At 40.4% G+C, this 70,678-nt stretch overlaps 2 protein-coding genes and 1 long non-coding RNA gene across 7 annotated transcripts in view; 2 read left to right on the top strand and 1 right to left on the bottom strand.

The window, feature by feature from the left end:
• The first annotated feature begins 16,148 nt into the window (after window positions 1–16,148).
• Window positions 16,149–40,000, top strand: LOC116286623 (lipase maturation factor 2-like). Of its 2 annotated transcripts, XM_089026725.1 has the most exons (20): window positions 16,149–16,251; window positions 16,408–16,458; window positions 17,266–17,468; window positions 18,624–18,652; window positions 18,762–18,830; window positions 19,149–19,299; window positions 24,787–24,860; window positions 26,506–26,584; window positions 27,695–27,818; window positions 28,516–28,689; window positions 28,761–28,866; window positions 29,943–30,039; window positions 30,589–30,704; window positions 30,971–31,040; window positions 31,462–31,516; window positions 31,872–32,118; window positions 32,687–32,795; window positions 37,612–37,665; window positions 37,790–37,860; window positions 39,921–40,000. In XM_089026725.1, the coding sequence occupies exons 1-19, from the start codon at window positions 16,149–16,151 to the stop codon at window positions 37,796–37,798; spliced, it is 1,920 nt and encodes a 639-aa protein (XP_088882851.1). In that variant the 3' UTR covers window positions 37,799–37,860; window positions 39,921–40,000. The 2 variants fall into 2 exon arrangements, with proteins under 2 accessions (XP_088882851.1, XP_088882850.1); XM_089026724.1 differs by lacking the exons at window positions 37,612–37,665; window positions 37,790–37,860; window positions 39,921–40,000 and adding an exon at window positions 33,973–34,161.
• Window positions 40,001–44,273: 4,273 nt separating this feature from the next.
• LOC116286626 (uncharacterized) lies at window positions 44,274–68,204 on the top strand. 3 transcript variants are annotated; one of them, XM_031693175.2, is made up of 10 exons: window positions 44,274–44,349; window positions 44,630–44,785; window positions 46,217–46,881; window positions 56,774–58,321; window positions 59,677–59,865; window positions 62,313–62,510; window positions 62,806–64,348; window positions 64,705–65,113; window positions 65,373–65,433; window positions 66,231–68,204. In XM_031693175.2, the coding sequence occupies exons 3-10, from the start codon at window positions 46,230–46,232 to the stop codon at window positions 66,536–66,538; spliced, it is 4,908 nt and encodes a 1,635-aa protein (XP_031549035.2). In that variant the 5' UTR covers window positions 44,274–44,349; window positions 44,630–44,785; window positions 46,217–46,229; the 3' UTR covers window positions 66,539–68,204. The 3 variants fall into 3 exon arrangements, with proteins under 3 accessions (XP_031549035.2, XP_031549033.2, XP_031549034.2); XM_031693173.2 differs by having other exon boundaries at window positions 59,674–59,865; XM_031693174.2 differs by lacking the exon at window positions 44,630–44,785 and having other exon boundaries at window positions 59,674–59,865.
• The window catches only part of LOC148912946 (uncharacterized), an 11,227-nt gene continuing 8,345 nt past the window's right edge, over window positions 67,797–70,678 (bottom strand). The window contains exon 4 of one of the 2 annotated variants that reach the window (XR_016119177.1): window positions 67,797–67,929. This is a non-coding gene — a long non-coding RNA (uncharacterized LOC148912946). The remainder of the gene's footprint in view (window positions 67,930–70,678) is intronic. The other variant, XR_016119179.1, reaches the window with a different exon arrangement.

Below are 70,678 nucleotides of genomic sequence, written 5' to 3'. Positions count from 1 at the left end.
ACTCTGACAACGTCGCATGGGGCGATAAGGGAAGCGTGTAAGCTACCACTTGTTTACGCAACAAGAGGGTGCCGCCCAGGATTAGGAGAGGACTTACACCTATTTCGTATGTGGCGCCAGCATAGAAACTACGGTAGGGGTTTATCCTAGCAGATGGGAATCTCAGATTTAGGGGGGTAAAGCGTCACTAAGGTGAATTGAGATTTACTTCAAGAAAGCAAGAGAAATACCAGTGGGCGCCTTTCTTTGCCGCAAAGGGGCATTGGACTGAAAAACCTAGCAAGGATTAACCGCAGCATTGAAGCCTTTGTTTACTGCATTCTAGGAGCACAGGTTAGCACTCGCAGCCCCATCGTAGATGCCTCCGGTGCGTCACAGGAAACCCAACAAGTATTCCTCGTTCTCTTCGAAAGCGCTGTTATCGAGAATGAGATTTCTAAGTCAGTTCAAAGATATCACTTGCGGTGCAGCAATCAAAGGTTAGACTGGATTATGCCTGAGTCCTGGTTGTTGGCTAATGCCAAGTAATTTGGTCATCAACGCCGATTCCGTCGTGGGTTACAACAACAAACTTCAACGAGCTACTAAGGATATGAAGTTTGGGGTGAATGACGGTGAACTCTGACACTCTTAGGAACATTCCCCATTTCGTGGAGAAGCCAAAGAAGGAGCACGTAGAAAAACCATCAAAGAAGGCGCATGTAGAAAAGCCACCAAAGAAACCAGTAAAGAAGGTTACCGAGGAATATGACCATAACTTACTAAAAGCCGGTCTAGCAGCTGCAAGCATTGGTCTGAGCTATTATATGGCGATGAACAACCCCTACGTAGCTGGAGTAGATTGCGTCTATACGACTTACACAGGCGAGAAAAAATACAACCAGGCATCTTGGGTTGATGTCACGGGCATGGCTGTGAATTTAAACTACTCTGGGAAGAAGCTGATAATATGCAGCATTTGCATTGGCACGAGCAGCCATGCCAACGTGGGCTTTAGGTTCCTGGATGAGAATGGCGTACTACAGCCTATGCGCGCGAAGACGAACAACAGGGAGCCCACGCATTTCTCCGTAGAGCCGCCCCCCGGCAGCGATGAAAATTTATCGGTTTGGACTTTCCATATGGTCGCCGATTGCCACGGGAAGGTAAAGCTACAAATGAGAGTAGACGATACTGGAAGCGTCGCGGTAAATAGCATAGAGGATCAAAGAGATCAGCCTTATAATCACGCAACCATTAGCACTCTTACGGTGGTTAGTCTCTAGAAGGGAATTTATTTCCTGACCTTCTAACGAAGGGGACTTGTTTCCTGTAATATATGAATAACCCACACATGAAGGAAGGTTGGTTTTTTCATTACCTTGAGGAAAAAACCTATGTAGATAATGTTTGGCAAGACGCCGGATTGTGGGCGGAGGTTGGGGGTTTAGGATTGGTTATATGCACTATTTGCATTTCAACGCGATACTCCTGTAACGCCGGGTTTAGAATCGTCGATGAGAACGACCAGCCATTACATCCTTACAGGAAGAAGAACAATACTAGGATCCCGGCCCACTTTTCCTCGGAACCCTATAAGTATAGTAGGGAAAACCTAACGGCAATAACTTTTCACATAATAGCCAATTGCCGATATGCAAAGCTTCAACTTCGACCCAGCGATGGGGGCGGCAGCCGCATTCGACTAAATGCCTCTACGCCACTGGCCAATCCCCCACCAGACGCTATTTGGAATCATAAGTCCATTTCTACTATGACCGCTATACCACTAGTTCCGCATTATCAAGGCGGCGCGAATACTATCTTTACTTATCCCCAGTCGAGGACGCCTCGGGCGTCCGACGACGATAAGCCACCAGTAATACACGAGGATAAGATTAACCCTTCATCTTCTTCAGGAGTACCACCCCAATAGCGACAACCAAGATCCAAATGTTATTCCCCACGAACTTTAACAGTTCACCGCCGGCCCTAAGTGTCAGGCTAAGAACGCTACCAAGCAGCCCAGGAAGACCGGCTGCCATCTTTTTTCCCAAGTCCGTTAGTCCATTACCTAATTTCTTTACGCCCGCGCCTGTAGCCTTAAGCGCGGATAGGATGACTCCTACTACGCTCGAAATAGCAACCGCAAATGCCAGCGGAATACCATACTTCACCAGAGCTCTTTTTACCTTTTCCTTGGTGGTAAGCCCCAGCTCTTTTTCCAGGTTTTCCTTTTGCGCTCGCAATTCCGCAACTCTCTCCTGAAGGGTTTCTGATTCCCTTTGGGCAGCCTCCCTTTCTTCTTCGGTACGAGTTAGGTCCGCAATTATTTCCTGCTTTTCGGATATGTTTTTTTCCAGGTCTTCGATGGCCTGAGTTTTTTGCTGGATTTGCTCTTCTTTAATGTTGATTTCAGCAACTAACTGCCGCCGCTCCACCAAAGAACCTTCTATGGTGGTTTGTAATTTCCTAACTTCCTCCTGACTCATGTTTAGGTCCTGCAGAGCAAGGCGAAAAGCCTGTCGAGCTGTATCCCTTTCATCTAAAGCCTTTTCGGCTTCTCGTTTAATTTGCAGTATGCTTTCGTCTTTACTTTGACCCAGCCGCAACAATTGTTTTTATAGCTTGACTCCCTTTCCTTTAGCGTTTTTTCTAACGCCGCCGTCGGAGCATGTGATTTCTTAGCCTCCTCCAACTCCCTTTCTGCTTTATCCCGATCACGTAAAGCCTGATCTAAGTGTTTCGTCATTTCTTCCATTCTTACGTCTCGTTGACTAAACTTCTTCTCAGCATTAGCAAGTAGTCGACTTTGCTTTTCGTACGCCGCCTCTTTTTCTTCCAGCGCCTTTTGCAGTTCGATAGCGCGCCTTTCTAGCGCAACCTTTTCATTCAGGGTTTGCAACCTTTCTAACATGCTTCTAGTAGCACGCTGGAAGCCTCTTAATCTTGAGACGTCGCCCCTAACGTTGCCCTCCTCATCAAAGAGGGGTTGCGGTTTTGTCCAGCGGTCTTTGTCGGGAAATCTTAAGTCTTGAACGCTTATGAGGACTTTGTTTCCCTTTTCCGTAAGCTTTACGTCGTCAGCATCAAAGTTGTCGTAGCGCTGCGTTAGCTCTTGCATTGCCCACTCTACGGTTTCCCGCGCGGCTGCTTCGTCTGTGTTTTGAAGTTCCAAGTACTCGGGGACGGGGCTGCCGCGGTTCCTTGATTGCCACATGCGATTCAAGGCTGCCTTGAAGCTTTTCCACCTATTGCCATACTTGCTTATCAAGGCCATGTCGTAAAGCAAAGGCTTTGCCCCCGCGTTTTTAGTCCATTCATCAAATTCTTCATCGTTAATATCGACTTGGCCTTCTTCGGTAAGGGGGTCAAAATCCGTTCCTTCTACTTCCATTATATATGATAAGCTCAAAGTTAAATCCCAACGTATTACCTAAGCAGGTTGGCGGACTGAAAGCGGAACGCACCTTTCACCGGGTCACCTTTACCCCTTCTAGCGCTAAGCCAGGGGAAACCCTGTATGTGGGCGTTCCCCGCCTAACGGATAACCTAGTATTGGTTCCTGGCACCCTGGCTTTAAGGTTCGACCTAGCGGTACAGTCAAGCCCCACAGATGAAAGGATTATCGTTAACAACGTGGGTCGCAACATTGTTTCTAAGATGCGCGTAAAGTTCGCCGGGGAATCCTTGCTGGACTTAAATAGGTACGATCTGTATACCACGTACAAAGACTTATGGTTGACGGCCTTTGACCGCGCGCAAAGGATAGAACAAGGAATTGGTAGTGTCATTTTACGTAAGGTCCGCACACCTACGAAAACGCAACCTACTGACGGCAGCGGAGAAACCGCAGTGGCAGACGCAAAGCGAATAAAGACAGCCTATGGTAGTAAGTATGTCATACCACTGGACTTTGAAGTGATTACGAATCACGGCGCGTATTACCCAAGACAGTTATCCGAGCTACAGTTTGAAGTAACTTTAGCAGATGCTAATAACATTATTGGTGGGCTAAGCACTGCACTTACCACAACAACCCCATACTCTATTACCAACTTAGAATTACAGTACGAGACCGTGTACAGCGAAGAGCTGGCCCGTAGCGCTGGCATGGAATACAGCTCCGGGAAGGCATTCCTTTACGACCACGTAGTGATGTATAAGACGTTCAGTTTCTTGGATAAGACGGATGAGGTTATCAACCAAAGCATTAACCTCCCCCGAAGAAGTCTCACGGGGTTGATGCTGGTGTTTGCTAAGCCCTACGAGGCTGGTAAGCGCGACAGCGAGGCCTTTCACAACCCCAACATTACTAACGTGGGGGTCAACATAAACGGCGTTCCAAACAAGGTCTACTCCCAGGGGATAAAGCCCGCAGACGTGTACAGGGAGGCAATGCGCAAGTTTGGCGACCAAATTAGCCCTGAGGAATTCTTTAAGGACAAATATGCGCTGTGGATTGACATGCGCACCATTAACGACGAAGACCTACATGGTCAAGGCCTCCGTCTAGTAAATACGCAGGATGGCATAACATTGGAGATCAAACGCACCAAGAATGCCTCCGCGGGCGACGGTGATAAAATAAACTGCTACGTCTTCGTCGTGTCTGACGCGCAGTTAAGCGTAGAAATGAACCAATTGAAAAGCGTTGCCTACTTGGACGGCTGAGGAATGAAGTCGTCAATGTTAAAATATTTCTTGAATATACAATGCTTCGCGTATTTGAAAGCAACGGTACGAAACTGCAAGTCGTGCAAGGCGATAAATTGTACTTCAAAGCAAAGGAAGTAGCGGCCGCATTGGGCTACGAACGCCCAAAAGATGCAATTAAGGTGCACGTTCGCGATAAATACAAGGTAAGGCTTAGCGAACTTAGAATGGAGGTGAATCGCCTCCCTTCCAATTCACACCCACATTCCCTGTATGTGAACGAATCCGGGTTGTATCAGTTGATATTCTCCTCGAAGATGGCAAAGGCAGAAGAATTCCAAGATTGGGTCCTCGAAGAAGTCCTACCCGCGTTGAGAAAGACGGGTAAATATGCGATGGACAAACGCTTCGACAGCCCGAATAAATTAGTTTTTAAGATAGAAAATGAAGCTGACCTGCATGCAAAGGTAGTCGATTACATGCGTAGGTTTTACCCTGAATTCATCATAGCGCCGGGTCTTGGCGAACTTCAAGATTCAGACAGCAAGCGCATAACATGCTGGCGAAAAGGCTACCAAGCCGGCCAGCCAGACCTTTTAATCCTAAATGCGCATAAGAAATACCGCGGGTTGTGTATTGAGTTGAAAACCCCAAAAGGAAACGGCGTATTGTCCGCGAAGCAATCCAAAAAAATCTCGCAGCTTGATGTAAATGGTTACCTAACTATGGTTAGCAACGATTACGACATTATCTGCCGTGCCCTGATGGATTACGCGGATGGCATTCGTATTCCCTGTAAGGGCTGTGTAAAGCGGTTTAAGTCCTACGCCACTTTGAAAACGCACCTAAAGATATTCCATAGGTATAATGAAGCTCAGCTTGACTCACTGGCGTGATCTTGTCCACGGTAAAGCATACGAAATAAAAAATTACGTCGTCTTCGAAGACATCGACCGTTTACGGTTAGTCCTCAAAGACTTAGAAGGTAAGGAATATTCCCTTTGGGCGCCGGATTGCGTGCGGTACGTAATTCAGGGCAAGGAATTCACCCACTTACGCAGCTATGGTAAGGTAAATGGCCGATGGAAGTTTGACATTGAAAGAACAGTCACTCCATCTCCTCTTTGTAGTTAAGCGCGTCTGCTAAAGTCCGCTGCGCTTTAGGATCCGCGGAGCACCAATGCCCCACAAAGGATCCTTCGGAGAATACCCTGTCGCAATGAAGGCAGGTGTATTTTTTACGCGGCGGCTTACGAGGGGTAATGCAGTCGGCAGGTAGTTCGCAAGTAATACAGTCCATATATTGAAAGGGTAATTAGAATGCCTCCAAAGAATGCGGCTGCGTAGGCTAGCATATACCTTTAAAAGGGGTCCTTATTTTTATTTATTATTATTAGATTATGCAAGCGCCCTTAAAAGGGGTCTTTATTTTTATTTATTATTATTAAATATCCTTAATTCATTATTATCGAATATTCTTAATAATAATAAATAAAAATAAGAATGGGATTTGAGACTCTTTGCACAAACCCTACTTTACTATCTTAGGTCCTTTCTAACTTCTACGGGCTTTCCTTGCCGCCTCATTGCCGGCATGCCAGGCCTCAAAGCGATCTAAGTACTCCTTAAAGCCGCCTTGGCCGTCGTAGAGGCACTGCCAAACATGTTGGTCACTTCTTTGACAGCCGCAGCGCTCACAAGTTGCCTCCCAATATTCTCTATCCTCCCACCTTACGCCTTCGACGCAGTCAAACTCCGCAAAGCGCTGGTCAATTTCCTTCTTCCGGCGCGTTAACTTCCTTTGGGTTTCCTTTGGGCAACATCGTGCAGCAACGTCGCCGTGCTCCTCGCAAGCCACGCTCAGCAGGTCGTAATTGCCGCGGCACCGATGTCGATGCCATTCGTCGTTCTTGTCCTCCTCGCAGCGCTCACATACGTTCTTTAGGCAAACGCGGTTATCCACGTGGTAATCCAACATTTGCGCGCTGCTAAAGAGTCGATTACACTCCTTACAACGCCTTTCGCGTGCCTTCTTAGCGCATACCTTCTTTTCCAGGTGGTATTTTAACATTTGCTTGCTGCTGAACTCCTTGTTACACCGCTCACACTCCATATATAATAAGGATTTAATAACCCTTATATGAGATACCGCATAAAGTCCTTAATGGACTCTTTTGCCCCGGATACTATTTCAAAGAGTGTCTCAGAATGTTGACGTTTAGGTTAAATCTTTGTTAAGGATACCTGGAAACTATTTCAAAGAGTGTCTTAGAATGTTGACAATAAGGTTAAATCTTTGTTAAGTATATGTGGAAAGCCCGTAAGGATTAGTAGGCGGCTTAAAATAGTAAAGTAGGGTTCGTGCAAAGAGTCTCAAATCCCATTCTTATTTTTATTTATTATTATTAAGAATAATTAAGGATATTTAATAATAATAAATAAAAATAAGAACCCCTTTGAAGGGCACGTCTTAACAAAGATTTAACCTAAGCGTCAACATTCTGAGGCATTTTTTGGAATAGTTTCCACATATACTTAACAAAGATTTAACCTTATTGTCAACATTCTGAGACACTCTTTGAAATAGTTTCCAGGCATCCTTAACAAAGATTTAACCTTATTGTCAACATTCTACAGGGGATATCGCATGAAGTCCTTAACGGACTCCTTAGCCCACGTTGCCATCGTTATCAGCGCGCCAAACCGTTCTGCACGCTTCAGACCGCACATTTCATCGTACAACTCCTGCACGCGCTCTTTTAACCGGTCTATCTCCTCCCTTTGCATTTCTATGGTGTCTCTTTTATCTTTTGCGTCGGTGGCAATCCTTCTTACTGCGTCCACTGGGTCCATCGTATATATAATGGATCCGAACCATATTCCCTGCAATGCTCTGATAGTAGGACCCACCGGCTGCGGAAAGACCCAGTTCGTCGTGGAGCAGCTATTAGGACCCTTTAGATACCGCTTCGACTACATCGTGCTATTATGCCCCACCTACGTGAATAACCGCACCTGGACGGGCATAGGAGTGAAAGACGACGACTTCTTCGTAGATATCTTAGACCCTAACGAGTTATCCAGTCATTTGAAGTTCTGGCACAAGCAATTCCCTAAAGATACACAGACTTTACTCATATTGGATGACATTGCCTGCGGGGACGACGTAAAAAGACGCACTTCCGAGCTCGTTAAACTCGCCTTCAGCGGTAGGCATGACAATATCAGCGTTTGGTTGCTCTCGCAGCAGCTTACCAGCGTCTCTAAGCCTTTTAGGGAAAACATAGGTTCACTTGTCGTATTTTATACTCCGAGCAAGTCTGACCTGGAAACCATCTTAAGCGACTACGGCGGTGAGATATCCAAGGAACAGTTACACGAATACATGCGGCACCTAAAAACGCACCAACATTCCAAGATGATCTTCTCTTTGAGGTTTCGGTATTCCATTAACATATATGGACATTGAGCAGCTCTTAGATGAAGTCCCCGCGCAGTTAGACGAAAGTAACCTTAAGGAACAACTCAACATCCTTGTGTCTTCGGGGAAGTGTAAAGAAATGATAGGCAAGGAACTTACCCATGAGCAAGTTAATAAGTTGTCAGAAGAGGAAGTTAAGAAGTTCCATAAGAGGTACGAGGCCGCCCTTGCAAGTAAGACCACGGACGCCGTAGCAGACTCCGCTATCCGACTTGCGACTAAATTGCTTGGACTTGCACTGCCCATAGACGACGTGGAGCAACTGCGGAAGGACATAAGCGAGGACTATGTCATCGCCCAAGAACTTAAGATAACCTGCGGGTGGTTGTCTTTGAAGTGCGGTAAGTTAATGGCAGTCGCCTCTGCGGCACTTCACGTAGCTCAGCATGTCGACTTGAAGGAACTTGCGGGCACCTTTGGTGCCTCTTGGAAGGACTTCAAGAAGGATAGAGAAGTCGAAAAGGTCTTCCAGGCAGCACTTACTGAGGTACCTGATCAAGTCACCTCAAGTACTTAGTCAAGTCATTGTCAAGTCATTGCCAAGTCATTGTCAAGTCGTTGTCAAGTCACCTCAAGTACTTAGTCAAGTCGTTGTCAAGTCGTCCGTAAGTCATTGTCAAGTCGTCATCAAGTTACTTGTCAAGTCCTTCAAGTCCCTTAATATAAGATGAGTGGCACCGAAGAACAACCACCCGTAGAAGATACCAAGATTACCAAGGCTAAATCTCCAGGCAGAGTCGCTGCCGGAAAGAAGCTCGCGGAGATGAATAAAAAGAACAAAGCCAAAAAAGAAGAAAAGGTGGAGGAAAAAGAAGAGGAATCCTTTATTAATCCTGGGTACGTCATCGGCGCGTTAGGAGTCATCATAGCTGCAGGCAGCCTTTACTTACAATGGCGGGCAGCAAAGCCAAAAGTAGAACCACCAACATATCACGCACCTGTGGAGGTTAGAAAAAGTAAGATCCCTGAAATGGAGTAAATTTATCACCCGCGGCGACCTAGATTTTCCTTCTCGCTTTGTAATATAATGTCAACCGCGTTGTTGAAAACTGTTGAAGAAGCAGCTATTATTACTTCCATCGTTGCGGGTATTGGTTGGGTAGGTAAGAAAGTGCTCAAAGAAGACTTTACTGAAGACCCAAGCAAGAGCTTCGCTAATTTTGCTAAGATGACCGCTGCCGTAGGCGGGGCTATCATGGCAAAGAATTACCTACAGAAGGAAAAGTACCTGCCTAACATATAAATGGCTAGCGTGGTCGCAGGTGGAGTTATTGCAGCTTTAGCATTCACTGGAGCTAATTATGGTGGTCAATATTTGGATAGATTAGTTAGAGGTGATCGCAGCGGAGATTTGGCCGCCGAAAGGAAGAGACACGACTTAGCGCTGGAGAAATATCAAAGGGACGTGGCGGCTTGGAATGAAAAAAGACAAGCTTACAGGGATTGGTTGGACAAGAATTACCAAGACAAAATGCAGGCGGATAAGAACTTTGAAAATACAGACTACGCCTTTAAGCTTTATGCGCAAGCACACCCCGCGGCATTAACGGGGTTAAGAAAGCCTCAGTTTAAGAATTACTACCAGCCTTCTAAGAAACAAAAAGATAGCGAGCTGGTCTTCGTAGGAGTCGCAGGGCTGGCAGGAGGCGTAGCTTTGGCGTATCTGCTCTGAGCTGCGCTCAGATCACTAGAAGGGGACTTGTCCCCTGTAATATATGATCGTCTTTTTGGAAAGCGATAAAAATAACTTTACCACTTATTTGAATCCCCCCATTAAAGCCCATAAGGTTAGGCTGGTTAGTTGCTCTTTGTACAATTCTTGGTATAATTTAGTCAATGCCTTGATCACTGAGCATAAAGGCGGCGGCAATTATCAAGGCGTATTGCTGCCCGATGGACATTACACACCAATCACCCTTGCTAAGGAATTAGCAAAACACGGTTATACGCTCACCACAGGATTGCCGCACGAAATGACCCTCAAACATAATATGCCAAACTATTCAGTAACTTTTGGAAAGCTTGACCCATTGGGATCTTTATTATGTGCCTCGGGCAAGACAATTACCGACACAGCCATACCTGTGAAATGGAAAGTCGCATCCTCTTACGAAGTCTATTGCGATTTGGTCCATAGTTACAACAATGGAGAAAAGTCTTCTCTTATGTCCAAGTTTCTACCCAAAGGTAATCCATTTGACCCAGAAGAATACACTCCCATTTCTTTGAGCTATGATTTGTCCAATTTGGTAGAAAGCATAAACACCACCATCAAAGTGGACGGAAAGACGGTGGATTTCAACGGACGCAAGATCAATCTTGTTTTGGAATTCATATAATGGGCCGCGTAGAGGACAAACTCAAAAGGATTTACTATGGGCCTGAAGGCTATTGGAAAGGAGCGTCGGCCATCAAGAAACTCGCGACCGCGGCCAGGGTATCAGACGAAACGGCTAAGAACTGGCTGAAAAAACAAACCCTCTGGCAGGTTTATCTTCCCGTGCCTAAGTACATTTCCAGGCCCAGCTTCACCGTAAATGCCCCCAACGAGGTTCATCAGGCAGATTTGCTTTTCTTACCGCACGACAAGGTGAGAAGAAAGACCTATAGATACGCTTTGACCGTAGTCGATATCGCAAGCAGATACAAGGACGCCGAACCCATAACCAGCAAGGATTCTGGGGAAGTCGCAGAAGCCCTAGGTAGGATTTATAAGCGCGTCTTGAAATGGCCTAAGCTGCTGCAAGTGGATGCGGGGACAGAGTTCATGGGCGTGGTTACCAAGACCCTGAAAGACCACAGCACTAAGATTAGGAGAGCTGAAGCTGAGTACCACAGGGGTCAGAGCATCGTCGAAAGATTCAATAAGACCTTAGCCGAGCGTCTCTTTGGATACCAATATTGGAAAGAGCTGGAAGATCCCTCCAAACGCAACAGGGAATGGACACAGCGGCTCCCCCAGGTCGTCGCGGCTTTGAACAACGAGGCGGCCAGGGCTACGGGAATAAAACCCAGGGATGCCATAAAAAAGAAACACGTGGAACACAAGTCCTACGTCAGAAGTTCAAGGGCGGTCTTCCCCCATGAAAAAAAATTAGGTAATGTCACAGTCCGATATCTCTACGGACCGGGTGAATTAGAAGGAGGATCCAAAAGAGCTACGGATCCTAATTGGTCTTTGGAAACTTACCAGATCCGAAGCGTAATAGCTAAGAAGGGTCAGCCCATCTTGTATTATCTTCACGATGGTCCCACACGTGGGTTCGTCATGGAAGAACTGCTTATCGTGTGATGTCCGAATGCTATCGTATGCACTCCGTCATCACACATCCATCGCTTACCGTCAAATGCAGACAGCGACACCTTCTCCTGCGTGACGTTATGTATCTGATGACCATAGCTGCGCAGGCTGTTCATCTTATGCCGCTGTTCCTTGCGTGTTTGTAATACGTTGAGGTAGGACTCGTGCGTAATGTCCTTCTTAACCACGTACTTTTTTACGCCTTTAGCTTTCTTTTCTACGCCGTCTAACTTTAGCACGCTGTACATCTTTGGTTTCAGACCCACGTACTCTACTATGGGTTTTCCTAACATTTCGTCTTTCATCTTCCCAATTACCTTCTTATTCTTCGCAGAGTAAAGGAAGTGCTCCTTCGGGTAACCGCTGGTGTCGTACTCGTCTATGTCGGGGAGGCAGTCTTTGTAAACGTCTTCCGTTTGCACTTCTAGAATTAGGGAGTCGGTGTCTGTGTACAGGAGGCGACACTTATCACCGTATTTCGGTTTTAGCTTATCGTAGTAGAACTCGTACATAAGCAGCTTCGATAGATCCAGCACCGTAAAGCCTGTGTAAACGGGCTTGTTTAGTAAGAGGTTTGCCCTTTTCATGTGAATCACGTAGAAGTTCAGCATTTCTACGTATCTAACGAAGCCTGGCTGTGACACGTATGCTTCTGCTTCCTCTTTGGTGCTGACTATTTTTACGCTTACGCGCTTGCGGATGTTCTCCATTGTCTTTCCGAACACGCTGTTGTTCATCAGTTTGAAGAGGTTTTTCTCGAAGTCATTTTTCGCTGCGGTACGCTTTTGCGTGTTAAAGTCAATGTAGGGGCGCATCCAGGGTTCCTGCGTGAATTTTAGGACTCTGTGGATCTTCTCTACGCGCATTCCGTGTCGCACGTAGAACTGCAGGTTGCGGTAATGTACCACATACTTCTTCTTATCCATCAGGTTCATAGTTAGTTTCCTGTACGGTTTGTAACCAGGGCACATTTGCTTTTGCAGCGGACTTAGCTGCTTAAATGGTATCTCTATCGCTTCTGGTGCTAAGGGGAACTCATTGTGTTCGTCGTGCAGGCGCTCTGGGTACTCCAGATCCACTTCTAAAACGTAACCCTTGTCTTCCTCCTTTCCTACCTGCATGTAGAAGTCTATCGGCTTCACTGGATCCCATTCGAAGTCTCTCACAGGTAGGTACTGTGACATTGCCCAACCATAAAGGTTATTCGCATCCAGGTAGTAAATGTATGTGGTTGGTTTCTCTGGGTCGTGCTCTACTAAGGGGTTGTTTGCGCGGGCGTAACGTCGGCTGGGCCCGCATACGCCGCCACGAATACCGTCTTCCATAAACCGATACATGTCGTATTCCGTTAGGAGATCCAACTGCGCATTTGTCTTCTTTAACAAAGCACTCCAGCTGAGCCCAGGAGCCGTGTAGAAATTAGCGGGATCCAATCCGTAATATTCCATAGCCATCTTTCTGAAGCTTTGGAAAACATCTGCAAGCAGCACTACGTCAGACCTTAGGTAGATGTCGTGGTAGTCCCCCATGTTCTCACAGGAGTACTTTTCCCACACGTCTAACGCATGCTGGTACTCCTCATCCTTTATGCCGGACTCGTTTAGGGTGCTGTAGAAGCGATCTTTGGGTGGTAGGGACTCTTTGAATCGATCCCAGGAATCCATGTATTCATATGGGTAGACTCCTTTCCTTTCCGCGCCATATTGACTGGAAATGGGAAAGTTGGTGTTATACTTTACGAGGTTTGCTAAGGAGTCCGCCATAAACTGCTGCGAGTCTAAGAACTTCAGCTTACCCACAGTTACGGACATGTAGCGCTCTTTGTTGTTGGGTATGCATTTGACGTCGGAGCCGTCTGTTCCTTGTAGTAGCAAATGGGAGTCGTAACCGCGGAGGTTGTGAAAGAACACCGGAATCTCCATGTCTGGATTTACTTTGAAGTTTATATTGCATTTCCAATGAGCCGCTCCTCTGTATTTACCCGTGATGTGGCAGTGATCCCTAACCTTATCCACATAGAAATCCTCAACAAATGCTTTGTGGCAGTGAATGCAGTGCGTGGAGGGCTTTCCCGGCTTCTCACTTTTCTTAGCATACTTCCCGCATTTAAAATGAGCTTCTCCTAGATACTTTCCATCTTCATCCCACGCTTTCTTGGCTCGTCTTCCAAACTGAAGAAGCGTATGTTGACAAATGTGGCATTTTTTTGCCTTGTTAAAAGCCTCCTGGTTCTCTTTGGTAAATTCCATCTTCTTTGGACGTCTTAATTGTTCTCTAATCTCCCCCTCCTCTTCTCGCAATGCTTCTAGAAACTCATTAGCTGCGTTCTTACCTCGGTAAATCACAGGAGGGTTTGCTTTACCGTCTGATCTGACTACTATGTAACCAAAGGAGCAGATCTCGTGTAATCCTACCTTATTCGTGGCACCACGTTTCTGCTCTTCCTTAGTTATCAACGCTTCGAAGTCTGCATATATCACGTAAGGCACTTGCATCTGCTTTTGATGGTCTGCGTATGAAAGCTCTTTGTTGGTGGGTATCTGGATCCGTTGCGCCACTTCTTCGACTCCGCGGCAGATCTCATCGTGTTTCTTTAGGGCATTTAAGGATGTAAATGACAGCAAGCAGCAGTCGCAGAAGTACTTTTTGCCTTTGTGCTTAGTATGTCTGTAGAATAGTCTGCTAATGTGTTTAACCCATGAGTAGTGTCCGCCGTGGTAGAATAAATGTACGCGCTCTCCTTTACTTTTTGACAGAACTAACGGTACTATCGTCTGCTCTCTGACTCCGTAAACGTTAATTGCTAGATCGTTTATTTCCTCAAATATGGGGATGTCTATCAACTGCATGGGAAATTCCACACCATCCCACTCTAAATCATCTGTGGGATACTTACTTGTCCTACAGGGATCCTTCTCTGCTGGATACAGTGCAGACCTGATTGCCCACATAAAGCATCGATTGTCTTCATTCTTCACGTTTACAATAGCCTTCTTCCTTTCTACCCACGTTGGTAGCGGTACGTAACTCCCCCCTCGTATGGGTACGTACCTGGCCATACTTATCTCTATTCCTTCAACCTCCTCTACTGTCCAACCCGATCCTTCTTTCGTGTAGTTAGACAGCGACTCCATTATTGCTTCTAAGGCTTCACTGAGTGACCTATCCAGATTCGTGGATTCTAATATCACTAACGACTTTGATCGCAACATTGCTGTCGTCATTACCTCGTCTTTTGACAAACTTACTTCTACCATTATGCTCGCTTTCAGGGCTCCTAATTCTTCTATACCTTTTCGGAGAGTCCTTTTAACCTTCCTTTCTGACTGACGCCAAAACTGTCTAACGTCAATCTCACCGTTACCGGGTATTGACACCGTGCTGAAGTTGCTTTGGGATTCCATCTATATAATAGGAAATATTTTATACCTAATACCAAGCACTTTTTAGGTCGTCGTAGTCGTACTCACAGTCCTGACAATGCCAAAACAATTTAACCTTAGTCTCAAACTTCTTACCACATCCACAATCATAACTGCTCATACACTTCGTCTTCATTTTCAAATGCTTTTTCAAATCCGCTTCTTTCTTAAAAGTTCTCTTACATTCTTCGCACTCCATATATAGACTAACATATTTAAGTGCGCTGTTGCCCTCAACCACACTTGGAGTGGGGGTCGTCCGTAGGTGGATTTTTGACGCGGGTCTTACCCCGTGTTGAGATTGCGCTGGAACCCCCATTCCCTATACTACTTTTCCCGCTCACTTGAGGAGCGTTGTAATCATAGTTTTTCTTTGTGGATTTGTCTATATGATATGAAGTTTATCTTCGAGTGGTGAAAAATATTTCACCCGTTCGCTGCGTTCACTCGATCGTGTGAATATTTCCACCACTCGAAGATAAACTTCATATCTTCGCGCCGCCGTGTGACACCCTCTACATATATTTTTCACAAACACTATGGATAGAAGAACAAAGATATAATGAATCCTCGTTATTAAAGTTATAATATAAATATTTAAATAAAAAAGAGAAAATAAATCTGCAGTTTGTAATTTGAGTGTGAAATATTTTCGTTATCGATGCCAACCCATTCCCGTTCCCAGACCTTTAAATGCATTAACGAAATCGCATTATTTTTTATATATTTTATATTTTTATATTTTATATATATTTTACCTTCGTTATGAGGCTCTGCTATCCGAGGTTGAGAAAATATTGGGTCGAGATGGCATTATATTGCATTGTGGGACTGTTTTAGGGGCAATACATTTATCTAAGTTGTCTCCACTTCTCTTACTATGAAGCCGCCCTTCGAAGTATTTTCACCTGCAACAAAAAGGCTGAATTTTCGGTTGTTTTTCTTTTGGAATTTCACTTGCTATTCTATTCTGTATTGATGTAGGTTTTAATCGTAGTTTTTCTCGTAAATTGTACCTTGTTTTGTATTTGGGGGGGGGGGGGGGGGGGGGAGGTTAGTTTTCCCCGCAACCAATGACCGAAAGCTAACTACATTTGGCGGGAAGATGTAGGACGCGCTTGCTTGCGTATCCCTTCAGCCAAATAATCAAGATACTACTTCCACGTCCAGAAAGTAAAGCAGTTTTATAAAGATTTTTCTTACTTTAGTTACATGACAGGTTTTTTTTCTTGATTAAGGCAGAGAGATAAGGTCCCTTGGGATACCTGTGCTTCAGGCTCAAGCGCATGCTTGAAGGAGCACTTCCAACATGGCGGGATACTGCAAACAGATTGCAGTTCGTAAAGTTTTTCTATGGGGAATAGCTGCCATATATTTGTTTGCATTCTCTTCTCTTTACATCCAAATACCAGGTATCTCACTACTTTAGCACTTCACAAAGTTTTACTTAAAATATAATATTTTTCTACGATAAATTCTTCGTTTTAAAATCGACGTCTGGAGAGAAAATCGATACAAAAAGTTTTAAAAATTTAAATAATTCAAAATTTTGACTACATTTTCTATAGGTCTCTATGGTAGAAATGGCATTATGCCTGCGAAGATTGCATTCAAAGAAGGTAGGACAACAAAAAAATATATCCTTTAAGAAATATTCGATAGTAAATTTCACTTGAAGTTTATGAATGGGTCATTGAGGTTCTTAGGAGGGGAGGGGTGGGTTGGGTAGCTAACAAAGTCACAAATGCTAATTGTATGAAACATAAGACCTAATTAAGGTTGGAAATCAAGGGTGGAACAATGTAATGGTAGTACACTCATCTTTACGTGTGGGGTCTCAGGTTTGATTCTTGGACTCTGCATCACGTGTGAGTTAAGTTTGTTAGATTTTCTCCAGTTTTCCTCCTGTGAGTTAGCTGTGCCCTGACTTAGATCAGCCCAGAGGTTGTTTCAGGGTTCAATCTGTGAGTTAGCCATGCCCTGACTTCGATCAGCCCAGAGGTTGTTTCAGGGTTTGATCTCTGAGTTAGACATGCCCTGACTTTGATCAGCCCAGATGTTGTTTCAGGGTTCTATCTGTGAGTTAGCCGTGCCCTGACTTAGATCAGCCCAGAGGTTGTTTCAGGGTTCAATCTGTGAGTTAGCTGACTGATTAGCATAAAGGTTATTTTTAACCTACTGTAGCAAACTCTACTCACACGTGAGCCCAGGAATCAAACCTGTGACTCCAGAGAAGAGATGTGAGTGTACTACTGCTCCTGATAACCTTAGAAGACAACTTGTTTAAATGGCTATATATAATCATTATCATGAAGCTTCAGAAGCAGAGGGTCATCTGCATTGAAAAATTGAGCTTTTATTGAGAATCAAACATTTATTTTTGACGAAAGGACCACACCTTGAGCTGCCTAGTATTTGTTTTGTAGAGTATGCGACAACTTTGGACAATTTCATGAATAAGCCTACATTGCTATGGTTTATGCCCCATCTTGGCTTGGACATAGAGACAGGAATGGAACTGCTTTGTCTCGTTGGTATGATGATATCTCTTCTGGCCTTTTCAATGGATTCCTGGAGAGATTCTGTTTCATTTTTCATGCTGTGGTTTCTCTATTACTCTGTCTATCAGGTAGTAATAATAAAATGGAATGGGATATAGAGGATGTTACATGGGCGTGCGGAGATACGAAATTTATCTTTGAGTGTTGAAAAGATCTCTCACGAGTGAGCGCAGCGAACGAGTGAGAGATTTTCAACACGAGAAGATAAACTTCGTATCTCCAAGCGCCCATGTAATATTCTGTTTATTGTATATTTATCCATAAAATCAACTTAATAAGCTTTTTATCATTATAAAAAAATTTTATTCATAAACTAATAGCTTAAATACACATGGTAACAATATTTGCACATGTAAAAATAACATGTTATTTTCAATTGTGAAAATATCAGTTTTTCAAAAAGGAGAAATATAGGTATTTTATAGATAATTATATGACAAAAATGGATTATTAATGCATGGGAGAATTGAAAGGAAATAAATATGGGAATAGCCCACTTCCAAGATATGCTTCGCTTGTCACGCACAAAGGTTTCAGTATGAGGCTACGTGCTAAATGCTCAGTCATTTGGACAGGCGGTAAGAATTAATTTAATTTAGCACATAGCCTTATACTTATGCGTGACAAAGCGAAGCATATCTTGGAAGTGGGCTATTGATTGGTCAGATAGAAAAAATGAGTTGGAATTTTTTTCATTTTGGTATCAGGTTATGATGGTAAAATGGGATGGGATAATTGAGTTAATGAGTTAATAGGATGAGAGAAAAAAAGGAAAAAGTATGTGAATGATTGGTCTAATGAAAATAAAGAGTAGGGATGTTTTTCTATTTTGCTATCAGGTTATAATCATGGTAGATAATTTTATCCCCGTAGGTATGAAAGATAGTAGACTGATGTTTCGGACGTTAGTCCTTCGTTGGAGTCTTCGTCGTACCTACGGTGATAAAATTATCTACTACGACACATTTGATTCAACTAAAAAACACCGACGCAGTCCAAACTAGTTCCAAAACTAGTCATCATTTACATAATCATGGTACAATGGGATGGGAAATTGTGTTATTGAAATGGGAGAAGTGAAAGAAAGGAAAGAGTTTGATTGACCAGTTAAAAAAGAAAAAATAGTGGGGAAATAAAAGGAAAGTAAATGTTTGAGGGATATTTTGTAATACTTTTTAAATCTGTAATACCTTTTATACTCATTTATTTCCTTGATCATCCAGGTTGGACAAACATTTTTGTGGTTTCAGTGGTGAGATTTAGAATTTTTCTTCATATTCCAATTTTCTGATTTTATTTCTATAATTCTTCATTAATACTAGCTAAATGTCCAAAGAATAATTCTTTTTCCTTCTCTCTAGGGATATCTTATTGATGGAAGTAGGATTTTTAGCTGTATTAGTTGCTCCTTTTGGTCATGTTCCCTCAAGGTACGCTTAAAATGTGACTTCTAATAATAATATTAACGTTGTTGAAATCTGCTTCATCGACTGCACCATCATCAACGCCACTTACTGTAGTTTTCGCAACTCGAAAAATGCAGTAAACATAAAGTTTGGTATTTTACTGATGTGTCCAATGTCTGATGTTAGTGAAAAAGCCATTAATGATGTGTGCTTTAAAGTAAGCATGTTCACAGAGGGAGGAAACATGGAAGAGACCAAAGAAGCTCTGCAAAGCCCAGAAATTGAAATCATTTTATTTTAAAAAATTCCTTAATATTAAAACCATAAACATTTCTCTCTTAGTTCATCATTCAGTCATCATGACGGCATCACATTTTGGCTTGTGAAATGGTTGGCATTTCGTTTAATGTTCTGTTCAGGTGTCGTTAAGCTGAACAGTCAATGTCCAACCTGGTGGGGCCTGACGGCGTTAGATTGGCACTACGAATCTCAGGTAGGAATTCCCATTCTCTTTCTCTCCTCTTCTCATTCAATAACCAGTCCATCTGTTAATAATAATAATAATAATAATAATAATAATAATAATAATTAGTAATAATAAAATTTTTCATTGCTAGAAATGTATTGTAAGTATTGTATATACTTTTATTTTCTGAACCATTTTAAAGACAATGATTTTATAGGGACATCTATTTAATATATCGTAGTTTCCTTTTAGACTGTATAGGTTACGTTGTGCGCACTAAAGAGGTCATAGATTTTTGCATCTATATGCTTTAGTACTGCATATAGTAATAATAATGGGGTTCTTATATAGTGCATTTCACATTTTCTCAATGCGTTTTACTTTTATGAGCATTGGAGGACTTTATTAAATCATCCCATCTGTGTCAGTCAATCCACCAATCCATCTGTAGATCAATTCTTTCGGCCCTCTGTCCATTTCATCATCAGTCTATTCTAATGCATTTACCGCTCCTGGGTTGACGGCGTAATGCCTAACAGGTTTTGCAACCCTATTGATAAGTCAGCCGATAGATTGAATTAGAATTTAGAAATTGATTTTTGTGTAGGGAGGAAAAACCAGTGAAACTGGAGAAAAAACCCTTGAAGCGCAGGAGAGAACCAGCAAACAACTCTACTTACATACAACACAGGAGAGAACTAACAAACAACTCTACTCACATGCTACACGGGAGAGAACCAACAAACAACTCTACTCACATACTACACAGGAGAGAACCAACAAACAACTCTACTCACATACTACACAGGAGAGAACCAACAAACAACTCTACTCACATACTACACAGGAGAGAACCAACAAACAACTCTACTCACATACCACACAGGAGAGAACCAACAAACAACTACTCACATACTACACAGGAGAGAACCAACAAACAACTCTACTCACATACCACACAGGAGAGAACCAACAAACAACTCTACTCACATACCACACAGGAGAGAACCAACAAACAACTCTACTCACATACTACACAGGAGAGAACCAACAAACAACTCTACTCACATACTACACAGGAGAGAACCAACAAACAACTCTACTCACATACTACACAGGAGAGAACCAACAAACAACTCTACTCACATACTACACAGGAGAGAACCAACAAACAACTCTACTCACATTCTACACAGGAGAGAACCAACAAACAACTCTACTCACATACTACACAGGAGAGAACCAACAAACAACTCTACTCACATTCTACACAGGAGAGAACCAACAAACAACTCTACTCACATTCTACACAGGAGAGAACCAACAAACAACTCTACTCACATACTACACAGGAGAGAACCAACAAACAACTCTACTCACATTCTACACAGGAGAGAACCAACAAACAACTCTACTCACATTCTACACAGGAGAGAACCAACAAACAACTCTACTCACATTCTACACAGGAGAGAACCAACAAACAACTCTACTCACATTCTACACAGGAGAGAACCAACAAACAACTCTACTCACATTCTACACAGGAGAGAACCAACAAACAACTCTACTCACATTCTACACAGGAGAGAACCAACAAACAACTCTACTCACATTCTACACAGGAGAGAACCAACAAACAACTCTACTCACATTCTACACAGGAGAGAACCAACAAACAACTCTACTCACATTCTACACAGGAGAGAACCAACAAACAACTCTACTCACATACTACACAGGAGAGAACCAACAAACAACTCTACTCACATACTACACAGGAGAGAACCAACAAACAACTCTACTCACATTCTACACAGGAGAGAACCAACAAACAACTCTACTCACATACGACACAGGAGAGAACTAACAAACAACTCTACTCACATACTACACAGGAGAGAACCAACAAACAACTCTACTCACATTCTACACAGGAGAGAACTAACAAACAACTCTACTCACATACTACACAGGAGAGAACCAACAAACAACTCTACTCACATTCTACACAGGAGAGAACCAACAAACAACTCTACTCACATTCGACACAGGAGAGAACCAACAAACAACTCTACTCTCATACTACACAGGAGAGAACCAACAAACAACTCTACTCACATACTACACAGGAGAGAACCAACAAACAACTCTACTTACATACTACACAGGAGAGAACCAACAAACAACTCTACTCACATTCTACACAGGAGAGAACCAACAAACAACTCTACTCACATACTACACAGGAGAGAACCAACAAACAACTCTACTCACATTCTACACAGGAGAGAACCAACAAACAACTCTACTCACATACTACACAGGAGAGAACCAACAAACAACTCTACTCACATTCAACACAGGAGAGAACCAACAAACAACTCTACTCACATACTACACAGGAGAGAACCAACAAACAACTCTACTCTCATACTACACAGGAGAGAACCAACAAACAACTCTACTCACATACTACACAGGAGAGAACCAACAAACAACTCTACTCACATACTACACAGGAGAGAACCAACAAACAACTCTACTCACATACTACACAGGAGAGAACCAACAAACAACTCTACTCACATACTACACAGGAGAGAACCAACAAACAACTCTACTTACATACTACACAGGAGAGAACCAACAAACAACTCTACTCACATTCTACACAGGAGAGAACCAACAAACAACTCTACTCACATACTACACAGGAGAGAACCAACAAACAACTCTACTCACATTCTACACAGGAGAGAACCAACAAACAACTCTACTCACATACTACACAGGAGAGAACCAACAAACAACTCTACTCACATTCTACACAGGAGAGAACCAACAAACAACTCTACTCACATACTACACAGGAGAGAACCAACAAACAACTCTACTCACATTCTACACAGGAGAGAACCAACAAACAACTCTACTCACATACTACACATACTACATCAACATTTTAATAACTTCTTCTCCTCAGTTGTTGATCAATATATCTTAAATCAACAGCCTGCAACCAACTTTGATAAACTGAAAGTCATGGTAAACTCAAGGATTAAGGATGATCTGAAATTTAATATTCCTCCAATAACCTCAGAATTTGTACACAAGTTTCTGTCTACCATGGACATTAATAAAGCCACAGGACTTGATAGTTTGAGTTCTAAAATCCTCAAATTATCTGCGAATGAAATTACGGTATCCTTAATAAGCATTTTTAATAAGAGTTTAACAAGTGGCAAGTTTCCTACTGTCTGGAAAACCTCCAAGGTCACCCCAGTATTTAAATCTGGCAATCATTGTGATGTTAACAACTACAGGCCAATAGCTATATTGTGTGCAGTAAGCAAGATCCTTGAGCGTTATATTCACAACTGCTTCTACGATTTTCTTATTGGACATAAATTGTTGCATACTTCCCAATCAGGTTTTCGAAGCAATCTTGTGAAACAGCTTTATTAAAGCTTATTGACAGCTGGGCATCAAATATGGAAAAAGGTCTTCTAACTGGAACAGTGTTTGTGGATTTCCGCAAAGCTTTCGACATGGTGGACACAGATATACTTCTTCAGAAACTTGCAATCTATCATTGTGATAATTTAGTGCTATCCTGGTTCAAGTCATATTTACAAGGCAGACAGCAGTGTGTTCGGATTCAAGGAATCCTGTCATCTACGAAACCAGTCCATTATGGGGTACCTCAGGGAAGCATACTTGGGCCGCTGCTGTTTATTGTATTTATAAATGACCTTCCCCTATACACTAGTTCCAATATCGATATGTTTGCAGACGACTCTACATCTCATTCCAGTGCAAAGACAGTTGAGGAACTCAATGACATTCTAACCGATGATATGTCTAATGTTCACACATGGTGCAATGAAAATAACATGGTTGTTAATCTTGACAAATCAAAGGCAATGTTGATATCAACTTATCAGAAAGCAGCAAGATTAAAGAGTGACCTTGAAGTTTACTACAATGGCGCTAAGTTGAAAACAACTAAAACTGAAAAACTGTTAGGAGTAATAATTGACAAACACCTCTTATGGAAGTGTCATATTGACAAAGTAGCCAAGACCTTAAGTAAAGGAATCTATCTGTTAAGAAGGATTAAGAAGTTCTTACCTTTAGACTGTAGATTGACTTATTATAAGTCTTTTCTACAGCCACATATTGATTATTGTTGCACTATTTGGGGTCATTCAAGTCATGCTAAACGTATCCTTAAGTTACAGAATATGGCATTAAGAATAATTTTTGATAAGCCTAAACTGACTTCGGCTGGTCCACTGTTTAACATATCAGGAATTCTTACTATTCATCAAAGAGTAACATTCAGACTGTGTACTTTAGTATACAAGGCCCTTCATAACATGGCCCCCCAGTATATTAGTAATATGTTTAAGCTGAAATCTTCAGTTTGTAATAGGATAACTAGAAGCATTGCAAATAATGATTTATGGCTACCTAAAGTTAAGTTATGCATCAGTAGAAATTGTCTGCCCTATAGTGGGGCAAAGGCTTATAATAATTTACCTACTGCTTTAAGAAATATTGAGCAATTTAAGAGTTTTAGAACGGAACTCTACAAATATATGTTAAATAAATCATAATTATAAATAGTATCTTTTCTCAATAGTTTAGTGTATATTTAAATTTTGTAGTTTAGATATTTATATTAGCTTCACATATTTTTGTATTTTTATATTTCTTGATGACCCAATGTAAGATTAGCTTTGCTAAATTGGTTTTTTATCATCGTTAAATAAAGTTTATTATTATTATTATTATTATTATTATTACACAGGAGAGAACCAACAAACAACTCTACTCACATTCGACACAGGAGAGAACCAACAAACAACTCTACTCACATACTACACAGGAGAGAACCAACAAACAACTCTACTCTCATACTACACAGGAGAGAACCAACAAACAACTCTACTCACATACTACACAGGAGAGAACCAACAAACAACTCTACTCACATACTACACAGGAGAGAACCAACAAACAACTCTACTCACATACTACACAGGAGAGAACCAACAAACAACTCTACTTACATACTACACAGGAGAGAACCAACAAACAACTCTACTCACATACTACACACGAGAGAACCAACAAACAACTCTACTCACATACTACACAGGAGAGAACCAACAAACAACTCTACTCACATACTACACAGGAGAGAACCAACAAACAACTCTACTCACATACTACACAGGAGAGAACCAACAAACAACTCTACTCACATACTACACAGGAGAGAACCAACAAACAACTCTACTCACATACTACACAGGAGAGAACCAACAAACAACTCTACTCACATACTACACCCAGCCTTGCAAGACTCTAGCCAGGGTCAGCATTGGTGCAAGGCAGCACATTAGCCTGTGCTTCCCGAGTCCATTCAATCATTTATTTATCCATTTATCATTCATAATTTCCATTTCCCTTCCATTTTTCCCTTTACCTCTTTTTCATCAATAGTGTATCCCAACTCCTTTAGCCTGGTATTTCCATCAGTTACCCAGTTGGTTCCAGCGTCTGAGTATAGTATTTGTGTAAGTAACATCAATATTAAACATCAACCCTGTAACAACCTCTGGGTTGATCTAAGTCAGGGCACATCTAACTCACAGAAAAATCCCTGAAACAACCTCTGGGCTGATCTAAGTCAGGGCACAGCTAACTCACAGATCAAACCCTGTAACAACCTCTGGGCTGATCTAAGTCAGGGCATGGCTAACTCACAGATCGAACCCTTAAACAACCTCTGGGCTGATCGAAGTCAGGGCACAGCTAACTCACAGATCAAACCCTGTAACAACCTCTGGGCTGATCTAAGTCAGGGCATGGCTAACTCACAGATTAAACCCTGAAACAACCTCTGGGTTGATCTAAGTCAGGGCACAGCTAACTCACAGATCAAACCCTGTAACAACCTCTGGGCTGATCTAAGTCAGGGCATGGCTAACTCACAGATTAAACCCTGAAACAACCTCTGGGCTGATCTAAGTCAGGGCATGGCTAACTCACAGATCGAACCCTTAAACAACCTCTGGGCTGATCTAAGTCAGGGCATAGCTAACTCACAGATCAAACCCTGTAACAACCTCTGGGCTGATCTAAGTCAGGGCATGGCTAACTCACAGATTAAACCCTGAAACAACCTCTGGGTTGATCTAAGTCAGGGCACAGCTAACTCACAGATCAAACCCTGTAACAACCTCTGGGCTGATCTAAGTCAGGGCATGGCTAACTCACAGATTAAACCCTGAAACAACCTCTGGGCTGATCTAAGTCAGGGAATGGCTAACTCACAGATCGAACCCTTAAACAACCTCTGGGCTGATCTAAGTCAGGGCATAGCTAACTCACAGATTGAACCCTGAAACAACCTCTGGGCTGATCTAAGTCAGGGCATGGCTAACTCACAGATCAAACCCTTAAACAACCTCTGGGCTGATCTAAGTCAGGGCATGGCTAACTCACAGATTGAACCCTGAAACAACCTCTGGGCTGATCTAAGTCAGGGCATGGCTAACTCACAGATTGAACCCTGAAACAACCTCTGGGCTGATCTAAGTCAGGGCATGGCTAACTCACAGATAGAACCCTGAAACAACCTCTGGGCTGATCTAAGTCAGGGCATGTCTAACTCACAGATCAAACCCTGAAGCAACCTCTGGACTGATCCAAGTCAGGGTATGGCTAACTCATGGATCAAATTGGAATTTATTGTGTTGGGTTTTGTGGAGGGAGGAAAGCTGTAGAACCCAGAGGAAAACATCAAACCAAGGGAAAGCCCCAACAAATCCAGGAATTGAGCCTGAGAACCCAGAGGTTAGAGACAAGTACACTACTGCCACACCCAGTATCCAATGTAGTATCGCGATTCACTAAATAGTTTCTTATATTTTTGAGAAGACAATATTTTGTGGTATTGTCGTTTCAGAATTAAGGTTTCTGATTGGCTAACATGTGACGAAAAGGAAAGCTTGAGCGCACAGTGGATCAAATTTTTACACTCATTGCTTGCACCAAAGCTTGCGCCTTTTAGGAGAATTTCACTTTTAATCAATGAAAATCGGTCAGTTTTTTTCCTTTTTGTGTGTTAAAGTCTTTAAATGATAATTAACTAGTTTTTAATATTAATGATATCCAATGTTTTTTGATTCTATAAATGTTGTACCCTCTTGTTTTCAGGTATGTTATCCTGATAGCTCTTAGCTGGCTTTTCTTTGCACCAGTCAGATCACTAAGGATCTTTTCCTTCTACTCTCAGGTAAAATGTACTCCATATTATTTATTTAGCTTTTTTTGTTAGAGTGCAAATAATATACCCGAGAATTAGTTAGGATGAAATAGGAGATAGTTAGTGCTTAATTAGACAAGACATAGGAATTAATCGAGGCATGACAAGGGCACGGACGTTTACTAAAGTAACAACTCAATATGCAAATGAATAGATACAAAAATGCGAACATGTTAAATTATACGAAGGAAAAGCATGTACAATAAAATATTGTTTCAGTTTTTGTAAGTGTGTTTAAAAATTTTTTTAAATGCTCGCCCTTGAGTAGAAGATGTGCACTAGTTTACCTATCACAGCTCTCCTATTTCTTTGACTAATTAGCTTAGGCAGCAAATAGCACAAAGTTAGTAATTAGTTAGCTAGCTATCTATTTCACGGGTATATTATTTGCACTCTATTCTCTGTCAGAAGTTTTCAATCATTGGGAGATTGTATACTAGGTATAGGCCTTTCCTGAGTTCCATAAACAGGATGTATTGTGGTCTAGATTCAGAACAAACAACACCATATAAGGCATAATGTTTGTACAGCTGTTAGTGTTACACAATAGAAGTATTTCACCATCACCTGACGGCAGCCATATTAAATGGTAGAAACAATACAATTTTACATAAGAAAGAATTCAATTCCCGAGAGCAAAGGGATTTTATTGTTCTGCCATCTAACCACAGGCAGCCCATGTGATGGTGAAATACCTCTAAAGAAAACAACAGTTTTGATCTAACAAATTAAAATTTCACATACATGGTTTAAAAATAGTGTGTTTATTGTTTACTATTTAATGTTTACAAGCTATTTTAGCTCCTATAAAGTGCCTATATTTTTGGGGAAAAATCCTATATTTTCCTATATTTAGAACTTGCACAGCCTATATTATTTCCTATCAAATTTGTCTAAAAAGTGGCTGGGATGCCTTTATAAGACCATTCTTCCTAGGAATGGGTAGAAATGTTCTTTAGAGCCAGAAGATCAATGATTTTTCCTTTTAAAAAAGAATTTGTTACACACTGACTCATCCTTTCATTTGCTCTTTCGTTCCTTTGTTTATTTGTTCATTTATTTATTTTGCTTTCCTTTCAGTTATTTTTCCAAATATTAATTATTCTGACTGGGAATTACAATTTCTTCAATCTACTAGCAGTGTTTGTTTTGTTACCAATCATTGATGATGAACACTTAATGACTGTTTGTCCCTCGTGGCTTGGTAAGTTAGAAAAACCAGAAACAGACACCCACCCATGGTTTTCCTAGAGACAGCCATAGTTACTCCTAGAGTCACCCATAGGTACTCCAAGAGACACCCATAGGTACTCCAAGAGACACCCATAGTTACTCCTAGAGAGACCCATTGTGACTCCTAGAGACATCCATGGGTACTCCTAGAGACTCCCATTGGTACTCCTAGAGACACCCATTGGTACTCCTAGAGACAGCCAAAGGTACTCCTAGAGGCATCCTTAGGTACTCCTAGAGACACCCATAGGTACTCCTAGAGACTCCCATTGGTACTCCTAGAGACACCCAAAGGTACTCCTAGAGACACCCATTGGTACTCCTAGAGACACCCATAGGTACTCCTAGAGACTCCCATTGGTACTCCTAGAGACACCCATAGGTACTCCTAGAGACTCCCATTGGTACTCCTGGAGACACCCATAGGTACTCCTAGAGACTCCCATTGGTACTCCTGGAGACACCCAAAGGTACTCCTAGAGACTCCCATTGGTACTCCTAGAGACACCCAAAGGTACTCCTAGAGACACCCAAAGGTACTCCTAGAGACACCCAAAGGTACTCCTAGAGACACCCATTGGTACTCTTTGAGACATGTACATACACCCATAGGTATAAATAGATATATCCTAAGATATTTCTTTTTAAGCATGCCTATGTGTTTTCAGTTTCAAGAAGCAGATTCAGTGGTCATCAGCTTTCACTTCCCACATGGGTTGAAAGGATCAAGAATATCTTCAGAAAGGTTGCATTTGTTGGAGTCATTGGTACTGTTTTCTACTGGATGGTAAAGCTATTTGACCTGGAAATTTCCAAAAAGCATGTGATCAAGTCCAAGATAAGTGAGTATTTTGTATGAGTATACAAAATTATCTCTATTGAATGAGGCTAACATATTCATTTGTTTGTCTAGCATTTTCTAAGGGAGAGTTCTTCGATGCAATTGAAAAGGCTACTCCAATCGCAATATGGATAGGATTGGGCTCCCTGTGTATTGAAATACTGAGAGCTTTTATTGGGTAAGAGACTGGAATCTAGTCTTTGGTCATTTCTTTTTTATATAATCAGTAGTTATATACTATTCATCAATGTGTTCAATGCATCCATTCTGTCCCTTCCATCCCTTCTACCCCTTTCTTGTAGTCCTTCCATCCAGTCAATCCATCTCATTTATTCTCTCATTTATTCATCCTTTAATCACCCATCCATGCATCCCATCTATCCATTCTTTCATCCATCCATTCACCCATTCATTCATCCATCCATCCATCTATCCATCCATCTTTCCATCCATCCATCCATCCATCCATCCATCCATCCATCCAATCCATCCATCCATCCATCCATCTATCCATCCACCCATTCACCCATTCATCCATCCATCCCATCCATCCATCCCATCCATCCATCCATCCCATCCATCCATCCATCCATCCATCCATCCCACTCGTCCTATGCATCCCATCCATCTATCCATCCATCCATCCATCCATCCAATCCATCTATCCATCCATCCATTCATCCATCCATCCAATCCATCTATCCATCCATTCATCCATCCATCCATCCAATCCATCTATCCATCCATCCATCCATCCATCCATTCATCCATCTACCCATCCACCCATCCACCCATCCATCCATCCATCCATCCCACTCATCCTATGCATCCTATTCATCCATCCATCCCTTTTATCTATCTATCCCATCAACTATCCCACCTATCCTATTCATCCCGTCCATGCATCTCAATGATTTAAGTGATTTAAGAATCATTTAATTAAATCATTTACTTTGCGGACACACGAACCAGGACCTCTTGAATATAACTGACCAATCAGATAACGGTAAACTAGACAGAGATTGAACTGATAACAGTGTTAGCCAATCAGATTACCACGTTATCACGCTCTTATTACATCGATGCGTTATCTGATTGGCTGGTTAAATATATTGAACTAAATGTCATAATATGATTGGTTAATGATACTAGTTTATCAAAGTGGTCCCGGTTGGAGTATCCGCACAGTAACTTCAAGAGTTTCAAGGCACTAAACAGATAAGAATTATTGCATATTATTCTTATCTTTCATAGTTGTATAATGGAAAGAGATCTTGTAACCAAGGTCTGGTCTATTCTACTGTGGTTTGTATTCTCCTTTGCTGCTCTTGGCATGTTTGCTATCAGTCTGGTGAGTGAGCAAATGTACTTCAATAGACTATTTTCAAGTTCCAAATTACCGCTGTGTTTCTTGATTACAGACTCATTTACTCAGGCTTAGCCTCGATTTTGTGAAGAATATTCACGTGTTCCAGTCAAGGTCCGTCGAGTTTCAAAGTGTTCGTACTGTTGAAGTTGTGCATTCTTTACTTTACCGTTGGTTTTTGTGAATATTTAGACACTGATACGAGGCTAACCCTGAGTAAATGAGTCTGTAATCAAGAAACACAGCGGTAATTAGGAATCACACCAGAGACCCCAGAGGGTAGAGGGGAGTGTACTACTGCTACACCACCCTTGATTCACAGACATGTGAGGTAGATTTGATCTGTTTAATGACTAAAAACGTCTTGAAATTCTTTCACCTTTACTGCCCACTTTTTTTCACTTCCCAACTCATCTGATCATTCTTTCTTCCACCTCCAATTCCCTTCTATCTTTTCCCTACCCATCCTATCCCATGATACCTTGCATGTTCAAGGAACTTGGGTGATCTGTTTGTCTCTTTCTCACCCCACAGGTTCCCTACACGGATATTGACTACGCCACGCAACAAAAAGTCTGGCCTGTCATCAAAAGATTGAAGCACAAGACTGATTATCTGGAGCTAGTGCACGCTTATGGGCTGTTTAGAAGGTATGGGGTTCCTGTGGCTTCTTAGAAAGAGAGGGGCTTGGATTAGAAGGTATGAGGGAGGAGACATGGGAACCTCACATGGGGTTCCTGTGGCTTCTTAGAAAGAGAGGGGCATGGGACATCACTTCCTAGTCCCAAACTTGGCCAATGCACTTTTTTAATTCAACTTTCCTTGCATGTCCCTCATGACCTCCTTATCCGTATTTTTATTGTTTTTTATTTTTTATTTTTACTGGTTTCTAACTGGTTTTAATGTCATTGCTCAGCATGACTGGTGTTGGTGGCAGACCGGAAGTGATTGTTGAAGGAAGCAACTCATTGGAAGGACCTTGGAAGGTATGTCGGGGGCTATCAAATAGTCCACTTCCGAGATATGCTTCGCTTGTCACGCACAAAGGTTTCAGTTTAGGCTACGTGCTAAATTCAATTATTCTTACCGCCTGTCACGAATGACTGAGCATTTAGCACGTAGCACTAAAGCCTAAGGAATGACACATGGTCTGTAATGGGCAAACATTACACTCAAGATAAAGAGGACTATTGTACTGCGTATCTGCTCAAGCGAAGGTGGATAAAATGGAAAAGGTCATCCTTACTTCATCCCTATTCCCTATTTCCCTCCCCCTTCCCCACCCATTATCTTCCCAAGAGCCAAATACATGGAGCACCAGCGCGAGCAACAACAAACAAACAAGCAAGTCAAAAACCGGAAGTAAATTAGTCCCGTCACTTGATATTTTTTGCGTTCCATTTTTAGGAGTACGACTTTCTATATAAACCTGGGATTTTGGACAAAAGACTTCCAGTTGTTGGTAAGTAATTTCCAGTTATCAATTGAAATTTTCTCCTTGTGGATACAGTGTTGAACCAAACTGAATGCGCATAGTGTGTTGAATACCTGCAGTCAACACTTCCACGTCATTTTCAAACTGTCCTGGATTCGATGCCTGAAAATATGAGACAAAATATTTACTGGGTACCCTGGGTTGAAAATAAATTGAGCAGACGTCTCAGTAGCCCACTTCCGAGATATGCTTCGCTTGTCACGCACAAAGGTTTCAGTATGAGGCTACGGTCTATCTTCAATGCTGTGTTCCAATTGAATGAGCTATTAGTGGTCTATTAGTGGTATACCACTTTGTTTAATATTATGCTAATATGTTCCAGCTCCCCATCAACCTCGTCTTGATTGGCAAATGTGGTTCGCAGCTTTAGGCTCGTACAATCACAATCCTTGGTTCGTCCACATGGTGTACAGGCTACTACAAGGACATCAAGACGTCCTAGATCTACTGGACAAGAATCCTTTTCCTAACAAACCACCTCTGTTCATCCGAGCACACCTTTATAAATATCACTATACCAGGCTGCCGAAGAATACTAGTAATGTGTTTGAGGCTATCCATAATGCTGGGTAAGGACTTACACGTTTTATTAGTATACAGTGCATCTTGGGATATATTGGGGTATTGCATTATACCTTTGTTTTGAGTGGCCGTTCTTTCTCTGCTCCAACCATAATGCTACCTTTGCTTGCTTTGTAATAATGTCATTGATGGTGATTGTGACGATGATGATGATGGTGATAATGATGATGTTGATGACGATTATGGTGAAGATGATGATAATGATGGTGACAATGCGGGTGATGGTAATGATGATGGTGATGATGATAATAATAATGGTGATGATAATGCTGATGATAATTGTGATGGTGAAGATGACTATAATGATGGTGACGATGATGTTAGTGATGATAATGGTGACGATGGTGGTATGATGATTATGACGATGGTGGTGATGATGGTAATGATGTTGATAATGTTGAAGATGATGATGATAGTTATAATAATGATGGTGCATGGTGACGATGACAATCGTGATGATGTCTATGATGTTGATAGCGATGATGATGATGTTGATAATAGCAAATTGTTGATCAATTCTCAATATATTAATGATTTATTGATAAATTATCGCAGCTTGATCAAGAATTGGTGGACAAGAGAATACACGGGAGAATACCTGCCTATCGTATCTTTAAATGAACCCTCCCTGGTCACATGGTTAAACCACTTTGGTTATGCTAAGGTAATGAACATGTTGATGAACCCAAGGAGGTACACCCTGGAGGTACAATACGTACACAAGGGGTACCCCCTGGGGATACTATGTACTTATTGACTAAGGTAATAAACATGTTGATGAACCCAAGGAGGTACACCCTGGAGGTACAATACGTAGACAAGGGGTACCCCCTGGGGATACTATGTACTTATTGACTAAGGTAATAAACATGTTGATGAACCCAAGGAGGTACTCCCTGGAGGTACAATACGTAGACAAGGGGTACCCCCTGGGGATACTATGTACTTATTGACTAAGGTAATAAACATGTTGATGAACCCAAGGAGGTACTCCCTGGAGGTACAATACGTACACAAGGGGTACCCCTGGGGATACTATATACTTATTGACTAAGGTAATGAACATGTTGATGAACCCAAGGGGTACTCCCTGGAGGTACATTACGTACACAAGGGGTACCTCTGGGAATACTATGTACTTATTGACTAAGGTAATGAACATGTTGATAAACCCAAGGGGTACTCCGTGGATGTACATTACGTACACAAGGGGTACCTCTGGGAATACTATGTACTTATTGACTAAGTGGAAGGGCCGGTAAGGAAAATATTTGGCTCGAGGTCATGCTTTAGAAAGCTTGTAACTCTGGTCCTTTTTATCCAACCACGTTCAAGTTTCTCTAGTCTAGTCTAATGCGTTTACCACTGGTGGGTGGACGGCTTGATGCCTAACAGGCCTTGCGACCCAATTGATAAGGCAGCCGGTTAGCACGGGCACTGAAGATGGTCGTCACCAGCGTCTTCAGTGGATCTTTTACGTCCGCCTTATGCAGGGTTATATAGTGAAGACAGACGGAGCCTAAGGTTTTAAGTCCTTGTCCAAGAAGACTTGAAGGTCTAACCATTTGCAGATGTAATTACAAAGGCAGCACCTTCTCCTCAGTTATTTTAAGACCCTGAGTGTTGTCCAGGCCGAGGCTTGAACCACGTCCTTCCGCACAACAGACCGACGCTCTTACCAACTGAGCTACCGGGTGGCGGTAGTCGGTTTCACAGACTTACTGATATTGACGTGCGTTGTCAGATGAAGGAATCTTTTGCTAATTAAATTCAAATTCAAAACTCGCCCCAGTCTTGTTTCTAACGTGGTCAATTGCTAGCGACGTTTTCTCTTATTTTAGAATGATCCATGGCCTGAGCATCCATCTGGTAGACTGTACCACTTTATCAAATATCTTCGTTCTCTGGCGCGGACCATAGATGCGGTAGTATTCATCCTAGTGTTGTTCCTGTCTGGTGTAGTCATTGGCTGTGTTCTCTCTTGATCAACCAGTTATAAACACTAAATTCAGGTACGAGATCAAGGGCGGATCCAGCCAAAATTTTAGGGGGGGCTAACTGAGTTTAGGGGGGGGGGGGCTAATTGAGTTTCTTCCGTCAACACAACGGAAAACAATATAGCAGCTCCCCTTTGCCCCCCTGGATTAAAAAAAGTTGTAATAAACTAAATAGAATTCTTTATTTTGGGCTAAATGTTATAACATTTTCAATCATTGCCGATTTGTCTTCTTTTTTTTTGGAGGGGGAGGGGGTCGGAATTTCGGTTCTTGGTCATCATAAAGCTCGGATCGCGGATCTAAACCATCTTATTTTCTTGCAGAATAAACTGAATAGACGTCTTTACTTTGGGCTTAATTAATGTTATGCCAATATAAATCATTGTCGATTTATTCTTTTTTTGTGGCCCGGTTTTTTTTTACTCATTATAAAGTTCGGATCGCGGATCTAAACCGTCTTCAGAAATGTGTTATTTTATTTTTTTTAATGTCGAGACAAAAATATAATACAACTATCTTTTCTTTTTTTTTTTTTTTTTTTTTTTTTTGAAAATTGAGATTGAGAGATTCGGACATTAATTCTAACGGATCGACGAATTTGCAAACCCCTATTCACACCCCCTGCTAGTGGTTTGAATTGAATGAATGAAGCCTTTATTTAAAAATAAGCTAAGTAAATAAACCCAGGGTAGTCCCTTCAGAGCTAATTAAAACTCTGCTATCCATGGGAGCCCTGGCAATTGCCATACCCCTATTCACACCCCCCTGCTAGTGAATTGAATATGACTTGAAAATGGGGCCATTGGTCCTATTGTACAAAAGTGTTTTGTTGAATAGTCCCGAGGCACAGCTATCATTGAGGCACTTTTTTATTTCTTAAAACCTTAGTACTGCTCGGAACGGTTTTATAAAATAGCGAAACTAACTACATCGTTATAACAGCATTTGATTCATGTGTTACCATACGCAAAGCTGCTTAAAGGTATCTTTGTAGAAAGGCTTAAACAAAGTATCCATAAACACTAGCGCAAACGCGACCACTGTTATCACTCTCGGCGTAATTCAGCAGATCTTCACCGTACCATAGTTTAAGGATGGATGTAGGGCTAACGTAAAGTGGGACGTTGAAGCCGTGCTGTAGAACGAGGTATTCTGATCTGGAGTCAAATCCAGGGATGCTGAACCACTTGCCGTTCCTGTGGACGCCTGTGGTAAATCTGTCAAAGAAATAGGTATATTTGAATATTTGAAGTCATCCAACCGATTTGCTTACCGGTGATCAACCAAGGGACCAACTTACCAAGGGACCAACCTACCAACTAACCAAGAGACCAACCTACCAACTTATCCCTACCAACTGACCAAGGGACCAACCTACCAACTGAGCAAGGGACCAACCTACCAACTGACCAAGGGACCAACATACCAACTTATCAAGGGACCAACCTACCTACTTACCAAGGGACCAACCTACCTACTTACCAAGGGACCAACCAACCTACCAACTTACCAAATAACAAACCAACGGACCAACCTCAACTGACCAAGTAAATGTTTATCTATGGCTGAATTGCCGATGAATTACTTACGTTGCTCCAGCCTTTGGGAAGAGGATGTGGTTGCTTTCATCGGTAATGAATACATTCAAAGGGGTGTTTACGATGTTTGGAAAGTTGTGGCATCCCCAGTTGCTTTCATGACCCGCCCGAGATGCGCAGACAATCTTGCCGCTCCAATGAACGAGCTTTACGGCTGCGAGAAATCCTTCGGAACGAGGTTTGAAGATACCCGGTTTGGTGCCCTTACCCTCAAAGCATACTAGTCCCCAGTTGAGCTTTCTCCATTTATCTAGAGAAAGGAAAGACAACAAGCAAAATAGTTCTGTGAGCCAGCATGCTCACGAAGCAGGAGCCAATACAGAACATGGAAAAAATCCTCAAATCAAGAAAGGAGACTATTAAAAGTTACTGATGTGCAATGTCGAGTCAAAGTAAAACATTTTTTCTATATTTCTATTTCATCCGTACTTCTCGTCACTTTTCGAACATTAAAGAACAATGAGATGGTGGAACCTTTGACCTCGTAAAATTGTTTGAAGTTTGAAGTTTGCACATGAAAAGACGCATGAATATGGATACAACTCAAACAAAGAATCTTATTCTCAAGACCACATGTCATTCCCTAGAGTATCATTTCTTTGTTTAATGGTTGTACATGAAAAGACGCATGAATATGGATACAACTCAAACAAAGAATCTTATTCTCAGTATAGAGAATGACACGTTGTCTTAAATGGGAAAATAATGTGTTCGACGTCAGGCCGACTTAGAAATTGTTCGAAGCTGATTCTTGCTGAGGGAAAAATGATGAAAAAGAACCTAAAGGAACGAGCAACGAGCTGCGACTCTAACCAGATATAAGAGCTAAACATACTTACGTGAAGACACTCGTTCAAAACGTGCCTGGCTTGAGTGGAATATCAAACAAACCAGCATCAACAACAGAGACTTCCAAATCTTTGCGTCGATAGAAATAAGATATGGAACTGAGATAAAAAGGACAAGCATCGAGCCCCGTAACAACCTCTTGGCTGATCTAAGTCAGGGCATGGCTAACTCACAGATTGAACCCTGAAACAACCTCTGGGCTGATCTAAGTCAGGGCACGGCTAACTCACAGATTGAACCCTGAAACATCCTCTGGGCTGATCTAAGTCAGGGCATAGCTAACTCACAGATTGAACCCTGAAACGACCTCTGAGCTGATCTAAGTCAGGGCATAGATAATTCATAGATAGAACCCTGAAACAACCTCTGAGCTGATCTAAGTCAGGGCATAGCTAACTCACAGATTGAACCCTGAAACGACCTCTGAGCTGATCTAAGTCAGGGCATGGCTAACTCCTAGATCAAACCCTGAAACAACCTCTGGGCTGATCTAAGTCAGGGCATAGCTAACTCACAGATTGAACCCTGAAACAACCTCTGGGCTGATCTAAGTCAGGGCATGGCTAACTCACAGATTAAACCCTGAAACAACCTCTGGGCTGATCTAAGTCAGGGCATGGTTAACTCACAGATTGAACCCTGAAACAACCTCTGGGCTGATCTAAGTCAGGGCATAACTAACTCACAGATTGAACCCTAAAACAACCTCTGAGCTGATCTAAGTCAGGGTATGGCTAACTCACAGATTGAACCCTAAAACAACCTCTGGGCTGATCTAAGTCAGGGCATGGCTAACTCACAGATTGAACCCTGAAACAACCTCTGAGCTGATCTAAGTCAGGGCATAGCTAACTCACAGATTGAACCCTGAAACAACCTCTGGGTTGATCTACGTCAGGGCATGGCTAACTCACAGATCAAACCCTGAAACAACCTCTGGGCTGATCTGAGTCAGGGCACGGCTAACTCACATGAAAAGAGCATCTTGATGTTAGTAACTTGTTTTAAAAAGATGTTTATTTCTTATTTACTTCAGACCGAGGAGGAGAAGAAGAAGATAGTGATGAAGGGGATGAAGAATTTGAAGAAGGTAAACTCTACACATACAAGACATATAGTATGAATCAATACTCCAGTTTCAAGCTCTCAATTGCACAGAGGTGGCCTCGACTTTGTACAGAATATTTACAATTTTGCTTTACTATGTTTTATAGATGAACTAGAAAGTGATGAGGATGAAATAAATGAAGATGAAGTGGAGTACATTGAGAACTTAGCAAAGAAGGTACAGTAAGGAAGGAAAATAAATTTTGTATGACTAAGACTCTGAGAAGCCAAGAGAATATGAACTAAGAGAAGGAATCCTACCTATATAGCCTTGTAACCATCATGTGCACAGTTTGATGCTATTTTTAGCTTGGAGATATTTTGAGCGAGGAATCTGATTGGTTGATTTCTTGAGGGTAGGTGGCTTCCAGTCTTGCAGTAAACAAAGCCTGCGTTTTTGTCGTGGACGTGAAGAAATTTGGAGCTTTTCGTGTCCTAAAACGAGGCATAAAATAGAAGCATGGTTATCGCGCAGGCAAGGTAACAAGTTAAAAATACCATCAATGATTCTAAAAATAGCATCAAAGTGTGCACATGATGGGACACGGTGATTCCTTCTCTTAGTTCATTTTCTCTTGGAGAAACTTTATGATGCAGTTATACCACAATAATACACAAACCTCCTTATACATGTCTCTTTAGCTTAGGAATAATGTTCTCCACTTTAGGCCACATAAAAAAATATTCCCTAGAGTGTCATTTAGAATCATTTCTTTGTTTAATGGCTGACATGAGAAAACACATGAATATGGATACAACTCAAACAAAGAATCGTATTCTCAAGAGCATGTAGTGTTATTCCCTAGAGTATCATTTCTTTGTTTAACGGTTGCACATGAGAAGACACATGAATATGGATACAACTCAAACAAAGAATCTTATTCTCAAGACCACGTGTCATTCCCTAGAGTATCATTTCTTTGTATAATGGTTACACATGGGAAGATATATGAATATGGATACAACTCAAACAAAGAATCTTATTCTCAAGACCACGTGTCATTCCCTGGAGTATCATTTCTTTGTTTAACGGTTGTACATGAGAAGACACATGAATATGGATACAACTCAAACAAAGAATCTTATTCTCAAGACCATGTGTCATTTCCTGGAGTATCATTTCTTTGTTTAACGGTTGCGCATGAGAAAACACATGAATATGGATACAACTCAAACAAAGAATCTTATTATCAAGACCACGTGTCATTCCCTAGAGTATCATTTCTTTGTTTAACGGTTGTACATGAGAAGACACATGAATATGGATACTACTCAAGCAAAGAATTTTATTTCAAAGGGAATGACATCTGAAATGGGAAAACATTACGCCCGAGCCGACGAGGTCTATTGGCTGTTATAAAATAATTCAAATAGTACACGTGCTGTGATTGGCCGAGAGCCTATGGCTCGTGTTTGCACTGATCTGCTCTCGAATTCTCCCATTCACATCTCGGTTTGCATTAGCGTGTGCAAACACAGTAAATGTTTTTTATTTGTCAAACGGCAGAGGTTTGCGGTTTTGGAATCAGGAAATCTTTCACTACGGTTATTCCGTCACTTCTTCAGTGATTTGTACAGGAAATCGCACGATCTCGAGTACAATTCGGAATTTAAAAGTACTCGTGATGTTTTGAGAGTTTTCATAAAAGAACGAGCTTTTAGGAGAGTTCAATTTGAGAACTTTCAAAACATCACGAGTATCTATAAATTCCTAATTGTATGAGAAGATTGTGTGATTTTTTTGTTTATAATACACTCAACAAAATTACGCAACTTAATTACCCTACTTCACTTTGACGTCACATCAAAACAATCTTCAACAATCTATTTTTTTAATGCAAAGGATCATGGTCGTTAGACGGGGTCAAATCAATGCAAACTAACTGAAAAATGTTCTAAATCCTGTATCAATCCACGAAGAGAAGTAAAATAGCCAGCAAACGCTCAGAATATTTTTAGTAACATAATAACACATATTATATCTGAAAACCAGGCCATTTTAGATTAAACTGTTTGACTAGGAGCAAGTTTAGTTAAATTTTCTATTGGATTTATCTCCCACATAAACAAGCAGTGCAACATAGTGAATTAGGTCAATTGGGACTCTACAGAGTACAATTTGGGATATAATTTTACTCCTTTTGACCAATCAGAATCGAGTAATTTTGTAGTATTATAAATTGTATTATAGCGCAGAAAAAAATGATTAAATGTAATTTTGATTCTTCGTTGATGTAGGCATCAGACCACCTTACCGATGAAGATGAGGATGACGATGAAGAGGAGACACCCCTTGAAGGATACACAACAGCAATAGACGAAGAAAGCATGGATGAATATATGGCATTTAAATCAACCCTACTAGGTAAAGTTGCAATGCATGATGGGAAGACTTGGGAACAGGGCAGAACAAGTCTTTGCCCTAGGGAAGGACATCCCTTCTACGACTCCAGGGGTGGATGCATAGTAGGGGTGCAGAGGATGCGCACCCCTCCACCCTTCCCTATGTTAACTTTGTGTGCAGCACCTCTCCCTCAACAAAATCCTAGGTCAGCCCCTGAACTTGTCTCGCAATGATCATTTATTTATAATTATTTCATTATTCTTTATTTATTTATTATTCATCGCTTCATTATAATCAAGTGTGTGACACAAGTTGCATGTGAAAAGAATTTTGATAATAATAATAATAATAATAATAATAAAGAGATTGTGAATATAAAATAACAAATATATCTGTACAAAGTAAAATAATAATAATAACTATTATTATTATTATTATTATTATACAGCTTCTCATTCATCCCATAGAGGTAACTGTCCAATTATTTTCTTAATTGGACAGGTCTTGTTGATATGGGATTAATTAGGCAGCTATATAATTAATAGGTAATGGGATTTTTTGCTCCCCAATCAAGAAATAATTAGACTCGAAAAATTCCTCTGACTGCCAAATAGGACTCGGCATACAGCCTCATCCAATTTTGTCAGTCCTCTACACTTACACTTTATCCTCCACTTCATTTTAGCGCTTCAGTCACGTGACCCCCAATGGTATGCTGCCATGATGAATGCGCTGACCAAAGAACAAAATAACGAACTTCAGCAAGTGTTTATGAACGCTGACCAAAGAACTGCAGCAGCAGGTAGGATAAAATGCCTTACTTTTTCTTACATACACATGAATGTAACACTCTGTTAAGTGGTAACCCTTACGAATGTGTTAAGTAGATCTTGAATAAAGGTGGGTTGCTAAATTAGGTATTAGTGGGGGAGGGGTGGGTTCTCTCTATGAAATGTTGATAATTGGCTGCTTCATAAGACCCTGACTAACGGTCCAAACATTTGACCCAACATTTATCTAACATTTTTTGGGCTGAATGTTGTGACTGTTTTATCATGGTTTTCCAACAATTTTGGATTAAAGTGCTGGGTCAAATGTTGGGACCGTTTGTCAGGGCCTATAAAATTAGTTAAGAAAAAACATGTATTAGATACTTTTACAACAGGCTGCTTAATAGATTATTAGATAGCCTGTTAACGAGGATTTCCGGGGAGGGGGACTAAATACTAAAGAGAATGTTGCGCGAAAAGTCTGTTGAACACTTACTGCATAGACACTTATAAGACATGGAAATCAATCTGCCCTAAATGCTGTACTACGAATGACATTACTAGCAAACCATTATTTTGCTACTGAACTTAACTTAGCATATCATTATGACATGTCTCAATATATTATATGATTCTATTTTCATATCTTTTTCTTATTTACATCAAGTCAATTATAAGTTCACTAATTTGTCAGTCATTGTCATTTATATTATCACACTATCAACTATTATATGTCATCATAACATACGCCATTTGTAATAATATTCTACTTATTATGTGATCATATTGTGGCCGCACTTTGTTTGGAGTCATGCTCTTTTGTACGGACCATACCACTAAATGTTTATGTGGTTGAAGCCTGATAAATTAATAAAAATAAATAAAATAAATAAATAAAAGTTGTTCCCGTGTAACATGTCGCAAAAAATCGACACACAAATGGCGCAATAGCGTTGCATGAAAAATCGGGGTTGCAAGTTGTCCCGTGTAACACCACCTTAAAAGGTAGTACACCTCCGTAACACCTTTGTTTTTAATGTTTTTCAGAGTCGAAGCGTATTGAAGCACAAGGAGGATTCACTTTCCAGAACGTATCAGTCCCATCTTCATTTACCTTTGGTCAGAACTCGAGCTGAATAAAGTCATTATTATGACAGTAACAAAAATGAGTTTGGTTACTTACAGGACAAGATGTTGAACATAAAAACCTGCTGGACACACTGCTTCAAAACAACAATAACCTTGTTTGATAGAACGAATACCTAGGTTATTGACCAATTGTGAGGTCCCATAGAGGGATACAGTGCACACAAAAACCCGTAAAAAAACTAATTAGTGCTATAGAAAACAAGAGGATTTTTACTGTTTCGTGCTATTAAATTCTAGTAATTTCGCGGGTTTTTAAAGCTGTTGTCCCTCGAGTTCACATTTTAAAGTCAGTAAAAAAGAAATCAAAATCCCTCTACCCCAACCGAGACCGAAAAGGTTTATTCACAGGTAGCCCAAGCTTGGTTTCTGTGGTGTCCTGTTATAAGGAAATGTATGGGGAATCATCAAAAATTTCAATAAAATCATCAAAACGTGAAATAAAGCCTCGAAATTTTACCTAATCATTGAGAAATAATTTTAAGATTTTTTTTTTACCCACCACTAAGAAATTAGTGGTGGGTAAAAAAAAATCTTAAAACGGGCTAAATTCAAAAAATAACCACGCAGAGCGAAAGAAGTGCTATTTCTCAATGATTAGGTAAAATTTCGAGGCTTTATTTCACGTTTTGATGATTCCCCATAAATTTCCTTATAACAGGACACCACAGAAACCAAGCTTGGGCTACCTGTGGTTTATTCAATAGAATCTTCCTCATAAAAGAAATTTTGAACTTCAAGCTAAAGACTCGTCCAGTCTGCTGAATTTTCAAACATTTAGAAATAATTTACTCAGTAATTTCACTAGAAAACAGCGAAATTATTAAATGAATCATTTTATAATAGAGTGACCACAGTAAATCCGTGAAACTTTAGCAATACTTAATAGCCCAATTTCATGAAAATTTCATCGTTTTCTATTGTTTAATTAACACTATTTTGTACTATTTAGTAATGCAAATGCATTGGCGTCATTTTACTACCACTACCAAAATGCTTCGTGAATTTTCTTTCTTATTCAAATTTGTAGTTCCTCATGGGAATAGTGAGACAATTGGTGCTAATTAACAGAACAAAAGACAGTGTGCAATGGAGTCTGGTAGTGGTAGTAAATGACGCCATAATGCAAATGGCCTATTAGTGTTTCACGGATTAATTGTTTGCACTCTATAACGCGACGCAATTGCCCTATTTCATAATGACGTCACATCAAAACAGTCTATTGTTTTAACGCTAAGGATCATGGTCGCCAGAGGGGGACAGAATGACAAAAATACAATAAATTGCATTTACAAAACAGAGGAAGGAAGAATAACAACAAAATACTATTAATGTCGAAGGATAATCCTTGACACATAACATATATGGAAACTGGACAATTTGAAGCCAAACTTTCGGATAGAAAGAATATTTTGTCGAAATTCTCATTGTTCTCGGTGATTCTGTCCCTCATGTAAACAAGCTGTGACGGAATTATGAAATAGGGCAATGTGTAGATCCAGTTAATTGGGCTTCCTGTATAATTGAGGAATGATGAAGACTAGGAACGAGGAAGAGACGTTTAAAAATAGCCCGAGTCGAACGCCATTTCTCTTTTTTGTTTTTGTTTTTTTTGTGGGAGAAGAAAATTTTTCGATTAAACTATTTGTGAGTCTGATTATTTCTAGACTTGTAAAAGCATTTCAAGAATGATAAAAATAAAGCTTTAAAAACGATTCTCAATAATGTCTCACGTTTTCTAGGAAATGAGTGCGCAATGAACTCTAGGATTGATTCAATATGGCGTGGTAAAAGATATAGAAGATAAAGAAATTTTGTTTCCTACTTAGAAAAAAGATCACGATGAGCATTTCTTATAGCTTAGAAATCCAATTGCAAGCGTCATCTAAACCCGAACGAAATGAGCTGTAATTAAACCTTGGGGTTGTTCAATATATCAACAACACACGGTGGACGTTTTATTTGATTTTAATTATTTTAATGCGTAAAAATGAGATTCAAAACTACCCATATGATACCCATATAATCTTGGTCTGTCTGTCTGTCGATCGACACAGTTGTTCAACACTAACGGTAAGCCTGGGCTACCTGTGCCCAAACCTACAAGAACGCCTGCTTTGCAGGCTACCCACTAATCTAATTTATTTTTGCACAACGATAATTAAACCACAGATTAACTAAACCGCGATTAGAAAATTTAAACCCGATTTAGGCCTATTCCTAGGATAGGAAACCCAGGAAACCCACGAAGAGCAAGGTCACTTTTTCAAAAGAAGCTAAAACAAATATTACCGGGTTCCCTGTGCTGTTATCTTTCTTGTTTGATTTGCATTTCCTGTTTGCTTCTGGTGAAGAAGTAAGCAAGCGTCTCGTACTAGTTCTTGTTTTCCTTCTCTTCGCATTTCAAGTAAGTTATACGTGTTAATTTGTATCAATCAGTGTATAAATACATTAGTTACGTGTGATATAGTAGATCTCTTAGTATGTTCTAGATAAGATTTACTGTAAGGTTCTACAACACACAGCTTTGATCATGGAAGAGTTGATATTGGAACAGTATGATTTGAAATCGCGTAAAAACCTTATTTGACCAAAATAACCAGATAGGATAGTGCTTGTAGAATAATGAAGTAAGAATTTGGATTCCAAGCAGTTTAGCTGGGTTGATATTGTCTGTTTGTCAACAGTTTTGATCATCGATCGAACAAAGGACTCTGTGTAAATGAGTTGGCTGTCTTGGCAAGTTTCAAAAGTTTCAGGAAGCCGTTTTCCGTTTAAGATTTTAAGAGGGACTGTCCGAGCAAGGTGCGGCAACAGCAGAGTTCAGAGTTAGGTATTAGTGAGTAAGTAAACGTGATGGGTTTTATTTCTTCAAAACAAATCTTATCGCTGAGAAAAATCGAATAAACGCTCCGTCCGTGTTATCGGGCCCAAGACGGTACGAAATGAAAGCCATCTTAGGTGTCTCTTTAACCTTATCCTGTAAAGTCGCAACACATTTTCCAGCCTTTTTAATTTGAGATATTTGTTCTTCAACTAATCTTAAACATTTTCATGCCATTTTAGGCTCATGGGTTTGTTTATTATTTTTTTAGAGGTCCGTCAAACTCGCTATAATTTCAGTCTGCAAAAACTACGCTCCAGCACACAAATTCAAAAAATAAATTCTACTTGTGCTATAATTCGGAATCTTTCAAAACTTCGGATTCTAAGCAAGTTAATATGGATCTTAAAAGTTCTATCAAAATTAGTTTGGGGAAATTTCCACAGCGGTCCAAACAAGCTTGTGAATAATGCTTGTTTTTAGAAGAATCCGCCCCGTGACTTGAAAACATTGTGTTTGGAGCCTTTGAAATTAGGACAAAAATCAGTCTAATTTTGCTAAAATGGACAGGTCTTAATTTTCAACGACTTTCTAAGTATTTCTTCGAGTTAACTTCAAAATACCGTCGTTATCGCCTAAGCGTCAACACCCGACACTAAAACATGTTCTCATTGGTTGCCGAAACATTAGAAGTCAGTCAACTGGAACGCGTATGTTTCAACTGAATCGACAGAGTTTTTTGCTGAATTGACCGAGTTTTTTTGCTGAATTGACCGAGTTTTTTTTTTGCTGAATTGACCGAGTTAGAGCTATTGTAAATCGACCGAATTTTCGCAATTGACTATTTTTTTTAGAATTGATAGACAAAAAAAACATATGGAATGTGCTTGTGTACTGCAATGCACTGATAAGTTGACACATTCAAACGAAGTAACGCAATTGACAAACAAATATTCAATTACATCAAAATGACAATTTTGAACCATTCCGCGCGCCATAATATTTAGCTTTTCATGATTTTTCTCGCGCACCATGCACGCGAGCACGCTGTGATCGCGAGCAAATTGCGAGCAAATTGCGAGCAAATTGCGAACAACAATAGAGAAAGGTGCAATCATTTTGCGGTCAAAACGCGTGCAGAGCGCGTGCAAATCGCGAGCACGTGGTGCGATCTGCTCTTGATTTGCCCGCGGTCAAATGTACACATGTTTATGGACTGCACTGTATTCACTTTGCCTTCAGGGAATAATTGTTAATAGTAATCCTCATCGTGGTTATTATATGTTATCATCCAACTGCATTCATTAAAAAAAAAAAACATTTTTATCCAGTTTGGTTAAGTCCACATACACAGCTGACCTCACTCCTTGAATAAAACTTTACTGACCCTCCCCTCCCCAACCTTTTTTCCTGGAACAAAAGTGTTTATTTTCAACTTGTTATTCAACAGAGATAAACCTGATATGGCAACCAGTTGGCCATCTTCAAGTAAAGAAAATCTAAACTTTGTTCGCCTTTCTAAGTTATTGATTGATGGTGGAACACATGTCTTAAGAGATGTATTTGACTCGATCCATTCACCAAGCTCCCTTCACAGGACACTACTCAGTACAACAGTGCATTCTACTCTAAAGCTACTGAGAGCAAAGAGGATTCTAAACAAACGACAATGGGACAGACTCTATCCTGCTAGCCGAAGTACACCTGTCACTTCAGCAGATTTTGACATCACACTGTTATTTGTTCTACTGCGTAATATATGTGGTTTAACACCCCCAGCAACAGGATGGGACAAGCCTCCTGTTGCTATAGACCAGAGTAGAGAGGCTGATTTGGCTCGAGTCAAATATTATAGAAATGATTTTTATGGCCACATCACAGAAACAGCTGTTAGTGACAATGATTTTGAGAAATACTGGAGTGAGATCTCAGATGTGTTGGTGAGACTGGGTGGACCTCATTACAAACCAGAGATTGAGAGGATGAAAATAGATACAATGGACCCTGAAGAGGAAAAAAAATTTATTGGAGCACTTGAAGAGCGGGAAGTAATGGAGCAGACAGTTCTTCGAAAGAGAGTGAAAAGAATTTCAGCAGATGCTTCACAGGCCAAAGGTGTGTACAATTGTAGCTTTCAGTATAATCATTTAGTATACCCCTAATGGTTTCTGTATTTTGATCAATCACTTGGGAATACAGTTTTATGTTTCAAACTAAAACTTTTATGTATGTCTTGTAAAGAGATCAATAAAAATTAATAAAATAAAATGGGATGTAATCAAAAGTAGCTAAATATTATGGTGTATATCATGAACACAGGATATGATTTTTTAGCAAGAAATTTCACAAATAGACAGCAGTTTTTCTGATGTCTATTTGTTTTTAACAATAACAAAAACGATAAAAACTTCTCATTTTTAGCGATCAAAACAACCAACGGAAAGAGCACATGCTCGTTGACGTCTGCTTTTTCTGTCTGTCCTCTTATTGATGATAAAAAATAACCAATCAGCACGTGCTAAATTTGTAAGTTATTATAAAAAAATTAATTCATCTTAATATTTTAAAGATTTCCATTTGCTTTCTGTAGTCTCCAACTACATAAATAGTCGAGCCTTCGTACACATTGACTCCAACATACGTATTTATTAGCTCCAGCTTGACAATTGTTCGACAATTACGCGGAAGATTATACGATTCGCTACAACAAACAACTTATAATTAATAAGCTTCACAAAAGGGGCAAATAAAAAGGAAAAAGAAAAAAAAAAGGAAACTACTTACAAGTTAATGATGCACGCTCGACTGATTCTTGATGTTAAATATTTATGGCGCCTGCGGGGCCTCTAGTCTGCGGAAATTTTTAATCTTACACGCTCCCCCGCCAAAGACTATTCTGGGTCTTTTCTGCCCATCTAAACACAATCATTTACTAAATTACTTAACACTTTTAACGTCTCTTGTAACTTAATTATAAACAGTTCAAGTCTCGAATGCTTTCATTCCTTCGTGTTCACTTTTGTGGCTAGTCTTTCTTCTGCGGACTGCTTCTTGCTTGGTCCTCGGCTTCAGTCTTGGTCTTCAACAATTCTTCTTCTAGCATACAAAGCTTTCGCACGTCTCGGCGGTACTCTCCATCGGCCGTCCTCACGATCACTTGTCTTACAACTCCGTCGTTATCCGGCATTGTCTGTTGAATCAATGCCTTTGGCCATTGACCTCTTGGGGTATTCTTATCTGCTAAGAGGACTAAGTCGCCAACCTTGAAATTAGCTTTTTCTCGTAGCCATTTCTGTCGCTCTTGCAGCATCGGCAGGTATTCTTTTGTCCATCGCTGCCAGAACTCGTTTGCTAACAGGTGGGCGTGCTTCCATCTTGCTTTATATTTGTCGACATCCTTTATCTAGTCTGGGGTTAGGGATGTGTTCTTGCGGAGTAGCAATATGTGGTTTGGTGTGAGTGCCTCCAAATCTCGGAGATCACTTGAGACGTTCGTTATGGGTCTGTCATTCATGATCTTTTCTACTTCTGTTAAGAATGTGTGAAGCGTTTCATCATTTACAAGACGCTCTCCTAACATGGAGTGTAGAATTCTTCTGACTGATCGGATAAGACGTTCCCAAACGCCACCTTGGTGACTCGCTGCGGGAGGATTGAACTTCCACTGTACATCTCTTTGATTCAGCTCGTTCTGTATCCGATCTTGGTTCCACGTCTTCATTGCTTTGATGACGTCTAACTCTGCTCCCTTGAAATTAGTGCCGTTATCACTGTATATGATTCTTGGGGGTCCACGTCTACTAACGAAACGTATCACTGCGTTGATAAAACTATCAGTAGATAAGTCTTGTGCCACCTCGATGTGGACTGCTCTGTACCTCAGGCACGTGAATATGCAACCGTATCGCTTGTTCAAGGCAGGATCTCTCTTGGATCTTGTATTTGGTCCAATTTTGACGTACAGCGGTCCAAAGTAGTCTAAGCCGACTGCGGCAAACGGATAGACTAGTTCTTGTCCGTCCGAAGACGATCTCACTTCAGGTAGTGGAGCTGTAATCTGTTCTCCCATCCTAGCATTCTGACGCCTGCATTCGTGGCACTTGCGTAAGACTCTTCCAACCGACGACACTCCACTTACTATCCAAAAACGTTGTCGTATCTCGGCTAATACTTGATTGGTTCCAACGTGACCATTGCGATAGTGATAATGACGTATTATCAGCTCTGTTACTGGATGTTTTCCAGGCAAGATGATGGGATGCTTCGCATCATAGGACAGATATGAACGATCTAATCTCCCTCCTACCCGAATCACTCCGTCTTCTAAAATTGGCTTCAGGTGGATGAATCGTTCCTTGACTTCCTTGCTCAAGATTCCTACTTCACTGTCTTGAGTGTTTAAGAACGACTCCTTCTGGATGAATCTCCTGACTGGGTCGCAAGCTCTTGGCGTTGTCGCGCTCAGCTTTACGCGGCCAAGCTTCAATCAACTTACGAACAGCTCTGATGAGCCATGCAACTGCTCTTCTTAGCCTGTTCCAGGTCGAGTACTTGCGAAACAGTGAGTCCCAAAAGTCCTTCTGCAGCGTCGTTGCTCCGACTGTCACTTTCTCCTTCTTAACTCCTTCATCCGTTTCTGACAATGTTGCCGATATCTCTGGTGGCTGTGGAGGCCATTCTTCTTCTTCCGTCCACAAAATCTCTGGTCCTTGTCTCCATATCTGCAGCTTTCTTGATTCTGTTGCCTTGATCCCTCTTGAAGCATAATCAGCTGGATTAAGCTCGGATCTTACGTGTTTCCACTGTTCTGGAACCGATTCTTGTCGAATAATGGCAACACGATTTGCGACGAAGGTGGTAAATCTTCTCACTTCATTGAAGATGTATCTAAGAACGATAACAGAATCTGTCCAATAACTGACGTTGTCGATCCTGAGTCTTCTTTGCAACGCTCTGACAATCAACTTATTCATCTGAACAAGCAGGGTTGCGGCTGTAAGTTCCAGCTTGGGTACGGTCATTGTGCTCTTCAAAGGTCTAACACGAGACTTTCCCATCACAAAGCTACAATGAATCTGACCTCTTTTGTTTATCAGTCTCAGGTAGGAAACCGTTCCGTAACCATGTTCTTGTGAAGCGTCGGCAAAATGGTGGAGCTCCGCCCTCACTACAGTACCAAAGTTCTTTGGTTTGAAGCAACGTGGAATACTTAGATCTTTCAAACTTGCAAGTCCTTTTTTCCATTCTATCCAACTGGCAAGTATATCTGGTGGGAGATTCTCGTCCCAGTCATATCTCCTATGGCAAAGTTCTTGATTTATTTCTCTACCAGGTAGGAGAAGAGGGCTTGCAATCCCGAGGGGATCATAAACAGTTGCAACTGATGACAGGACGCCCTTTCGATTCTCCGGATGTGCCTTGCTACTCGTAACTAAGTTAAAGGTATCTTGTTCTACGTCCCAGTGGATTCCCAGGGCTCTATCTACAGGTAGACTTTCTGACGCTAAATCTAAGTCCTTGATCGCTGGTGCGCGTTCCTCTACTGGAAATTCTGACAAAACTTGGCGATGACTGGACATCCACTTTGTTAACTTGAATCCTCCTCTAGCTAGCAAGGTCTGTAACTGCTTGCTCACTCGTATAGCTCGATCAACATCAGCAAATGATTTCAACAAGTCATCAACGTAAAAATCTTTATACACAGCATCGATGCTCTCTGGCATGAAGTCGTGCTCGTTGTCCTTTGCGGTTCTTCTCAGTGCATATCCAGCGATGCTCGGCGATGATGTTGCACCAAATATATGTACGAGCATTTGGTGAACTTTGGGTTCTTTAGTTAAATCTCCGTTTGGCCACCATAGATAACACAATGCGCCGCGGTCCTCTGGCACTACGTGGACTTGATGAAACATTCTCTTAATATCTGCTGCCACAGCAACTTCGTTCACTCTGAATCTTAGGATTACTTCGATCAACGGACTTGTATTCTCTGGTCCTTGAAGTAACTGTTCATTCAATGAAGTACCTCCACTCTTGGCGGCGCAATCAAACACTACTCGCGGTTCCTCTGGTTTCCTCGGATGCCAAACTGCATGGTGAGGTAAGTACCATACTGGGTTCAGGTTATGGAGTTCCTCTTCCAGCACTTCCCTCGAAGAACCTTCACTTTTGTACTTTTCCATGACTTGATTGTACTTCTCTTTAAATTTTTCATCTTTCTGCATCCTTTTCTTCAACCATTCTAATCTTCTTTCCGCGGTCGCTCGGCTATCTGGAAGAATCGGGCGATCTTGACGAAATGGAAGTCTTAATTGATAATGTCCGTCAATTAACTTTACTGATTTGTCCATAATATCTTTCGCTCTGTGGTCTTCGATGGACATACCTTCATCTGCGTCATTATAAGAGTTCCCGAACTCGTCGTTATACATGCGTTCTATTTGAAGGTTTAGCTTCTCGTGTTCGGTGCTAGTAAGACTCACATTCACTTGACTTTCTGTAGATTCTACTATAGGTCCATAGACAGTCCAACCGAAGGGGGTTTTCACCGCAAAAGGCTCTCCCTTACCACCTTCTCTTCTATCCAGTTCTTTCCCTATAATATCTGGACGGTCGCTACCGATGAGGATGGTTACCCTTCTTCTGTCGATTTCTCTTAGGGTAAGATCTTTAAGGTGTGGCCATTTCTTTATTTCTTCATTGGTCGCCACATGCTTCGGCAGAACAGGAAGATGTCTCGTGGTCAGTACGTTCTCTAAACGGAAGTGTGCGTCTCCAGCCAAAGATTCTACTTTTAAGTCTATTTCATATCCGCATTTCCTTTCCTGCGAACTGACGGTAGACATCGTAAATATTGCTTGCCTCTTGGTTTTGATCTCTTATTCGTCTATTAAGCTCTCCATACAGAGAGTTGCGTCCGAACCACTGTCAAAGAATGCATATGTGATGATCTGCTTGTCACTCTGAGGGGTGCTGACCTTGGCAGGTACAACCTTGAAGCATACTTTCGGTCTGCAAACTTCTAGTGCGCTGACTGTGACGGGATCACTTGGCTCTACTGCTATAGCATTTGGGTAGACGGTCGAAGGCGTTGACTGACTAGTTGTTGTCTTTACTGAGTTTGTTTTTTCCTGACTCCCTGATGTCGCCTCTCTTACTTGTACATTTTTCTCGACGCTCTTCCGAGTTGAATTGCTGTTGTCTTTCACGCGATCTCCTTCGCTGTCTTCGATGTGAATCAAGTAGTGATGCTCCTTACCGCACCCTGAGATTCTACACTTGAATCCCTTTGTACACGACTTGGCGCAGTGTCCTTCTTCAAGGCAGGCTCTGCAAAGACCGTGTTGCTTCACCGTCTTAAGACGATCTTTTAGAGAAGAGCTTTTAAATTTCCAGCATCTCCAAACTCCGTGAGGTCCTGAACATTGTGGGCATTTGTGAGCGATCGCAGATAGGCATTGGCTCTGATCACTTTGAACGGCTGCTAAGGTCGTGACTTTATATATTTGGTCAGATCTTTCTTTCTTTGGATCTCTTCTTTCCTTTTCCGTCGTCGAGGAAGTCACCCTTAGTTCCTGTCCGTATCTGTTGTTAATTCTGTCCGCTGTATTCTTAACGAACTGGACGAAGTCTGCATACTCAGCTCTGCCCTTTATCTTGATAAGATCTCCAGCCTTGTCGGCCCATTTCCTCTTTAAGCCTTCGTCTGGCAGTTTTCTCATCAGCATGACTATGGTCTCTTCGTTGTCCAAGCGACTTGAATAACTGAAACCCATGTTAGTAAGCACTCTCCTTGCGTCTTCCAGCTTCCTCGCGAACTCCATCAGGCTGCTAGCGTCAGCTCTTCTGATCAGAATCTCTTTCAGTCTCCTGTGAGATTCAGCTACCATGTGCGGCTGTCCAAAGTTCTGATGTAGAGTTCGCCACGCTTCAACGTATCTTTCGCAAACCGGGAGGTTCACACAGCTTCTAATTGCTTCCTTCGCCTTTCCTACGCATTGTGCTAGTAAACAGGTAAGTCTCTGCGACTCGTCCGACACTTGACTTTCGATGTTATCCTTGAAATTCGTAACGAACTCTGCGTACTCCAGGGGATCTCCACTAAACTTCATTAATTCCACTTTCGGTAGGGACGGACCTTGTTTGATCGCTTGCGCTATCGTCGTCCAAGCGTCTACCATGGAACTTTCTCTGGGTAACGATGGAGGGGTATACGAGGGACGAAACTCTGTCGGCGTTGGATTCTGAACGGCTGGAACATATGGCGACGTCGATGCTCTCAGCGCCATCCCTTGGCTCACTTGCGGCGAGCTAGTGAGTTTCTCTGTAAGGGTAACGGGTGTCGACGCCATTTTCGGGCTCGTATAACAACAATTAGTATAAACACTGGGAATGGTGTGGTGACACGATGGAAGTGGATCAGGAACCTGCATGTACGTACCTTTCATCGCGAATTCACTAGTCACTACAGGTACGAAAGTTTTCTTGGAATACTGGTCATCTCTTTTCAATTGGGATTGAGGCCGTGGGCGGCTGAACTGGGGCGTAATCTCAATGTGGTTTTCGTTTTCCCAACGGGAATGTTCAACGTTTTCTTCCGTAACGTATTGTTCTAACATCAATTCTAGAGCAGCCTGCTTCGCCTGGGTTTCCGCGTCTATCAGCTCGATTTTTCTGCTAAGTTCTGCCTTTTGCTTCTCTACCTGCTCCATTTGGCGATCTAAATCTTGTTTCTGCTTCAGCGCATCTACTCTAAGTCTCGCTTCTTCCATAAATTTCGTTTTGTCTTTTATACTAGACGAACAAGAAGCACGACTGAATCCAGATTCGGATGGGGACTTTGGTCTTTGCTTGTTGGCTCTCCACTCATTCAACAAGTTTTCTATCTGCCACTTCATGTCTCTTTGGTTTTCATAACTATCCATTAACAGTGTTCTCCTCTCTTCGTCATCTTCAATCTCCATACATATCTCGTGGGCATCGACAAACTTCCTGAACGCTTCATTGTACTTTTGGACACTATCTTCTAGTGTTACCACGTCGACTTCAGGGCTCTTCATCAATTCTTGTACTCTGTTCCACTTCTTCCTCAACTCTCCAAGATATCCTGATCTACTACGTCTATACCGAATCGCTCGTTCGGCTCTGACTTCTTCTTCGCCAAATTTCTTTGGTTCTCTAACTCTCGAAGATCTTCTAACATCGGGCTCTCGTTGTTCAGCACCAAAACCAACTACATCTTGCGTTAATGATGGCCATGTCACCTTTTTTCCACCATTCTCTACGCTTGGTTTTGCTGACACTGCTCCCTTGATTTTTTGGAATTTCTGGTTGGGCTCCCTGTGTCGCACGTGCGATTCCTCATGTACTTGCTCGTGGACTGATTTTAATCTCTCAAATCTCTCTCTTAAATCTTCACCAAATTCATCCAAATCTCTTCCATCCTGGTCGTACATCTTCTAGTTTAGGTGATTTCGGCGATTTCGATAACCAAAGTCAATGATCAATGACATTAACTTCGAATGAATTAATGATTATACGATTCGCTACAACAAACAACTTATAATTAATAAGCTTCACAAAAGGGGCAAATAAAAAGGAAAAAGAAAAAGAAAGGAAACTACTTACAAGTTAATGATGCACGCTCGACTGATTCTTGATGTTAAATATTTATGGCGCCTGCGGGGCCTCTAGTCTGCGGAAATTCTTAATCTTACACTTTCCTTTCAATTATCACATCCATCTCCCCAACTCAAAGAGAGTAAAAGGTTGCTTAGTAAATGTAAAACTGTTTTCCATTCAATTATCCCATCCATCTCCCCAACTCAAAGAGAGTAAAAGGTTGCTTAGTAAATGTAAAACTGTTTTCCATTCAATTATCCCATCCATCTCCCCAACTCAAAGAGAGTAAAAGGTTGCTTAGTAAATGTCAAACTTTTTTTTAAAGTGAGCCATGTTTCAAGGTATTTTAAAATACCAGCTGAAAAGGCCTAGGGGTGAAGGCCAATTATGGCTAGGATCTTTTTTTTAAATGTCTTTTCGTTTTACTCAAACCTTACCAAAGTTGGCATAGGCACATTAATGTATGGGTCAAGATTTTAGAAAAAACCTTCATCATGGATTAAAAAGATAAGTTCTCAAAATTGTCATTTTCTTAATTTCTACATCTTTGTGGACTGAATACATTTTTTCACAAATTCAATTGCCATTTTTTCGTTGCTTCATCATTCACTCTTTGAATCTAGAAATATATTAATACTCAAATAATCGAAATTCCCCCTAGAAATGAATTTATGAATGATTATATTACATACATTAATAAATGGATATTTGATAATATTAATAATGGATAAATATATGCATAAATCAATAAATTCATGAATGAATGCATGAATGAATGAATGCATGAATGAATGAATGAATGCATGAATGAATGAATGAATGAATAAATGAATGCATGGATGAATGAATGAATAAATGAATGCATGGATAAATGAATGAATGAATGCATGAATGAATGCATGAATGAATGAATGCATGAATGGATGATTGCATAAATAAATTAATACATTAAGAGAAAACGTTTTTCAATAATGAGCAATAATGGCAAAAAGCGCCAAAAACTAGACTTTGGTATGAGTTTTGATCCCAATTTTTGTTTTGGATTAACACTCAAGACCTTGTACTATGATAAATAACTTTTGCTTGAATTCCAGAAATATATGTGTACCAATGGCTAACAATACTATTTATTATTATTATTTTCTTAATCAGCGAAGAGTAGGTTTTAACATTAAGTAGTTTAAATAGGATTTTCTATTTGAATATTAATATTATTTATTATTGTTTTCATAATTTTCTTTTTAGCAGTTTTAGATGTTTAATTTTATAGGCTATAGGTTTTTATATACTGTAGGATTTAGTAGCGCATTTGAAAACGTATGTTGAATTTGTGCTTATTATTATTGTTATGGGGAACTTTATTGATAAAATCTCACTAAAATGTATCGACATCTTTGCGGGCTTAGCCTAGGCAATGTGGACATTATTATAAAAGTAATGAATAAAAAATAAAATAAAATAAATTTTCAATAAACTATAAAATGGGTATGATATAAAACAGGAAAAAAATTGAAGATAAAATAAAGTTATCAATTGAGTAAACGGTATAGTACATGAAGCTAAGATCAACTTTCAGTTCTTCAAAACTAAAATTAGTCTCTCTTAATTAGAACTACGAACACATAAAAGGTTTAACAATTTCACAATTCTGTGAAATAATTCATTTCTGAGAGCGTTCTATGGTTATAGGCTAGCTACTTGCTGTCCAAATAACACGTTCAGTTCTCTACTTAGAATTTCGTAGTGAGCGCCTAAGAAGTCAAAAACTACAGTTACTTGTCTAACTTTATATATTATTATTATTATTATTAACATTATCATTATTATTGTTGTTGTTGTTATTGTTGTCATTAAAATGCCTGTTTGAAGCGGTATTTTCAATTGTACAAAGATGGTTTGTTGCATTTGTGTTAGAATGTTGCTTTGTCAGGCTTTTTTGTTATAGAAAATATATGGGAAATAAGCAAATGAAGGCCTAAACCTCATTTTCTAATAAAAGTTTTGCTTTGGATTAACACTTTGATTCCACTTTCATCGGTCATCTCCACTCCCAAACAAGTTAAACTCTCTGAATAACAAGATGTTAGCCTTGTACAACAGCCTAATTTCTTCAAGAAAATAGCTTTTGCCGCTCACTGCTTGAATACGAAAAGAATTCTCTCTTAATAAATTAATACAGAATGAATGCATAAAACATGAATAAAGTGATTGCATCAATTGATTAATAGATAAATGATAAATAGATAAATGAAGATATAGATCAATAGATGGATAATAAATTTTGAAAAATACCCATAGTTAAATAAACTAGTGGAAAAAAACCTGTTTTACTCTTGCCTTTTCTTCCTGTCTTTTTGGTGTTAAATTGTTGTGTTTTGATTTTCAGAATATACAGAGAAACTGAAGTCATCAATCAAACAACAAACCGATTTTCTGTTGTCAGAGGAAGAAGACAAGAAAATTAGAACCGATGACATCTTTACGAGTGCGACTATCCAACGCGGTCCAAAACACTTCAAGGAACCTGAAGAAAGGAGATTTGGCAGGAGGCAATTGGATGAAGTTCAAGCAAGTAGTAAAAAACTCACGAACTGTTCAGAAATGTTTCTTTGCCCGGAAAATGATGATCAGAAATCTGCAGCTTCTTGCACGACCACTCCTAAATCTATCTTGTTGACGGGCAAAGCAGGAATTGGGAAATCCCTTTTTTGTCGGAAGCTGGCACGGGATTGGTCGCATAACCGTTTGTTTGAGGAAGGTCAAGAAAATGCCAAAAAACCTGATTTTCAGTTTGTGTTCCTGTTGACATTCCGTCAACTTGTTCTTCCAGAAAAAAAAAGGCTTGGCTTACGTGATATCTTAAGTCAGTCCTTCCTACTGAACGAGCACTCGGTGATAGACGAGTCATTACTGCAATACATGATTGACAATCCTGAGAAGCTGCTCATCATCCTCGATGGATATGATGAGTATAAACAACGAAAGAAAATCACCGGGGACTTTGAGGAGAAATATTCAAACGACCCTCATGAAAAAATACCTGTTCCTGCTCTGTTTGCCAAAATCATGAAAAGAAAGATGTTAAACGGTGCAGTGGTCCTGATATCCTCGAGGCCTGAAGAAGCCGAGGAATTAAAAGAAATTGCCTTTGATGTGAGATGTGACATTCAAGGATTTTCTTCACTTCAAGTGCTAGAATACATCAAAAAATATTTTAAAGCCAACGAAAGCATGAAGAACAAAGTACTTAATCACATCAAAACGAATGAAATTCTTTTAAGTTTTGGTCACATTCCTGTGATGTGTTTTCTAATGTGCCTCTATATTAAATGGTACATGACTGAATCAAAAACCACTGAAAAACTACCCGTCACAAGAACAGAACTTTATTATGAAGTAATCATATTATTTATTAAGAAACATTCCTCTTCTAAATATGAAGAAATGGAAGAAACTAAAGTACAAGAAACATTACATAAACTAGCTGAACTAGCGGTGAATTTAATGATGGAAGATAAATATATTTTCAACGAAAAGGATATGAAAAAATTCAAACTTAACGATGAAGAAATAACAAACCTGAAAGCGAGTGGATTACTTGACTGTTGTCCTGGCGTTAGGAAATTTCCATTCGAGAAACCACTACTTGAATTTACGTTCACCCACTTAACGATTCAAGCATTTCTTTGTGCTTTTTTGTTTGTAGAGAAAAAACAAATCCCAGAGAAAAAGAAAACGAGCGATGTGACATTCATGTTCATGGCGGGAATTTTTTCAAGAGAAAAAGATGAAAAAATGATGGAAAAGTTGATAGAAAATATCAATCCAGGGAATGAATACGATGAGAGGAATAAACTGCTAACTTTATCCTGTCTGTACGAGTACAAAGACGATGGATTTTCTACCAGAGTAAAAAGTAACCTTAAATATCAAGGTTAGTACATTGAATTTTTTTAAGACCTTGTACAATTATTCGCGTGTCTCTACCATTGCAAGCTCACCGTTCGTCTCTCTTCGATGCAAAGGCACGGCTTACTTTCTAATGTATATCACGTATAGAATGCGACGCTTCTATAAGAAGTATTTTGTTCCAATGTGGCTCGTAATCGACGATGTCCACATTCCTGAAACCCACTGTGGTTGGTTTTCACACAGTGTTGAGCCAGAACGGAATTTCGGTCCAAAGTGAATACTGCTTTCTCATCTTGTTCTCGTCTTGAGGGCGCTTGCAGTCTGGTCAAAGTAAATATATATATCATACAATCATTGCATTTAATTTTGTAAACGATTCCTGTCTTGAGTTCTTTCTTTACTTGTTTATTTTTTCGACATTCGATATGAGCTGTAAAATACCAATATTGAAGTGCTCTTTCCATTTCTGGGCCCAGTTGCATAAAGCTCTCTTAAGATGAAAAAGTAGTGTTTAAAAAACGAGCAAGAGTGTTTTATCAGGTGTAAAAGCACGAGGCGTAGCCGAGTGGTTTTAGACCTGATAAACACGATTTACGAGTCTTTTGAACTGCTTCAAAAACTCATGAACAATTTATAAGATTTTGGTTCAACTGGAGCCACCATACACATCACGAACATGGACTTTTATATACATCGATAGCAATTTTCGTATGTACCTGTCATGCGCAGTTGAGGTTTGTAGGTCACTATCATGTGCAGTCATTCCCAATAAAGCATCCCACATTTTAAAGACAGCATGCTAGTATCAAGACAGGATTGCTAGTCGTTTAGATTTCGTGGGTCGTCGGTGATCGCATGTGAGACAGACCTTGATGAGGCTCTAAGTCTTCATCTAAATTTGGAAATCTCTGATAAAGTCGTCCTTATTAGTATTCTTTATATAAAGATTACTAGTGTAGAGTTCTTTATCGGATATAAAGATCTTCCTTATTAGTATTCTTTATATAAAGAATACTAATGAAGAGGAACTTTATTGGGTATAAAGGTCCATGCACGTGACGTGTATGGTGGCTCCAATTGGACCAAAGGCTTATAAATTATTCATGAGTTTTTGAAGCTTAAAAAAACTCGTATGTATTGTCTTAGTACAATGGTCTATTGTTTTGTAACAATACTTACGGATGCTCTTATCTGAGGAGAGCTTTATGCAACCGGGCCCAGGAGTTCATTTAACATGCGTAACTCCTTTGATCAAGGAGTTGTGCATAAATTATCTAAAGGTGTGGGCATGTTGTCAAATATAGGCGACCTTTCATATGTGAATGGCTTACCTTTTAAAATTACATTCTGATATTGATTCATTTCATGATGAAGCAGAAACCGAAGCAGAGGCGGAAGCAGAAACAGAAACGATAGCCCCTCCTGAAATTCTTGCCAGTAGTCCTGAGGCCTTGGAAGCTTACAAAGAAGCCCTTATAAGAGGCAAAACAAAAAATAGGCGTGTGCTGGTAACAATAGTAGGACCACCCCGTGCAGGAAAGACAAGCCTGTTGAAATCTTTAAAAGGTAATGGCAGATTACCAATGATTTTTTCAGAGGGGATATCTTAGAAATCATGCATATTTAAAAAAGTGTACGTGGGGCTTTGAAATAAAAATGAAGGAACAATGGTTATGAGGAATAAAGCCAATTCTGATGCTCAAGTTGCAGATTGCCACCTTTGTCAATCAATGCAAAGTGATATTTAAAAAATATTTATGTTTTATCTCTAAAGTTTTATTCACACTAGCGTCGTAAATGTAATCGTAATCATGATCGCAACCGTAAGGAGCGTTAAAACTCAGTCTAGTGCAGTTTTCATATGACTGTGTAAAGCTCAGTGCCGTAAGCGTGACGTGCCTTGACCGTGATACTTTCTAGAATTTTAATTGCCTGATTTTTTTCACCCGCAATATGATTGGTCTAAAAGTGCCGTGATCTTGGCGTGACCGTGTCCGCGCCGTGTATATGCCGTGTTCCGGGCATTTGATTGGATGGAGAGTAAATTCTCGTGCAATGTGATTTGTCTGGTGTATCCCTTGCTGTGTCACTACCGTGTTCGTACCGTGAATTTTTCACAGTCATACGAAAACTGCACTAAGCCAAAGATCGTAATCTTGAGCGCCGTCGTAAGGTGCATCGTAACAGCGTCGTAATCGTAAGCTAAGATCAGAAGGTTTTATTTCCTTACGATTGCGATTACAATTACAGTCACTTTACGATCGAGTGTGAACCAAGAAGGTGTAATCGTAATCGTAAGGATTGGCCAATCACTACGCTTGTTACGATCATCATGATGATGAATATTTCGAAGATGGCGGGGAAAAAACAAGGAAGCGAGGCTTACGATTCTGCTTGCGTCGTATTTATTTACACTAGAGCGTAACCTTCGATTGCGACTACGATAACGATTACGATTACCCACTTACGACGCTAGTGTGAATAAGGCTTAAGGCTGCTAGCTGATTTTTTTGTAACCAGGCCTGCATGATAAAACTCAAAACTTGTTAGCATTGAGCCCGTGCAGATCTCCAATGAAAATGCAGAATGTAAAATTGCTAATAGAATAATGTAAATTGCTAATAAGAGGTATTTTTTAAAAGGAAATGCATTTTCGGGTTTAAATTCCGGATGAAAATAGAAACCAATTAGAAAATAGCGACCGGAAAACAAGAAACACTTGTCGATTTCAGTCACGGTATATGTCGAAAATACCCAATGTTCACGGCCTCCGTAAGAACCCTAAATACAATAACCCAAACTGATTTTTGGATATGTTCTAGAAGAACATCTAAATAGTTCATGACGTGAGTTTCATTGAGACAATACGTGGGGCACTTGATTATTAATTTTTAGCGTAGCAAGGGTCAGATCTATGTGTGAATACCACTCAATTTCACCACCGCTTTCAATAAATAGCTAAAACCGTTATTTTATCCCCAATCAAGTCTCAAACATCTCTTCTATCAATTTATAAACATATAGTTTTCATATCTTTTTCCTATTCTGCATGCTATAGCTGTTTTTGGACCTGTTTGATTCAAATGAAAATTTGCATTCTTATGTCGCCGCTAGGCCAAAAGAATTTTTAGCGGTTTTTTGAAAAACAAACTACACCACGTTTATTTTCTCGGTACTGCCTTCCAGCAAACCAAAAAATATGTAAGATTGTTGTCTTTATCAGGGCGTAGCAGTGAAAAGAGAAGTAAACACATTTCTAAACGAATTTGTGCCGCTTATTGTTATTTGTCCATTATAGTTCCAGAAATAAACTCATTTATTTTGTCAGACACATCGAGTCTTGTACGTCAAGATTCTTGTAATTCGTGTAATTCAAAATGGAAAATATATTAAAACTAGTCACATCAGTAACGCAACTCTGTTAATCCAGTCTCATTCCACTTCACTTCACTGGTTTGGATGTTAAAAAACACTTTACAGTGCACTTACTGTAACCGGGGCCAATTCGACGGTTAGGCAAGAGAATCAAGAGGCAATCACAAACCTGGACTGCACCTAAAATTGTAATTTGACCCTGATGTTACGAGTAAACGACTATTGGCTCTCACAGTTGCCCCGGCACTGTAAGTGTACATGAGAAGGATAAAAGGTTATTTTTAAGTTTTTATTTAATTCAGACGAGCTCAAACTATAATGGTCGGGCAGAAAAACACATCTAAAGTGCTCCAAAGTACCTCCTCCCTCAAATAGCGGTACATAACAAAAACTAGATGTTAATTAAGCTCCAGCATACCAGCATACCTTGTTAAATAAAAAATGTGTTCTGTTCACACGGAACCGGATCCAAATTTTCACTGCTAGGCGAAGCGTACGATATTTTCGTTCGAAAAGCTCAGTCCCGTGTGAACGAAACCCCTAAACGTACAACCTTTTGACCCCTTTTAAAAATTCGTCCGGTACCGTGTTAATGCAGGTTAAGGCTGAGCCTTGCTAATATTTCCGATTTTTTTAAGGAGAGGACTTCGATCCTAATGAAGACAGCACTACTGGAGTTGTACTTCAGAATTCTCGGTTTGAGGAAGTTGATGGCAAAGATAATTTTGTAATGAACCGCATCGCTGAATGTACGGTTGAGAATCTCATAAAAAATCAGACAAGAGAAGACAAAGACCCAGAAGATGAAGAACAAGAATTTGGAGACTCAAATAGCGGTACATAATATAAAAACTAGGTGTTAAATAAGCTCCAGCACACCAGCACGTTAGGCAACCCAGTGCACGCCCCAAGAGCATCTTGTTGAATAAGAAATGTGTTCTGTTTACACAGAACCGGATCCAAATTTTCACTGCTAGGCGAAGCGTACGATATTTTCGTTCGGATACTGCTCAGTCCCGTGTGAACGAAACCCCTAAACGTACAACCTTTTGACCCCTTTTAAAAATTCGTCCGGTACCGTGTAAATGCAGGTTAAGGCTGAGCCTTGCTAATATTTCCGATCTTTTTAAGGAGAGGACTTCAATCCTAATGAAGACAGCACTACTGGAGTCGTATCTCAGAATTCTCGGTTTGAGGAAGTTGATGGCAAAGATGATCCTTCAATGATTCGAAGCGATGAATGTATGGCTGAAAAATTCAAAAATAATCAGACAAGAAAAGACAAAGATGTTGCCGCACGTGAGCACCCAAGTCAAAAAGACGCAGAAGATGAAGAACAAGAATTTGAAGACTCAGTAATGGAAAATACCAGCTTACAACTATCAATTTTAACTGATGGTTCGAAAGTTCCAAAAGAAATGGTAAATTTATTAGACAAACGCCTCAGGGACACTAAGAACGACCAGAGAGCGAACGAAAACGAAATTTCCTTTAAAACGCTTGATTTTGCTGGACAACAAGTCTATGAAGTCATTCTCCCGTTATTTATGTCTTCAAAGTCAATCTATATATTGGTTCATAGCTTAGAAAATAACCTTCGTTCTGATGCGCAGCCAAAGGTAAAACATGGAATAGAAAGAGAACTCGAAAATCCCTTTCATATGACATATTTGGACGCTCAAGAGTTTTGGCTATCTTGTATTTCATCGTATACAACCTTGAAAAAGGAAGTTGACTCTGTTTACTACAGAACCCAAGTGGCATTGCCACCAGTATTTGTAGTTTGCACTCATGCAGATGTTCGTAATCAAGACCCGAAGAAAGTTTCTCGAGAATTGTGTAAGATTTTGACGCGTCCCGAAAACTCCTTTGGTAAGCACGTTGTACCAAATGTCTACACCGTTGATAACACATTATCAGGAAACAAAGAAGTACAGGATGAATCTACCAAAAGATTGAAGACGAATGTTGAAGAACTATCTAAATTGCTTCCCCAAGTAAATGAAGATATTCCAGTCAGCTGGCTGCGATTTGAGGAGGAGCTGTCAAAACTTGTAGAGAAACAGCAGAAGAAGTATGTTGATTTGGAAGAAGCTATGAGGATCGCTACCAAATGCATCGTCAACACAGCCACAGAATCCATCGAGTTTACGACACTGCTAAACTACCTGCATGACTTAAAGACAATCATTTACTTTGAAGAAACAGAAACAGTATTCATCGATACACAGTGGTTGGTCGATATGTTTGTTAAGGTCATCACAGTCAAGCCATTTGAAGAATGGAAGGAGTATGATGCTTATTGGAGAGAACTAGAAGACGAGGGTATTTTACGACGATCTCTAGTAGAGCATGTGTGGAGTGACATAGCAAGTGATGGCCAAAACACAGTTGACTCTTTGCTTCTGATCATGGAGAAGTTCTCACTGATTTGTCCCTGGAGGCTGAATGTAGAAGAAGTGTACCTTGTTCCTTGCATGTTGTGTAACAGCAAGAGAACTGAGGACATCGAAAAGCTGCTAGATGACCAGAAATCTTCAACAATGGTCATTCGTTTCAAGAGTGTTCATCTGCCGATGGGCATCTTTCCAAGGTTGTTTGTAGCCCTTGCTGAACATGGCAAGAAGGAATGGCCAAAAGTAAGTCTACCAAAGCTTCGTCCGAACTTTTGCAGGTACGATTGATACAATTATTTGCACTGATTTGGTATTTGTAGAAATACATGATTATTTTCTTGCTTTTGTACTTATTCGCTAGTGCTTCGTTTATTCTTTTTTGCCGGTTGGCCTGGGTACCAGGCAAAGTCTGTTATGGGTTCATTCCCTGGCTCTCAGTCTGGAGACTCGGATAACATGCTCCTTCCTTGTCAGGAAAATGTTCTACAATATTTTTCTCCATTTTCGCATAGACTGGAACTTTGCTCGTTGCCCCACTGGTGATGCAACGACTAAAAGATAATAATATCATATCTTATCATGCTTCCTGCTTTGCTTCTTTGCTTGTAACCTCTTATCATATTTCATTTGTTAGGATGTACAACGTTGGACAAGAAGGAAAGCTTGACATATGTATTACCTCAGGGGTTCGAACCATATGCGTGACCGTCTACAACAAGAATAACATTGATGGCGCATCAGTAACTAAGTTCTGTCAGTCCGTGCGAAAATTGCTTGATAAAATCTTTGCCGCCATGGAAAACACGTGTCCTCGAGTGGAAAACATGGAATTGGAGTATGGCATTCGTTGTTCAGTCTGTACAAAGTTGGAATGCAGCTCTCACGAGACCAAGGGATGTAAAAGAGATTCATGTCAGCACTTTGTCAGTGAGAAAGAGTTGAAGCTTGGTGAAGCAGAATGTCGTGAGGATGAAACGAACACAAACACCTTGATAAGAGAGGAGACATATTCACACTGGTTTCCCAAACCAAACAACAAGAGGGTAAGTAAATTATAAGTGCTAATTGATTGGATTTTCAAATTGAATCCGTTCGAGAACTTATTAAATGGATGCAAGTTTTAAAATATCAAAATGAAATTTTAAGTTTTGGTTTTTTAATAAGAAATTGAAAGGCATTACAGTAATTTTATTCCATCTTTGTGTATCAACGAGCTGTACGAGATTAACCCCCTATTGACCACCAACCCTTCCTTTTCTCCTAGTGTTTGCATGTTTTTGAGGTTGTTGTGTACCTTTGTAGTCCCATGTACAGGTTGAAACTCAACAATTGGAAAGGAATAGTCACGGCAATGGAGCAACAGGTTTGAAAATCTATCAAAGTATTTCTTATTAGATAGCGTGATAGATATGATATCTAAGCTTAACTAGCTGTCTTTAGAAACTGACCGACGGACGGACCGACCGAACCACCCACCAACCAACCCACCCATCTACCAAACCACCCATCTGACCCATCGATGTGGTCAACTGACTGACTCCCTTATAAAAGGGGGCGGGGCTCCTCGTCGGAAATTCCGAAAATGACCCCTAAAAGGGACCTGTATTTTGGTATGATGGGCGTGGAAGTGATGAAATTTCACCCCTAAGATGGACCAATCAATAACACATTTTTTTGTTTGGTTTCTCGATTTTATTTGCATCAAACGCCGTCTGTTCTAACGAATGTATTACGACGTCGTCATATACAAATCGTTTGCCTTTTTTTAGATCTTGTACCCTAAAAGGGACCACAAAATTCAGTTGGTGCGCATTCCCGTCGTTATCACCCTTAGCGGGACCAAAACCCTGATTTCAAACCCTAAGAGGGACGACGACGACCCTCGCCCCCTTTCATAAGGGAGTCACCCCCCCCCCTCCCCCCGGGCATACCACATACATCTTCAAAGAACCACTGAGGACGTAAAGAAACCCGGACAATCACAACCCTTAGTACCGACACCTTATACTAAATATCTCTCATGATTGTAAACGCCTTTGAATATATGCATAGAAAAGATGCTATACAAAACATAAATTGTTAAATCATTTCACTTCACAAAAATTGGTCATGGACACGGGACATTTTTAACAGATATCTTATCTGTACATCGCTTTACAGGTGGCATACCTAAAAAGAGACAGAAAATGAAAAGAAACATTTCACATGAACCATCTGAAGAGGAGCTAGATGAACTTGCCGGAAATATTATCAAAATTTGGCAACGTCTTGGTAGAAAACTTAAAGTATGCAACAGTAAAATAGAAGAAATCTTAAGAGACGACATACATTATTCAGAAATAAGAGAAAAGGCCTTCCAGATGTTTTTGTTTTGGAAGGAATCCAGTAAAAAACCATCATATCGTACTCTAGGTAATGCTTTAGTAAAATTAGGAAAGCGCAACCTTGCACAAAAGTATTGTCGGTGATATGATGTAACATTGTTAGATGAAACCTTTGTTTTCTGAGATATGTTTCGATTGCAAAGTAAAGTTTCTAGAGCAAGACGTTAAAGAACCACTGAGGACGTAAAGAAACCCTAGCAGTGACCACCCTCAGTGCCTACACTTCATACTAACCATCTCTCATGCTTGTAAATTGCACGAAAAGCAATCTGTCATTCACAACTCCATGTAAAGTGCCTTTGATTATATTCACATATTAAAGGGCGCTATATAAATCATAATCATCATCAATCTGTCATTCAGAACTCCATGTAAAGTGCCTTTGATTATATCCACATATTAAAGGGTGCTATATAAATCATAATCATCATCAATCTGTCATTCACAACTCAATGTAAAGCGCCTTCGATTATATTCATATAGAAAAGGGGGCTATATAAATTCATAAATCATCATCATCATCAGCAAGATGAATCAGATGAATCAGACACCGCATAACTGACATAAGTTTATTAGTTCTTGAACAAGAAAAACAATTTAGAAAGTAGCAAAATGTTTTATTTAATTAACTTTCTAAGGTAAAACACAAAAATATTATAACAATTCAGTTTCATTCACATCTATTTATATTAATTTTATCCACTATTGGTGAAACTGGATCGTAATATAATGATGATATTAACTTCATTTCGACTGCTAAAAATAGACCATGTGATAATGAGCACAACGTACTCGTATTAACCCATGAGTATGCAGATGAGAAACCATGGGTTTATATTTACTCAGCATTTGATGGTCACGGTTTGTTTCTTTTTTGGAAACATTTTTAGAACAACTGTTGGCCATTCCGAGGTTGAGGAAAATACTGGGTCGAGTTCGCATTGCAGTGCATTGTGGGGCTGTAGGGGACGAAATACGCGACATTTTCTCTCTCGACCTCGGAACGACCAATACACTTTAGTTCAGTATGAATGGCTTGTTATTTTCATGTTTTGTATGCTATATATGTAGTTACTCCGGCGAAGGACTAGCGTCCGAAACGTCAGTAAATTTCACTTTATATTTTTTCATCTTTTTCACGGTGTATAATTTACCTTTTTATCATTACTGTTTCATTTGAAACACCGACGCAGCTCACACTAGTTTTTAACAAATCTCTTCTATATATAGTTAGTTTTTTAGTTAAATTTTTTAACTTGTATTTATACTTTTTTTTACATGTATATATTTATTATATAGACATGAGTGTTTTACTGGGAAATAAGCCACTCCTATTTTTCGCACAAACTACATCCGGGACCTGAGTAACATATTTTCCATCTCTTCACTAGTGAGGATAACGATGACATCACTTGCGATGTTTTCCCGCTCACTTGAGGCGTGTTGTAATAAAAAATTTTCATTTGTGGATTTTTCTATGTAATAAAAAGAAAATTGCACGTTGGCTTGAATATATGAAGTTTATCTTCGAGTGGTGAAAAATATTTCACTCGTTCGCTGCGTTCACTCGATCGTGTGAATATTTCCACCACTCGAAGATAAACTTCATATCTTCGCGCCACCGTGTGACATCCTCTACATATATTTTTAACAAACACTATAGAAGAACAAAGATATAATGAACCCTCGTTATTAAAGTTATAATATAAATATTTAAATGAAAAAGAGAAAATAAATCTGCAGTTTGTAATTTGAGTGTGAAATATTTTCGTTATCGATGCCAGCCCATTCCCGTTCATAGACCTTTAAACGCATAAACCAAAAAGGCTGAATTTTCGGTTGTTTTTCTTTTGGAATTTCACTTGCTATTCAATTCTGTATTGATGTAGGTTCGTTTTTTTTAAAAGTTGTACCTTGTTTCGTATTTGTGGGGGGAGGGGGTTAGTTTCCCACGCAACCAAGGACCGAAAGCCAAGCTACATTTGGCAGGAAGATGTGGGACGCGCTTGCTTGCGTATCACTTCAGCCAAATAATCAAGATACTACTTCCACGTCCAAAAAGTAAAGCAGTTTTATAAAGATTTTTGTTTCGGCCCTCAGGCCGAAACAGTCACTACATTCGGTTTGCCGGCCCATAATAGTCTCCGTGCGTGTCATTTAGCTGTCAGAGTTTTGGGACCTAATCCAATCGCATGCAGTTTCCAGATCACGTGTATCGAAATAACCAATCATAAGGAATGAGAAAATGTAAAACATTTCACCATGCGGAGTATTTCGGAGAGTTGCGGCGAATCGTTTAAGAGGTAGGTGTTTAGACTGTATTTTGCCCTTTCGCATGACGCCGTTTTTTGGAAAAAATATATTATTTATTAACCCCACGACAATGCATATTTTATTTGTAGGTCAATATCTAGGTCCAAGTTGTCAAATAGGTAAGTTTATATTGAAAAGTTATCCAAAAGCTTTTGTGATTGTGCGGTAAATTAAGGCAATTGCCAGTCTCAGCTGCCTGTGAGCATAAGTTGAGAAAACTGGTGAGTTTATCTATGTAACTAACAGTTGATGCATACTAGTATATATTTTGTGAAGGAAGCTTCCGATATGTCGTACCTTCGTGCGCATCTGAGGACATGTTTTTGGTATCAGATATTATTTAAACTGGGCCCTAAAAACCAGTGCGTACTTTACAACTTTATAGGTAGATGTCTGAAATTATCAGTTTCCATTTATTAATTTTCTGATTTAAAGTATTTAATTTCTTGGATTCGGTAATATTCGGTAATATTGACCAAAAGATGTCAATTTTAAAAAGATTTTGGTTCGCGTTTCTTTTAAAGCTACGGTATAAGAGCTGAAAACGTTTAGGAGCACAATGAAGGTTCAAAAAAGTATCCTACATTCAACATAGCGCGTACAGTAATGCCCATGTGCCAAAATATTTTGCACTTTGTACTAGCTCTGCTCTGTGCTATACGCGAGCATTGTTTTTATCTATTGTCGGGATCTCTTTTAGCTCATTTGTTCGGCGAGACGTTATATGTATGTACGTTGCCCTGTTTTTCCCAAAAAAAAACTACGATGTCGATGTTTCAAAGCAAGAACCACTAAGATCTTCAAAAGAACTATTTACGATGTGTTTCTTCCAAGAGAATTTTATAACAAATGTTTCTATCGAAATTTTCGTAAGACTTTGCAGCGTGGAATTCGAGGCGTACCGTGAGAATTTCTGAACGCAATAATTGTTGGTGAAATATTGTCTCCGCCCCTTAGCAACATTTGACATTCCCCCTAACAACGGCAAGTTCAACCATGCCTTTGTGTAGTGTCGATTTCTAAATGTGAATAATCTCGTTCTGTTCTCCCAAAGAATGTCTCTCAAGAATAATAGGTATTGATAAGTGTTATCTTTACACCTAGTTAAAAAAACGTGGGGTTCAAAAAAAAAAGGTTATAACATCAAAGCTACAAAGTTACAGCGATTTCCACTTGAGCGCACCGCGCGCCGAATTTGTTGATTTTGAAACGTTCGCTAATTAGCGCGTCTGAAGTGTCAGACAGTCCGTCTCGGTCGGCCAAACGTTGCACAAAGCGTGAGTGAACGTCTTCTTTGATCGTGAGAACCGCGCGATGGTTTGTATCAGGTGAAGGTGGAGTATTCTCCACAAAAGTTTATATTGAACATTTCTGCCGTCTTAAAACCTCAATCAGCTCTAGATCTTCGGCTGAGAGTTCACTTGGGTTCCCACCTGCACCATCTCTCGGTTTTTCAGTTAGTCCTGCGCACAAGCGCTCCCATATTTTTCGAACCGTACTTGTAGTGACTCTAAACTTGGTTGCAACAGTTTGGTAGAAACCCGGAAAAATTTCTGTGACATCACTATCAAGAACAACAATTTCTTCGAAGATCTGTGTTCAAAGGACGACCATTTTCATAGGTACGGCCAGCTTTACTTAACTTTACATTGTGTTGTGACATTTTCCCAAGAACCCCAAAGGTTCTTTTGACGATCGAGCAACGTTTGGCCGACCGAGACCCACTGTCTGACACTTCAAACGCGCTAATTAGCGAACGTTACAAAATCAACAAATTCGGCGCACGGTGGGCTCAAGTGGAAATCGCTGAAAGACCGAAGGGGAGCATGGGAAGACAAACGATTATGCTAATTTCATGCGTATTGCAGTTTTCCCTTCCTGTGCACATTTGATGCATCATGGCTTTGGCAT

The sequence above is a fragment of the Actinia tenebrosa genome, unplaced genomic scaffold, assembly GCF_029948245.1.
Source record: "Actinia tenebrosa isolate PJP-AT-01 unplaced genomic scaffold, QUT_ActTen_1.0 PGA_scaffold10__47_contigs__length_13832649, whole genome shotgun sequence".
NCBI lineage: Eukaryota > Metazoa > Cnidaria > Anthozoa > Actiniaria > Actiniidae > Actinia > Actinia tenebrosa.
The sequence above is the reverse complement of the archived record's forward strand: the minus strand, read 5'-3'. Positions and strand labels throughout refer to the sequence as shown.

Coding starts and splice junctions, on each gene's coding strand:
- LOC116286623 (XM_089026724.1), top strand. CDS start 16,149: ATGGCGGGATACTGCAAACAGATTGCAGTTCGTAAAGTTTTTCTATGG. Junction 16,459..17,265: donor GAAGATTGCATTCAAAGAAG/GTAGGACAACAA, acceptor TTTGTTTTGTAG/AGTATGCGACAACTTTGGAC. Junction 32,796..33,972: donor ACCACTTTGGTTATGCTAAG/GTAATGAACATG, acceptor CTCTTATTTTAG/AATGATCCATGGCCTGAGCA.
- LOC116286626 (XM_031693174.2), top strand. CDS start 46,230: ATGGCAACCAGTTGGCCATCTTCAAGTAAAGAAAATCTAAACTTTGTT. Junction 58,322..59,673: donor AAGTAACCTTAAATATCAAG/GTTAGTACATTG, acceptor TTCATGATGAAG/CAGAAACCGAAGCAGAGGCG. Junction 62,511..62,805: donor ATTTGGAGACTCAAATAGCG/GTACATAATATA, acceptor GATCTTTTTAAG/GAGAGGACTTCAATCCTAAT.